The sequence below is a fragment of the Antechinus flavipes genome, chromosome 3 (assembly GCF_016432865.1).
Source record: "Antechinus flavipes isolate AdamAnt ecotype Samford, QLD, Australia chromosome 3, AdamAnt_v2, whole genome shotgun sequence".
Taxonomy (NCBI): Eukaryota; Metazoa; Chordata; class Mammalia; order Dasyuromorphia; family Dasyuridae; genus Antechinus; species Antechinus flavipes.
In genome coordinates, this window is record NC_067400.1 from 621,887,784 (window position 1) to 621,959,872 (window position 72,089).

Consider the following 72,089-nt stretch of genomic DNA (forward strand, 5'->3'; position numbering starts at 1 on the left):
CTCCCCATAAATTCTCTACCACATGAAGTCTGCACCAGTTTGTGCTGTCTGTGTTGGCATCTGTGCTTGGACAGCTTGTACTTGGCCCATCTCCCTCTGTGCCCAATTGAAACAGACCTTTTCTGGAGATCTTCAAAGTTATCTTCTGTTGGTAATTTGTTGTACTTCCAACATTCATGGATTCTGTCATCCAAAGCTAATTCAGGGGTGGATTTGCTAATTAGTCTGAAGATTGTAGGAGAAGATTAGAAAAAAAAAAGTGTCTCCTCTCTGCCATCTTGACTCTGGCCTTGAATCCTGCCTCCTTAATTTTAAGTTAGAAAATAAAAAAATACAACTGATACCCAAATGTTGTCATAGCAACTGTCAGAGATTCATCAGTTCTCTGATAGAGACACCCTTCTTTAAAAGAGACCTTAGCCCTTTTCAAGGTGTGATTATATCAAGATACTCTCTGCACTTTGCTGATAATTTGAGTGATTTTCAGAGGGTAAATTTTTCAAAATACAATTTTATTGTACATAGTTAACGAGGAAGGAAATTACCAAATTTCCATGAAGTGGTTCCTGTGTTCCAGGCTCTATGACTTCCTATTTTTCATGCTGCTGCATTCTAAGCTTTTCAAGTTCATGGAATGTTCAGTTTTTTGCATATGTGTCTCTATTATTCAGCATACATAATACCTGGCACATGACAACCATAGAATACATTCCTTTGAGGTAATGGGATGGGATGAAAAAGAAGAGTTGGGGAAAGAAAGAAAAATCAATTTCAACCTATGACAGGAATTAGGTGAAGAGGGAAATCAAAAACTGCAGTGGGTTTGAAATATTCAGCACACTCAGGAGGAAGCAATAGATAGTCTGAATCTGATTTGGGTTTGTTAATTTTATACCATACTTCTTCTGTATGTGACTGTGGCCAAATCTCATTTGTTTCTTTTTCTGTAAATGAGGATAATAATAATTTCCTTTGCTACAACTTGAGGATTGGCTAAGGGAAGTGGTTTATATATCTTAATGAGGTTTTTCTTTGGCCTTTGAATTCAAAAGAGGAAGAGAAGAAAGAAATGCATCTCAGCTCTGCCCACTCCTATTCCAAGTCAAGTCCTTTGGGAAATAATTGGGGAACATATATCCTTAATGGCTTCTGCATCCTCTCTTGCAGATTTCTAGCACAAATTTTTACTCTTTTTATGGCCTGGCCAAGAACATGACCCTGAAGTTTCAAAGGTTGAAACTTGGGAAAGCCTTGCTAATTCCTCACAACAGAAGGGATAAACGGACAACGAGGCTGACTTCCCTTCCTGCCTCTGATGTCCTAGGAGCTTGAGAATTCTTAGGTGTGTTGGCAATTGAACGATACTTCCCTTTCTGGGTTCTATGGCCTGTGAGGGTTACCAAGTCTCCTGTTTTTGGCAAGAACAAGTGTTGGGGTTGGAAGATAGAAGGAGAGCTGTGAAAATAGAAGATTATGATCAGAGTGAGTTATTTCAGAGCTCATGAATATGGATGTGGAAGACTTGTGGGTGATGACAACAAGGTCAAGAGTTTAATCATCTTTGGTTATTTGGAACAACTACATAAAGTATTGTGTTATTCAAGCCTTTTCAACTCTTCCATAACCTCCCTTCATGATACACACACACAAACACACACATACACAAAAGAAAAAAGTTTTATATTAAACAATAGGTGGGTGAAAAAATACTGATGCAATATTTTTTTCCTTGTAAGCTTTATTTACACAGGTTGAAGGATAGACATATTTTAACCATGGTCAAAGACTTACCAGTGTATTCATACGAAATCTTACTTAGCTGGCCATTGATAGCACATCTACCAAAAGGAGAGGCAGAAGCTAGAGGAAAGCAGAGCATGTTTGCAATATCAGTAGTGAGAAGCTCTGAGACTCAGGGAAATCATTTTCTGGGAAACAAAATCAATACAAAAGGAAAACTCAAACAAGAGTTGATTCATAGAGAAAAAAACAAATAGGAAAAATAAAACTTAGGACAGGAGGACATGACTACCTTCTATGTAATCATTGTTTAAAGAGAAAAAAATTGGCTTTTCAGGATGATGCATAATTCAAAAATATAAATGATCTATACCACAGTGAAAACATTTCTCTAAAAATCTGTCATCTCTGGTTGGAAGTAATTGCTCCCTTTGCTTAAATTGCTCAGTCCTGTGGTCCTCTTTTAAATCCCATAATAAGTCATTGAAGTCTCTGGGATTTTCTCTGGCTATCCCTCAAGTTTGAATGCTCTGCTTCTTCATTTCCACATTCTGACTTACCCTGCCTTCTTTCAAGTCTCAGCTAAACATTCATCTTCTACAAGAAGCCTTTCCAATTTTGCTTAATTCTTATGTTTTCTTTCTTTTAATCATTTATTATTTATCTTGTATTAATCTTTCTGTGGATTTTTATTGTTCTGCATCTTCCCCACATTTAGATTGGGAGTTCATTGTGAGCAGGAACCATCTTTTGCCTCTTTTTGTATTCCCAGCACTTAGAACAGTGCCTCACACAGAGGATGTCTTTAACTAATATTTCTTGATGATGGATTATAAAGAAATTGCAATGATAGCAAAGTAAAATTAAAATTAAAAATTTTTTATATGTTAAATCTTGGAGATGAAGAAGGATATAAAATCAGAATGTCTCTACCTTCAAGGAGTTTGCTGTTGTAATGAGGAGATGGAACACATACAGAGAAATATAATTACAAAGAACAAATGCACAATAATTGCAAGAAGGATAATGACAATAGAAAAGATTTTATATAAGGACATGGGAAGTGAACTGTGTGGGGATTCTGTAAGAAAGACAAAAGAAGGGAGGAAGTCCCAAAAATGGAGGATTCCTTGTGAAGAGGCACATTGGAGAAGGAGAATATAGGAAACAGCTAAGTCAACAATCAGCAAACATTTATTAAGCATATAGTGTATGCCAGCATCTGTATTAAGCACTGGGAACACAAGGAAAGGCAAACACAAAGGAACAACAGCCTCAAACAGTTTATGTTTTCTGAGGAAACTGACTCCAACGGGTCACTTTCATTTGAAAGGAGGAGTGGGGTAACAGTTGCAGAGACCAAGTATGTGTCATGCCAGAGCTGGGGCTCTGAATACCAGAGATGAAAATCAGGAAACAAAATTCTGACTGAGCCATTTAAAATCCTGAAAGATGATTCTGTTAAAAAGCTGCACGCAATATGTCATCAAATTTGGAAACCTCAGCAATGGCCACTGGATTGGAAAAGATCCATTTACAGCTAAATTTCATATGCCATCAAGGCTATGTTTGAGATTCTTTTAAGTGTGGGTTTATGTGTGACCAATAATTACAAAAGAGCAGGTTAGTTTTCAAAGAGGGAGAGAATTGAAAGAATAAGTTGCCAACATTTGCTGAATTGTGGAAAAAGCAAGGGAGTTTTAGAAAAAAAAAACACCCAGACATTTACTTCTGCTTCATTTACACCAAAACCTTTTATTGTGTGGAATGTGGCAACTTTTCAAAGTGATGGCAGGGCCAGATCATTTTTTCTTCTCTCTTGAGGAATCTATGCAAGAAATAATAGAACAAAATATGGAACTAGTTGTTTTTGGATTGGGAAAGGAGTACAACTAGGCTGTATGCTGTCATATATTTATTTAACATTTATTCTGAGCACTTGATGTAAAAAGTGAGACTGGAGCTAGAATTGAAGTTTCTGGGAGAAATACCAAAAATCTCATATATGTAGATGACATCCTTCTGATGACAGAAAATGAAGAATAAGAGACCTTTGGAGGAAGGTGAAAGAAGATGTCATAAAAGCCACCTAAACATGGGGAAAAAAACACAGTAAGATCTTTGCCACTGGTCTCATCGTTCCATTCCAAATAGAGGGAGAAGAAATGAAAGCAGTTTCAGATTCTATATTCTTGCATTCAAAGATCACTGCAGACAATGACTGCCACTATGAAGTTAAAACACTCTTGTTGCTTGGCAAAGCTTTGGCAAATTTGCACAGCAGGTGAAAATTAGAGACATCAGCTTGTTGATAAAGGTCTGTTACTTTTTCCAGTAGCAATGTATGGCTATGAGAGTTGAAATATAAGAAAGCCTGAACACTATAGAATAAATGCTTTTGGATTCTGGTGCTAGAACAAACTTTGAAGAGTTTTGAGCAACAACAAAATGTTTAGATGAGTCAAAGCTTAAATTGATTCAGACTAATCAATAAAAGATCGAATGCTGACTCTGACTTTAAATCATTTGATCACATAATGAGAAGACAGGATTCATTGGAAAAGACCATGATGTTGGGAAAAATTGAAGATAAATGGAAAAAGGGGATGGCCAAGGACAAGATGGATAGATGGTGTTATGGAACAATGAACATGAGCTTGGACAGACTTGAAGAGATAGTGGAGGACAAAAGAGCCTGGGGTGGTGAGTTACAAGGGGTCACAAAGAACTGGACGTGACCAAATCACTCAACAACAGCAACTATAAAGTTCCCCCTCTCATCAAAAGCACCACCACCTTAATTTGGCCTATGTCAAGGCTTTCCTTTACCTCTCCATAACTGATTTACTGCCTTATTCATGACAATAGGTCTACTTAAACAATTATTTTGTTAAATATTCTCCAATTATAAGCAAGTTTTATATATTCTCTGGTTTAAAAAAATAATACCCCACATTATTCTAGTGGAAAAGTTAAGCAGAATAGAGGAATGTTGGGGAAGGGAATATGGGAGCGGTTGGTGGGGAGAGGCATTGAGATATGGCAACTGTGAGTTAAGAATAATCAGGATGAGGAGTTCATAACTGGTTTGTTTTTATTTGAAGTATCATTTCAGGTAAATTTGGTTCAGTATCAGGTGGAGTTGTCTCATGGTGGAATGCAACTTTATGTGGCTAGAAAGAGCACATGTAGGTGGACTGTCCTCATAAAAAGAAAGACAACTGCTATGGAGGTATAGGAATGTGGAGAGAGTACCTGGAGCTCAATGGAATGGATACTTAGGGAGCCTAGGACGCTCCCCTTCTTTGGCCATGGAATGTATGGATCAGGTCATATCTCTGCCCAGTAAATCTATGGGGCTTTGACTCCAAGTCTATTACCATGAGTTTATGTGCCAGTCAGTACTCATTGAAAAGAAAGAAGAGGCAACTTGTTGATTTTCCAGGACTCTCAACCCATACTCTTAATCCCATGGCTGCCTATCTCCTCTAGCAGACTGTTGCATTAATAATCGTTTTTTTCTTTCCTCTAATCTTCACTCTCTCCCAATATACTTCGCCTCTGTTTTTTTTTGGTCATGTCCAATTGTCTTCCATGTTTTAAAAAATCTTCACTTGCACTCTCTTGTCAAACAGTACTCTGAAATGTCTCCTTCCTCTCACAGATGTATACCTATTAAAAACAATCTATGTTCATTGCCTGCACTTCCTCCCCTCTCACGCACTTTGGAAGCCGATGTGACTTGGCTTTTTGCCCCTATCTCAGTTGAAACCACCATTTCTAAATTTACCAATGATCTATAATTGTCAATTCAAATGACTCTTTTCCTCCCTTTGCTCTCATTGGTTTTGATCTCTCTACAGCATTTGAGATTGTTTGCACTGTAGCCCCTGAGACATGCTCTCTTCTCTAGGTTTCTGAGGCAATATTTTCTTGATTCTTCTCCTCCTGGGTACTCTCTTACACTTTCTATCTTGACAATCCCATTAATATCCAAGGTTGCAGTTAGCATCTTAATCCAGGTTCAGATCAGCATATTCAGCCCAGTAGCTCTTTTGAGCTTCCATCTTTTATTACCATTTGACTCTTGGCCATTGGAGCTGACTGTCCCAGAGATATCAAATGCAATATAGTCAAAAGAGAAATCATTATCTTCCCCCGACCCAATCCTCTTCCTTATTTCCCTCTTTCACTTCAAGGCACCACCATCCTTCTACTTACCCATCTGTACAACTTTGGAATTGAATTCCTCGGAAATGAGAAAAAGCAGCCCCAGACAACAGCTGCTCAGATCACAGAGAAGGAAACCACAGAGACAGGTCATACTCCTTATACTAGGTTATGCTGCTAATTATGGTGATGGGCTTGCTTGGTTCCCACAGACAACATATTGGGTGAAGTCGAGGTCAGATGGGTCTTTAGATAATCACCCTATTTTGACTCCTCATATTTAGGAGAAAAGTAGGTGATAGAAGCCTCTTTTACATGATGGTTTTCAGTTTGCATTATTTGAAGCAGAATAACATTAGAGATCAGATCTAATTCTTTTATTTTACATATGGCAAAGCTCATTTTATAGTGGGCAGCTAGCTGACATGACAGATAAAGTACCAAGCCTGCAATCAAGGGACTCCTTTTTGTGAGCTGAAACCCAGTCCCAAATCCTTACTAATTGTGTGGCCCTGGTTAGGTCACTTAACTCTGCCTCAGGTACCTCTTCTGTAAAATTTGCTGGAGAAGGGAATTGTAAACACTCTCATATTTTTGCCAAGAAAACTCCTAATGGGGACAACTGAAACTGATTGGAAGTTTTCTCTCTTCTATGATCTCTCCCAAAACTCAATCCCATAGCTCTGAAAGCTCCAATATAATCTCTAGGGACAGCAGAACCCTTCACTACTGACTGTCACATTGGCTAATTGTTGTCCTTCATTTTTGAAGAAGACCAAAATAACATCACTGGTAGAGCTAAGTTAGGGTCCAAATGTGATGGCTCAGACCAATATGGGCTCAGAATGCTCTGTCATGGGTCAGACATAAAAATAGATGAACATTTGGGGTGGCTTCTCTAACCCCAGCTGAATCTGTATTATATTCCTTCTCCTCCCTTATTTCTTCTTTTTTCATGACAGGAAGAGGTGAAAGTCCATAAATATTGAGGAAATAAACAATTGGCTCAGCAATATAGCTTCAGTTTCCTTATCTGCAGATGATAATCTAGAATTAGAAGATATCTAAAGTTCCTTCTAACTTTAAATCCTATGATCCAAATTGGTTTGTCTTCCTACTGTCACCCCCCTCATGGATCTTATATCAAGAGTCTGCTAAGGGGATAAGAAGACTCTGTTTTCCTTCCTAGAATCCTTTGATCTAACCCCTTAAATCCCATAGTCAATATAACTGGTACTTTTTTATACAGAAACTCTGACTTGAAGACACTGGTGAGTGTGTCTCCCAGAGTGAGACCTCTTTCACACCTCTTCTATTTTCCCATTATAGTTTCCAAATTTTTCCACGTCTGTCTCACTACCAGTCTATCCCACAAGCAGACACCAAGTATAATGGACCAACAGAAGATCCTAGAGAATTCAATTTATCTGTACCTACAAGTGCACATATTTTTGGCACTGTTGTCCCTGCTGGGAAAATTCATTTAGATCTAGATGCAGCAATATAGCATCACGTTTACAACATGGAGTGGTGATCTTTTAACACTCTGCAATCCAGCATGTCATCCTGTGAAGGAAAACTTATTTAAAAAATCTTTTAGACAAAGAGCATGTGCAATGGTCATTGTAATGCATTAAGATTACAGGGCTAGGTTGGTGGAGGGACTTGGAAGGATGGCTGGAATTCATTCCACCTTTGTCTTTATTATTTAGATTCTCTAGCTTCCTGTAAGTGCAGCTTCTTGATGCCTTCAACTTTTAGGGTCATCTTCATCTCTTAGCCCTAGAGTACTTAGGCTCATCTTTCTTTTGCCTACTTTAGATCATATTCTGTGGGAATTGTGTAGAAATTGAAAGAATTGTGGGAACTGAGGGAACCACACTGACTTCACCTTGTGATGTGTATAGTTCATATATAAATATATATGTTAGAAGATTTTGTGTATATATTTTTGTATTTTTGGAACTATTTTCCCTCTAGGTGAAAACTTATTTAGACATAGCTTCGGAAACACGACATCATGGAGCAGTGATCTTATTGACCTACATTGAGGATATATCCTGTGAAGGAAACTCTTCTTCAGAAAATCTTTTAGGTAGACAGGATATGAAATGGTTACTAGAACACATTAAGATTCCAATTCCAAGTTCGTGGAGGAAATTGGGAAGGGTGACTATTAAAAGTTAAAACTGAACCAAGACTCTGGAATGCCCTGTATAGAGCTGAACTGTACTATAATAAATTGATTCCCAGACAATCTAGGCATTTTATATTTATTTAGAATAAAACATTTATTTTTATTATTCTGTTATGCATTTTGCCATTGTTATGTGTGATGGAAGATAAAGTGAAATAAATGAGGAAACAAATATATATATATATATATTATATATATGTATATATATATACACATATAATTGTAGTTATTTTTGTATATAATAATTATATGTATAAGCATTTTAAAGATTTAAAAATAAAAGCTTACAGGAGAGTTATTCACTGATCAGGGCTGGAGTGTGTCATTATAAAATTATGATTTTTATATGAATACATAATATTTAAGTAATATATTGTATAATAAATGTATATTGTGTGGCAGAAATGAAACATAAAATTTCAATCTATCAATTTATTAATATATCAATTAAGATGCCAAGTATATAAATATGAAATCTTACAAAAATGTGTTTTATTCATTTGGTTTCCATACAAAAGTCTTATAATCTTATGGAAGATAATTTTAAAATACTAAGAAAGAAAGAAGAATGGCAGTTGCCTATTGGTATTATCTTGATATCTTTTATTATTATCTTATAATTATCTTAAATTATCTTAAAGATCATTATTTATTTAAAAAAATTGTAGGGAGGGGCAGCAGTTAGAACTCCAGCTCTGAAATCAGGAGGACCTGACTTCAAATGTTGTCTCAGACACTTAACACTTCCTATGTGTGACCCTAGGCAAGTATTTAACCCCAATTGCCTCAGCAGTATACATACATACATACATATACATATATATATGTATATATACATATACGTGTATATATATATGGATTAAAAATTGGAAAAATAGTAGATTAATGAAACAAATTCAATTGGTTAGAATCTAAACCACTAGAACTCCAAAAGCCAGTCATAATAGATCTAAAGATGCAAACTTTTTTGGACAGAATCACTTGTTGATAGAACTATTGGGAATATTAGAAAGCAATTTAGTAATAAAATGGTTTAGATCAATATTTTATACCAAATACCAATGAAGCTTAAAGCAAACACATGGTCTGAATACTGAAGGTCCCACCATTTATGGGAACAATAGACATTCATATTAGGTAGCTTCTATAGCTATACTCAGGGAGAGAGTCGGTAACTAAAAAGGGAAAGATATCTAATCATGAAAGAAAAATCAATTTAATGACAAGGAAGAGTAATTCTTGAACTAAACTCAGTTTAACTTAAATATATAGAAGGGCTTTCAAAGGGGAAAAAGATTTCCACATAAGATATTTCTGAGAAGCCTCTATTTCCACAATATGAGGGGAACTAACATATACATCTATGTGATCAAAATACATTCATATTAAATGAAGCTTACAAACTGCATATCCTTTGATCCAGCAGTGCTACTACTGAGTCTGTATTCCAAGGAAATCATAAAGGAGGAAAAAGGATTCTTATGTGCGAAAATCTTGGTAGCAGGTCTTTTTGTGGTGGCAAAGAATTGAAAAAATGAGTAGATATCCATCAGTTGGGGAATAGTTGAAAAAGTTGTGGTATATGAACATAATGGAATATTATTGTTCTATAAAATGATGAACAAGCTGATTTTAGAAAGACCGAGAAAGATTTACATGAACTGATGCTGAGAAAAGCAAGCAGAACCAGTAGTACACTGTGTACGGTAACAGCAAGAATGTGCTATGATCAACTATGAAAGACTTGATTCTTCTCAATGGTTCAGTGATCCAAGACAGTCCCAATATATTTGGATAGAAAACACCATCTGCATCCTGAAAAAGAATGATGGAGATTGAATAGAATGTATATATATATACACCTATTATGTACACTTCTTTTTTCTGCTTTGTTTTCCCTCTACTATGTTTTTTTTCCTCTCATTCAGATTTTTCTGTTCCAATATAATTAATAAAGCAAAGTGTAATTAAAAAATAAAAAAGCAAAAAATATATTCAATTAACATGTGCCAAGAGAATATGAACATATAGTTCTCAAAAGAAGAATTACAAAATCTAAACAATCATATAAAATGCTCCAAATCACTAATAATAAGAAAATTGAACATGAAAACAATCCAGAGTTTGTAGTTTACACCCAAGAAATTGGGGAAAATGAAAAAAGATGGGAATTCTGAACATTCTATACACATTGCTCCTGTAGTTGCGCTCATCCAAGCATCCTGGAAAGCAATGTGAAATTTTGCTAATAGAGACTAGAGGATTTGTACCATTGATCTAGAGATCTCTCTGTTAGCCCCATAGCCCATGAATGATAAAGGCAATTTTTTTTTCATAATAAAGAACTGGGAATAAAAGATGATTGAAGTTCATTGGTTGAGGAAAATTATGTGGCATGAATATTTATAAGGAGCCATTTATATAGATTCTTTTTATCTATTGTCTAAAATCTTTAAGAAATTAAAACATTTCATTATACAAAGGACAAGATAAAATACATTGGATTTCTTTTAGGAAATATAGAATTTAACACAGTAGTATCAGAATAACCCTATTTGTTACTGGGCCCCTGTGCCCTTCTAGTTTTACTCTGTGTATCCCTTCCTTCCTTCTTTCCTTCTTTCCTTCCTTCCTTCCTTCCTTCCTTCCTTCTTCCTCACTACCCCCTCTACCCTCTCCTTCCTTCCCTCCCCTCTCTTCTTACTCCTTCTTTCCTCCTTCCCTCCCTCCCTCCCTTCCTCCCTCCCTTCCTCATTCCCTCCCTTCCTTCCTTTCCTTCCTTTCTTCCTTTCTTTCTTTCTTTCCTTCTTTCTTTTCTTCTTTCTTTTTTCCTTCTTTCTTTCTTCTTATTTTTGTTACCTAGAATGTGTCTTTGGGTGGGATGGAGAAGAGATATATTTAGAAATAATTATATAAACTACAATCTCTTACTATATTTAACATAAAGAAATCTCAGCATCTTGAGGGTAGGCATTATTGTTTTTCTGTTGGATTTCCTACATTAACTGGGGGAGAAACAGACTTAGATGTATTGACCCCAGACTATCCATTATTTATTTTTCTACCTACTCCAAAAATATTCTTCCACTCCTAATTAACATTGTTGGGTAATTCCCAAAGTCTAGCACTGGCCTTCTGCTCTGCCATTCATGTTTATGGCTGCCATAGGAGAATTATTTGGTAGAGTCAAATGGTGTTAAGACACATGGTGGCCTAATGGATTGAGCCCTGGGCCTGTATGCAAATGTGTCCTCACACTTAGTAACTGTTTGATTTCAGACAAGCTCCTTATTTTCTGTCTATCTGGGGTTCCGCAACTATAAAAAAAAAAAAGAGTAATGATAGCACTTACCTCCTGGGTTGTTGGAAGGATTAAATGAAACAATAAATATAAAAAGCTTCATAAATTGCCTGGAACATTATAGGTGCTTAATACTCATTCCCTCCCTATGCCACAAAACATGGAACCTTGAAGACAGTATGTGCTTATTAAATGTTTTCTTTTGAATTTGAATTAGAGAAAGCAATACATCATCTCATCCTGTTCTAAATTTCTCTTTACAGCCACCTCACTTCCATTCTGATGGGTGTCAGCTTAGCTTAGGACTCATGCCAGCAGGGTAGAAAGATTGTTAGAGTCCATTTGGATGCAAGTGTGTCTGCCTGAGAATTCCTTCAATTGAGTCTTATGGAGATACTGCCAAAGCTTCCTCAATGCTTCTAGCCCTGCTTTTTCTGCTAATGCTAAAGAGGGATGAGCTTTCTCCAGTTTTACAAAGAACTTGCATGAATTTTTTTTTGTTGTTGTTGTTGTTCTAAGCACCAACTTACTGAGGTCAATATGACAGTTTATTATATACAGGGATTAAGATGTTGTTACACAGCACAGATAGTAAGAGTAGGACTAGGATTTCAAGGCAGGCATTCTGCTTCTAAATCCTAATTTTGCTTCATCCCTCCTTCCCTCCCCCCAACAATACTAAAGAGAGTGTGCGAAGATTGGAGGGGAGTGGGATGGAACATGGAAGAATAAAGAAAAGAATTCATGACAGATGGGTGTGGATGCCTCTTTGGGCATTAGGGAAGGCTAAAGAGAAAGCTTTCTGGGAGAGATCTTCTCTGTTTCACCTGTTTTAGAGGGGAAACAGTTAGAGCTTGTTTTACGGGTTAGAGACAGAAGCCCCTGCCACCACATCCTGTACCCAAACCTCAGTCCCAGTCCCTCCTCCTTTCCTTTGGACAGCTGAGATCATTCAACTGAGAACAGAACTTTGACTGCACCATGGCCTCCACACTCTCCTTTTTACTCTATCTTGGTGAGTCCAAGGGATCAGGAATAGAGATGGAGGAAGTGGGGGATGATGGGAGGATTCTGATAAGGTACATGCACAGGAAATTGTGGGGGAATGAGCAGGTTCTTCATGCTTCTCAGTGTCATTAATTTAACAATTTCTGGCATTCAGAAAAAATACATGTCAGGTATTTTTAATGAGAGGGGGATAAGAAGAGGTATGGTGAGTGCCATTGTAGGACTTGGCTCACAGGAGTGTCTCTTTGACAGGGCTGTGTCTGAGTCAGAGGATCAGAGCACAGGAGGGTGAGTCCTATCCCCCAAATACTCCTTACCCCTTCTCGTGTATTAATATAAACAGTCTCTTCTGGGGAAGTTGTGACTCCAGAAAACTGAGGATTGAAGATGTATCCTACTGAGCTGGCAGAGAGCAGTCCTAGGGATACATGGAGATAAAAGCTGCTGAAGCCAGGATAATGAGAGGAGGGAGCCCTTCCCAAGTTCACAGGCTGTAGCTCTCTTCCAAAAATGCTCTTCCTGGGCAGTACCCTTCTTGGGCACAAATGGGACCATCTGGTGCCAAGGCTTGACAATAGGGAATTCAATATCTCACAAGGGATTAGACATGATAAATATTTGTAGGCTGGAAAATGAGTTTCTTTTCTTTTCCTTTTCCTTTTGCTTTTTTGTTCATTCATTTATTGTGTTTTTATTGTTATTATTATAGCTTTTTATTGACAAAACATATGCATGGGTAATTTTTCAACATTGACCCTTGCAAAAACTTTGTTCCAATTTTCCCCCTCCTTACCTCCACCCCCTGCCCTAGATGGCAGGCAGTCCTATACATGATAAACATATTAAAGTATATTTTAAATATAATATATGTGTACATATTCATACAGTTATCTTGTTGCACAAGAAGCATTGGATTTAGAAAGAAGGTAAAAATAACCTGGGAAGAAAAACAAAAATGCACGTGGTCCACATTCATTTCCCAGTGTTCTTTCTCTGGGTATAACTGATGCTGTCCATCATTGATCAATTGGAACTGAATTAGATCTTTTCATTGTTGAAGATATCCACTTTCATCAGAATATATCCTCATATAGTATTGTTGTGGAAGTGTATAATGATCTCCTCCTTCTGCTTATTTCTTAGCATCATTCCTTGTAAGTTTCTCCAGGCCTCTCTGAAATCATCCTGCGGGTCATTTCTTACAGAACAATAATATTCCATAACATTCACATATCATAATTTACCCAACCATTCTCCAATTGATGGGCATCCATTCAAATTCCACTTTCTAGACAACCGCTACAAAATGGACTGCCCCACACATTTTTTTGCACATACAGGTCCCTTTTCGCTTCTTTAATATCTCTTTGGGATATAAGCCCAGTAGTAACACTGCTGGATCAAAGGGTATGAAGAGTTTGATAGCTTTTTGAGCCTAATTCCAAATTGTTCTCCAGAATGATTAGATCCGTTCACAACTCCACCAACAATGCATCAGTGTCCCAGTTTTCCCACATCCCTCCAACATTCATCATTATCTTTTCCTATCAGTTTAGCCAATCTAACAGGTATGTAGTGGTATCTCAGAGTTGTCTCAATTTGCATTTCTCTGATCAATAGTGATTTGGAACACCCTTTCATATGAGTAGAAATAGTATCAATTTCATCATCTGAGAATTATCTGTTCAAATCTTTTGATCATTTATCAATTGGAGAATGGCTTGATTTCTTATAAATTGACTATTTTGTTTGTAAACCTAAACTATTCCACTGATCAACTACTTTATTTCTTAGCCAATACCAAATGGTTTTGGTGACTGCTGCTTCATTGTTGAACAAGTGGAACTGATTTGGTTTATCTCATTTTTGAAGAGAGCCACATTCAACAGAATTGATCCTCATAGAGTATTGTTGCTGAAGTATATAATGATCTCCTGGTCTGCTCAGTTCCTGACTTTCCTTTGGCAGATAGATTCCCAAATATTTTATACTATCAACAGTTATTTTAAGTGGAATTTCTCTTTGTATCTCTTGCTGTTGAATTTTGTTAGTGATGTATAAAAATGCTGAGAATTTATGTAGATTTAGTTTGTATCTTGCAACTTTGCTAAAGTTGTGGATTATTTCTAATAACTTTTTAGTAGAATCTCTGGGATTCTCTAAGTATACCATCATATCATCTGCAAAGAGTGATCATTTGGTTTCCTACTCTAATTCCTTCAATCTCTTATTGACAAAGCTAGAATTTCTAATATAATATTGAATAGTAATGATGATAGTGGGCAATCTTGTTTCAAACCAGATTTTGCTGGGAATGGTTACAATTTATCACCATAACATATAATGCTTACTGATGGTTTTAAGTTGATGCTACTGACTATTTTAAGGAAAAGTCCATTTATTCCTATACTCTCTATTGTTTTCAATAGGCATGGGAATTGGATTTTATCAAATGCTTTTTCTGCATCTATTGAGATGATCATATGGTTTTGTGTAATTTGGTTATTGATACAGTCAATTATGTTAATAGTTTCCCTAATATTGAACCATCCCTGCTTTCTTGGTTTAAATTCTACTTGGTCATGGTGTATTGTCCTGGGGATGATTTACTGTAATCTTTTTGCTACTATTTTATTTAAGATTTTTACATTAATGTTCATTAGGGAAATTGATCTATAATTTTCTTTTTCTGTTTTTGTCCTACCTGGTTTCGGTATCAGTACCATGTCTCATAAAAGGAATTTGGTAGGACTCTTTCATTCCCTATTTTTTCAAATGGTTTATATAGCAGTGGAGTTACTTGTTTAAATATTTGGTAGAATTCACATGTAAATCCAACTGGTCCTGGGGATTTTTTCTTAGGGAGTTGATTAATAGCTTGTACTATTTCTTTTTTGCAAAATGGGAATTTTTAACCAATTTAACTTCTTCCTCTGTTAATCTGGGAAACCTATATTTTAGACGATATTCATCCATTTCATGTAAGTTATCAAATTTATTGGCATAAAGTTGGGCAAAGTAACTCCTAATTATTGCTCTAAATTCCTCTTCATTAGTGGCAAGTTCTCCTTTTTCATTTTTAAGACTAAAATTTTGATTTTCCTCTTTCTTTTTTCTAATCAAATTTACCAAGGGTTAATCTATTTTTTTATAGCACCAACTCTTGAGGTTTTTTTTTTTTAATTAATTCAATGGTTTTTTTTTTTTTAACTTTCAATTTTATTAATCTCTCATTTTATTTTTAGAATTTCAAGTTTAGTAATTGATTGGGGGCTTTTAATTTGCTCTTTTTCTAGTTTTTTTTTTTTTAGTTGCAAGCCTAATTCATTGATTTTCTCTTTCTCTATTTTATGCAAGTAGGCCCTTAGAGATATAAAATTTCCATTATTACTGCTTTGCTTCATTCCACATATTTTGGTATGTCTTCTCATTATTGTCATTATTGTGGGTGAAATGATTAATTGTGTCTATGATTTGCTGTTTTAGCTATTCATTTTTTAGGATGAGATTATTTAGTTTCCAATTACTTTTTGGTCTATTTTGCCCTGGCTTTTTATTGAATGTAATTTTTATTGCATTGTGAGCTGAAAAGGATGCAGTTACTATTTCTACCTTTCTGTGTTTGAATTTGAGGTCTTTATGTTGTAATATATGGCCAGTTTTTGTATAGCTTCCATGGACTGCCAAAAAGAAAGTGTACTCCTTTTAGTTTTTTCCAAAGATCTGTCATACCTAACTTTTGTAGTGTTCTATTTACCTCTTTAACATCTGTCTTATTTATTTTGTGGTTTGATTTATCTAGTTTTGAGAGTGCAAGGTTGAGATCTCCCACACTTAGAGTTTTGCTGTCAATTTCTTCTTGCAGTTCTTTTAATTTCTCTATCCTCTCTAATTATCCTCTCTAAATTTTTTGTTAATTCTGTTTTTCTTAGGAATTCACCTATTTTATTGAATGTCCATCTTTTTCCCTGGAAAAAATGCTCAGTTTGGCTGGGTAAGTTATTCTTAGCTGCATACCAAGTTCTTACCTCTTTGGAATATCAGATTCCAGGCTCTTTGATCCTTTAAGGTGGACACTGCTAGGTCCTGAGTAATCCTTATTGTGGCTCCTCTCTATTTGAATTTTTTTTCCTGGCTGCTTGTAGTATTTGTTTCTTGGTCTGATAGTTCTGGAATTTAGCCACAATATTTCTTGGAGTTTTGATTTTGGGATTTCTTTCAGTAGGTGGTCAATGAATTCTTTCAATGTCTATTTTACCTTCTGTTTCTCTAACATCTGGGCACTTCTGTTTGATGAGTTCCTGAAAAATAGTGTCTACGCTCTTTTTTTCATTATGATTTTCAGGGAGCCCAATAATCCGTAGATTATCTCTCCTACATCTATTTTCCAGGTCTGTTGTTTTCACAAGTAGTTATTTAACCTTTTTTCTATTTTTTCTTTCTTTTTTTATTTTGGTTGACTGATTCTTGGTATCTCCTCAAGTCATTCATTTCCATTGTTCAATTCTGGTTTTTAATTAATTATTTTCTTCATTTACTTTTTATTTATTTATTTTTTTGTAATTGTCCAATTGAGTTTTTTTTTTTTTTTTTGTTTTTTTACTATTTCTGCCTTACTGCATTTGAGTTTGAGGTTTTTATGTCCTAATATATGTTCAATTTGTGTATAGGTTCCATGAACTGCTGAAAAGAAAGTGTACTCCTTTCGGTTTCCATTTCACTTTCTCCAGAGATCTATCATATCTAACTTTTCTAGTATCCTATTTACCTCTTTGACTTCTTTCTTATTTATTTTGTGGTTTGATTTATCTAATTCTGAGAGTGCAAGGTTGAGATCTCCCACTATTATAGTTTTGCTGTCTATTTCTTCTTGCAGCTCTCTTAACTTCTCCTTTTGGAAGTTAGATGCTATACCACTTGGTGCATATATGTTTAATATTGATATTGCTTCATTATCTATGCTACCCTTTAGCAAGATATAGTGCCCTTCCTTATCTCTTTTAATTAGATCAATTCTTGCTTTTGCCTGATGTGAGATCAGGATGGCTACCCCTGCTTTTTTGACTTCACCTGAAGCATAGTAGATTTTGCTCCAACTTTTTACCTTTACTCTGCATGTATCTCCTTGCTTCAGGTGTGTTTCCTGTAAACAACATATTGTAGGATTCTGGCTTTTACCCACTATATTCATTCCCCTCCATTCTTTCTCTCAGATATAATAGGTTTCCTTTGCCTCTTCATGAGATGTAGTACCCCCACTTTACCCTTTTTCTGGTACAATGTCCTTTCCAATCTAGTTTCTAGAACAAGGTTTACATGTATTCTTTATACATCTTTATTGCATAAATATAGTTCCAAAGATTTCTTTTTACCTTTTTAGGTTTCTCTTGAGTTCTATATTTGTAGATCAAACTTTTTGTTAAGTTCTGGCTTTTTCATCAGAAATAGATGAAATTCGCTTACTTCGTTGAATGTCCATCTTCTTCCCTGGAAAAAGATGCTCATTCTCGCTGGGTAAGTTATTTTTGGTTGCATACCGAGTTCTTTAGCCTTTCAGAATACCATATTCCAGGCCCTTCGATCTTTCAATGTGGATGCCGCTAGATCCTGGGTAATCCTTATTGTGGCTCCTCTATTTTTGAATTGGGTTTTTCTAGCAGCTTGCAGTATTTTTTCCTTCGTCTGAGGGTTCTGGCATTTGGCCACTATATTTCTTGGTGTTTTGATTTTAGGATCCCTTTCAGTAGGTGATCGATGAATTCTTTCAATGTCTATTTTACCCTCTGTTTCTATGACTTCTGGGTAGTTCTCTTTGATAATTTCCTGGAAAATAGAGTCCAGGCTCTTTTTTTCATCATACTTTTCTGGGAGTCCAATTGAGTTTTTAAATGAATTGTTTTGTTCTATGGATTTTTTCCCATTTTCCCAATTTTATTTTTTAAGAAGTTATTTCTTTTTTCTAATTCACTAATTCTGTTTTTCAGAGAGTTGATTTCTTTATCAACTCTATCTTTTACTGAGTTACATGTCTTATCTAGACCCTCTTGCAAAGCTTCCCTTTCCTTTCCCCATTTTTCTTCTAGCTAACTTTCATGAGCCTTTTTAATTTCTTCTATGAGAGTCTTATATGATGGGGACCAGATTATATCACCACTTAGGGTTCATCTGTTTTTAGTCTGCTCAGGGTTTGAAGTCCATTCTCTTTCAGTATAGAAGCTACCTACAGTTAGAACTGGGTTTGCCTTTTCTCATTTTAATAAAACAAAATGAACAACAACAACAAAAAAAAGTTGCAGTTTGCTTTTGAGGTAATGTGAGGTTACCACGCTTCCTCAACAGACAACAGGAAGGAGCAGTGAAGCAGCAGTGGGACAACAATGGCTGTGCTAGGATCAGCATCTGCAGTGGGATCAGTGTGGCACGCTGAGATGGTGCCAAGTCCTTCCTGTTGGTCCGTTGGTGTGGCCAGATCCAGAGAGACTCTAGAATTTGGGGGTTATAGTCTTTACTCCCTGTGTTTATAGCTTCTCTTCTTATCTACTGGCTTGCTGCCAGAGAAGAGCAGCTGACACTTGCAAACTTTCAGCCTCTTAAGACCACACTCCAGCCCTCTCTGGTCTGCTCAGCATGAGCTGTTTTCTGTGCTCTCACTACCTACCTGCTTGAGTCTGAGTCTGGCATAGCCCTGTTCTGTCCCCATGCTTGAGCAAAAACATGCCTTTTCTGGTGAATTTTGAGATTATCTTCTGTGTTAATATGTTGTACTCCCAATATTCATGGGTTTTGACAGTCAAGCATTAATTCTGAGGCTGAGTTTCATAAAAAAATAGTTTGAGGGTAAAGGAGAGCAAAGGAAGATGCATGGGTTTTCTCCACCATCTTGGCTCTGCTGAATGAGCTTCTTTTGAAGTGTTTGGGAGCTCTCAATTTAGAGTTCCAACTGTTATTTTGACCAGAGGACTATCTAACAATCATTCAGTGAACCCTGAAACTAACACCAATAGAGTGTTACAGTAAAAACTCACATTGGCTTGGTGCTTTAAACTTGAAACAGTGTGTTTCTCCCAAGGCCCTGAATGGTCAGTAAGGCATAGAAGCTGGGTGTTCTGGGGGGAAGAAACTAACATTAAACATCTGAGACACAGGCAGGAGGAAAGTGATATTGACAACTGAGATCTAGAGACTTCTATGGGAGGTTGGTTTCATCTCTAATAACCAGGGATACAGTGCTGTCATGGTACCCCCTTGGCCCCTGCTGCTGTCATGTCCTCCTGGGATGATATCCCTATGTCCTCTAGGTCACCTGCCTCAGATTCTGGAACTTTCTGTTTTCCTTCTTCCCACTGAGGTCCAAGAGGTCTCTTTAGTTCTTTATTCCAATATGTTTATGTTCAACAAGTAAGGAAAACTTTTATTGTTCCTTTCTCCACATAGCCCTATTCCTCTAGAATGGAATTAATTATACAAACACACACATATACATGTTTATATGTATATAAATAAACATATGTATTCATATAGATATAAAATCAGTGTTCAAACATGTTTTCTGATAGATCAAAACATTGATGTAGTTCAGTCCTCTAATTTTTCAGGCAAGGAAATCAAGCACACAAGGGGCAATAAGAGTGTCATGAATTCCCCCAGCTAAACAGCATGGGAATTTTGTAGATTTACAGCTCAGAGAAGCTCTATGGCTCTGCTTGTCCATCTGTATATTTTAGAGAGGTAGATATAAAGACCCAGAGGTTTAAGTGGCCACAATGCTCATAAATGGATGTCTGGGAATTTGAAGTGATGGCATTACTATCAGATCTATTGGCTTTCCACCAAATAGTAGCTTCTGGGAAGCCATTTCCTTTGGTCTCTTCCTTTCTTTTATTTTACCAACCAGTTTATGTGCCCATTTCTGATCAGTACAAGAGAAACATTCCTATATAAGCATTTCTGCTTGTCTCAGTCAATCCATCTCATCTCCTCTTAGAAATTCACCTTCTTGATCATCCTCCTCCTCACCTTCCAAGCTTTGATCTCTCCCTATTATTTTACTCCTTCCCTGCTGTCTAAAATCCCAAAATACCAACCCTCACATCTGCAGATATATGCACATGAATGTGTTTCCCTGATTTATATTTAGTTGATCTCCACCATGTCACAAATAAATGCATGTGAAAAGTTGTTTATACTCCTTACTTCAGTTTCCTCTCCCACCTCTCACTTTTCATCTATCTTTGGACCTCATTCTACAAAACTGCTCTCTCTTTAAATGACAAATCTGATCACTGTTTTCATTCCTCACTTTCTTGGACTTGCTCTAGTTTTTAATACTAATGAATGTCTTCCTCTTTACTGCTCTCTCCTCCTTGGGTTTTGTTGACTACTCTCTCCTCCCTGTTTGCTTCTTCTCAATCTACTTTCTTGGATAATCATATTTATCATGACCCCAAAGGAATACAATCCTCATGAGTCTTGTCCAGGTCCTCTTAATCTCTCTCGAAATGGTCACTTAGTCATTTCATCATCTATTTGGCTTACATCAATCATCTCTACTCAGATGCATTTCAGATTTATTTCTAGCCCTACCATTTCTTGGTATTGAATCTTTTAAACTATATTTGCTCCAGTTATCTAGAAATGTGAAATGTGCAAATTTAGAATCATCTCCACTCTAAATGTTCATATGGACCATTTGTGCCTGACCTGTGGTAGAACTTTCAGAACTCATCTTGGTTTGATTAGCCATATTGTACCTTCACCCCATATAGTGATCTCCCTTTTGAGAATAAAGACAACCACCTCTATAGTCCTCTCAAATTTGACACGCTCTAAACCTGAACTTTCTTTTCTCAGAGAGAAAACATTGCTTTTCTATTTCAATTAGGAACACCACCAACCTTCTAGTCATGTAGACTTGAAATCTTAGAGTTTCTTGTTATAGATAGGGAAAATGAATCTCAGGGAGGGAAATAGACTTTGTTTAGATCATGCTGCAAATAAGTATCAGAATTTGGTCTAGAACTTGGCACCTACGACTTCTCAATTACATTCTAAACCAAAACTTAGTTTTAGGCCTTGATACTTTCTGTAGTTGATAAGGATTAAAAGTAAAGGGGGACCTAGAACAATTTTCCCCATTGAGTCATCAAAGCTAGGGAAAAAGAAGATGTGGGTTGAGTTTTATTGAGAAAGTTTCTCTTAAATCATTTTTACCTTCAAATGTTCTGATAAAAACCTCACTTCTAAAATACATAGAGAATTGACTCAAATTTATAAGAATTCAAGCCATTCTCCAATTGATAAGTGATCAACGGAAATGAACAGACAATTTTCAGATGAAGAAATTGAAATTTTTCTAGTCCTATGGAAAGGTGCTCCCAATCACTATTGATCAGAGAAATGCAAATTAAGACAATTCTAAGATAATACTACAGACATTAGCTAAGATGAGAGGAAAAGATAATGGCACATGTTGGTAGGAATATGAAAAAAACTGCGACACTGATACATTGTTGGTGAAACTGTGAATGGAACCAACCTTTCTGGAGAGCAATTTGGAACTGTGCTCTAAAAGTTATTAAACTTTGCATATCCTTTGACCCAGCAGTGTTTCTACTGGTATTATATCCCAAAGAGATCCTAAAGGAGGGAAAGGAAACCACATGTGCAAAAATGTTTGTGGCAACACTTTGTGTAGTGGCAAGGAACTGGAAACTGAATGGATGCCCATTAGTTGGGGAATGGCTGAGTAAGTTATAGTATATGAATGTTATGGAATATTAATATTCTGTAAGAAATGACCAGCAGGATGATTTCAGAGAGGCCTGCAGAGATTTACATGAACTGATGCTGAGTGAAATTAGAAGAACCAGGAGATCATTTTACATGGTAACAAGACTATATGATGATCAATTCTGACATACATGGCTCTCTTCAGCATTGAGAAGATTCGAACCAGTTCAAATTGTTCAGTGATGAAGAGAGCCATATATACCAGAGAAAGGACTGTAGGAACTGAGTGTTGACAACAACACAATGTTCTCACTCCTTCTGTTGTTGTTTGCTTATATTTTGTTTTCTTTCTCATTTTTCTTCTCCTTCTTGATCCATTTTTTTCATGTGCATATTCAAGATAATTGTATAAATATGTATATACAGATATTGGATTTAACATATATTGTAACACATTCAACATATATTAGACTAACTGCTATCTAAGGAAGGGGGTGTGGGGAAATGGGGATAATTTGGAACATAAGGTTTTGCAAGGGTCAATCTTGAAAAATTATCCATGCTTATGTTTTCTAAATAAAAAGCTTTAATAAAAAAGAGAAAATTTCCCTTTTAGATTCATAGATTAGAAAAGGATTCTGGAAGGGAATCAGAAATTATTATGGCAGGTCCCCTCAATATATAGATGATAAAACTGGAAATGAAAGAACAGGAATTTGTCCATAGTCATCCCAATACATATGATCAGAACTGCACCTAAATGCTCTAATTCCTACTTCAGTGTTTTTTTCTCTTCCAGGCCGTCTCCCCAAACCTAACCTCTCAGTTCAGAAAAATGTTATCCTGGTCCCAAGGGGCAATGTGACCTTCAGGTGCCATATGTCAGATGATGATTTGCCACACCATAAATGGACATATCTTCTGTTCAATGAGGGGAATTCCAGGCCCTTATGTGCAAAGACTAGTGAAACAAGCTGGGTTGAGTTTACCCTACTGTTTGAGACAAGCCAGGATTTTGGGAACTACAGCTGCAAGTACTTTATCACTCAGAACTCACAAATAGAGTCGGTGGTCAGCACAGTCCTGGAGATTTCTGAGAAAGGTGAGAATGGGGATCTGGTTCTATTGTTGTAGTTGTTTTTATTTTATATAATGCATTTCTTTATTTAAACAAATGAAAAAAAAATAGAAGAAAAGCCAGAAGAAAAACATCAGCATGATTCCTTTGTTTTTCAGGTCCCTTCACTGGCAGCACAGGGTCACTCAGTTGGAAGGGGAAAGTGGAAATATTCCAGTGATTCAGTTCTCCTTCTCCCCCTGCCCTCAGCTAATCACTTTGGAGTACAATTGACATATTTGTCCATATCTCCAATTCAGGAATGCCTCGGCTCTTGGGGGGAATTTAGTCTCATCCTTTTAAGTTCCACCAAAGACACTAGATTCCTTTGTCAAAACTGTGGTTGTTCTTTCAGATTATCAAGTCTGAAACAAAGCACCAACAAGAAAACAGATCTCAAGTTCCTTCTGCATAGTTGGGGGAGAATCCCAAAATTCCAAAGCTCAGCTTTGAGGTCCATGCTCTTCTGGAATCCTTCCTATGACCCGTTAAAGATTAACTTAGTCGATAGACAAAGACAGGATGAGGACTGTCAGTGCAGATATGTAGTCTCTGCCAAAAAAAGTGGTGGGGGTTGGGGGAATGAAAAAAAAAATCCAAATGAAGATACTTAAAGCTAACTCTCCAGAACCTGTGATGAGTCTTCTTTCAGGAGATGTTCCTGGAGGCAAACAGGCACAATGACTTTTAAGAATATAAAATCAAGCAGTCTTGTAGGAACTGAGAACATCATGATGATAAGTGATTTTATTTTTTAAAGCAAAAATGTTTATTCATTCTTTAACTTTTAAAAAAGTTTGAGTTCTAAATTCTCTCCTCTCCAGCTTCTCCCCCACTCACTTGAAAGGCAAGAAATATCCCTTATTCGTGTGAAATCACACAAAACATATTTCCATATTAGCCATGTCACAAAAATACAAGAGAAATAAAGTGAGAAAACCGGATTCACATTTGCACTCAGCCTATCAGCTCTTTCTCTGGAGGTGCATAGGAAGTATTCATTATGAGTCATTCTGAATTTCTCCTGGAATACCAAGACAAGCCTGAAGGGACCTTTGGCTTCCTAGAGGCAACTTTCCTGTGTATGAGCAGGTGTACATCCAGGGGGCACAGATTGTATACAAAAGAAGCCAAGGTAGATTGAAGAAGGAGGGAAGTCCCCTGTAAGAGGGTGTGTGGTTTGCAACTCACCCAATAAATCTCAGAGATCTCTCAAGGTGCAAGGAGAAAGTTGATTTGGTTCTCTTGAGAATCAGGCAGTCACTCTCACCACAAGGAGGAGTGAAAGTGAGGGCCCTGAGCACAGACAGAAAGGGCAATAGGTAGGTTCTCTGAGACTACATTAACCCTCCCCTCTTTGGCTCATCCCCATTGACTGAGAATGTGACCTTACATTCTAAGCTTGAAAAGTACATCAAATGGGGAAACAAGACATAGATTGAAATTTAAACAAAGACAGTCCTTTTGCTGACTTGAGACATGTGCTTTCAATGCATGAGAGAGAAGGGCTGAGTTAGTTTGCTCTACAGTCTCCCAGACTTGCCCCCTATATCCTGGGAACTATTTGCCAATGAGGAAACACAAGGGAAATGAGGAACCTGATCCCATTGCTTAGTTAATTTATAATTTGCCTTTTGAAGAAATGTCAAATTTTCCATCCAAGGGGGTCCTAAGCTGAGCTTTGGGAAACACCTAAGATTCTAAGAGATGGGGATGCTGTGCCCGACAGAGGAAGGGCAGAAATGGGCAAACCAGTGAGGATGCCCCTTTGCCTGTGTCTGAGATGAAGAATGGGGAAGAAGGGTGGAATGAGAGGGAGGAGGAAGGTTCTAGAGAGCCGTCCCTGTCATACAGAGGACTTGAGATTCAGTTCTGGGTAACTGGGAACCACTAATGTCATGGAGTAGGAGAGTGTGAGGGATGGACTATGGCCAGAGTCCACAAAGCATCTGTGGCAGCTGCAACAGCAATCCCAGCAGCAGCAGGGCTCTGCCACTGATAGTATTAGCAGTAGCAGCAGCCCCAGCAACCCCAGCAGCAGCAATGCTCTGACAATAGTCGTGGCCTTTGGGCTCCTTTCCTCTCCTAGCCTCCTCCTTTTCCTTCCAACCACAGGGCTCACCCAAAGCCTTCTAGCTCTTTCTAGTCAAGAGCTTTCCTCTGACCTCTTTATAATGTCAGCTTCTCAGAGGATTTCCGGGGAGCCCCACCAGCCAGTGGCTTCTTTGTCAGATGACATAGAATTATTTTTTAAACTTTCAGGTTAGAGCAGCAATTCTCACGCCTCCTAAGAGTAATGTAAGAAGAGATAATTCCTGCCAAAGGAATCACCCAGTGAAAAAGCACCAGAGTAGAAGAATGAATGTCACCTGGATGGACTAGAGAGAGAGGACTGGCTTGAATGGCTCTCAGAGTGTAGGCAGTGGAACAATCAGTGTCCAAGGAGGGTAGAAAGATTCCCTCGTGGTCATGTTGTTAAGGGCTTTAGAAGCTTAACAGAGGACTCTATATTTGGTTTTCAAAGGCAAAAGGAAGACACTAGAGTTGATTAAGTTAAGGAATCACAGCCAATTGCACATCCCAGATCACATCACTGGCAGCTGATGATTCATTGGGTCAAATGTTCAGATTATTTTTTAAAGGGAGAGGGAAATTGGAGGTACAAATAAGAGGAGCTTGACTTCAGCTCCTGGTCAAATTCAATAATATCTAGTTAGTAAACATCCATTTTTTGGGGGACTACATCACTTTGTTTTGGGTGAGAAAAAGTTTTACTCCTCCAGACTTTTTTGCTGGTCCCCTGAAAGGAGAGCACATTCTTGTCTTTCTTCATCTGCCTTTGATTTTTGCTCCCTTGCATTTGCATGCGAATCAGACTAGGTTTTGAGAATGAATTGGGCTTTATTGTTTAAATGACCCCAGTCTGGCAGTTATTATTTGGGAAGGTGGAGGAGGGGTGGAGATAAGAGCCCCTGGAGAATGATTAGGGTCACACGTTCTCCCTAAATGATTAAACAGGAGTTATATCAATTTTCTTTTCTTGAATCAAAGTAAACTGGGATCTTGAATTTTAAATTATCACCAGGTACAGGCAAGCCAACAAACCAATAAGCCAGACTTAAAACATGTTTCCTGTCTTTTCTGGACTGTTCAAAGTAAAGGGTGGAAAGGACTCTGAGTAGAGCATCCTGTCCTTGTCAGCTAAAGACTTCCAGCCTCCATAACTTAGTGGATATGAGTAAAGGGCAGTAGGGGGCACTGATGAGCTGAACTTCTTCAGCAGAGAGCAGCTCTGCCTTAGTCAAGAGAATAAACCCCAATAGGAGGACTTGCAAGAGCTGACTAATTTTCTACAAATGCAAAATATTTAGTCTGGGATGACCTGCTCTTTATGAACCCCCATGATTTGGACCAGTTCAGGGGCAGGATCAAGGAGCCTGCTAAGAGGAGGGTGAACTCCTGGAAATATGCTTATGTCAGCACTAACTTCATTTCCTCTTCTCCCTTAGACTCTACCCAGTCCTCTGCAATCAGACTCTACCCAGATTTTGTAATCAATCTCTTTCGCATCAGCCTGGTTGGATGGGTCCTCCTTGTGACTGGAACAGCCTGAGGAGTTGAGGATGAGCCAGAAAATGTCTAACTGGATAAGGATGGAAAGAAAGAAAGCATATGTTGATATCTAAGAATTATAGGAACTTCAAACTAACCAGCAAGTGTTGAAGGAAAGATATCAGTCAACTCTGGCAACATAAGAAGACCCAAACCCAGCTAATGTCCAGAGCTGACCATCAGAAACCTTCTGTCCCTTCCCATTGGCCCAGCACCACTTGTTTCCTGCTCCCCAACCCTGCTTTTCTTCATGCTGTATCACCATGTTCTCTCCTCCTAATATTCCCTTCATGCACATGTCATAAATGGGTGACCCCAGGTTCTACTAATAAATAAAGAGAAAAGGTAAAATGTATTTCCCAAATAGCAAAGCTTCTGAGAGTTATGAAATTCTTCAAGAGTAGCAACAATTCTCCTCTCTGATCCACCCTCTCTGTTACAAAGTACTTTTGAAAACCATTGCTAGGTGGTTTAATGAGCAGACTTCTGTGACCCACAAAGACCTGAGTTCAAAACATATTTTAGACACTTACTAAGTGTGGGATCCTGGGTAATTTATTTAACCCTTTCTCATAGCCTCAGTTCCTCTATCTGTAAAATGTAAGTAATAACAGCATCATCTTCATGGGGATGTTAGTGTGTGGTTCAGAAATGGTGAGGAGTCACCATTTACTTAAAAAAAAAAAGCTGGAGAGATCTCTAGAAGCAAAGCAGTTTATTATACATTCTCCTGAGAAGGGTATCCTACCTGTCAAGCAAACAATGGAAGGGAGGAAGGCCCTTCTGGGGCAGGGTTAACCCTTTTAATCCCTAAGGCAAATACCCCCTCCCACCACTGATCCTCATCCTCATTGGCCCAGGATCTTAGATTATAAAGACGGGAACTACCCAAGAAATTGAACTTGACCAATAAGTACATAGTTGACATATTTGACTGAAGTAGGGAGAAAATGATGTCATGGGGGTATAGCAGGAAGGGGGGTATGCCCTTGGATCAATGCTCAAAGTCCTTCAGGCCTACTCAAACTCTAAAGTAGATGAAGCCTTACTCGATTTTTATAACTGTCTTGAAAGATCTCACCTCATCTTGTTCATTAGGAATATCTGATAATATATATTTCTATATTTAAAAGTTCTTTGTAAACCATATAGATATAGATGTAAATATATGCACATATACATGTACATAAACATGTGCCTATAAATGAGTCTTATTTAAGATATCTCTGTGCATTTCTATGTATACATAGACAGATATATATGCATTTTATACATGCTGACTATTAACATTGTACAATCATCAACCATGATACACTCAGCTCTTCTCAATGATGCAGGATCCAAGACAATCTCCAAAGATTCATGGTGCAAAATGCTAACCACCTCTCTGGCCACTGGAAGAGATTGCTTTTATTTGCACATTCACTGTGGGTGGGGTAGATGCCCTCCGAACTCACCTAAGGCTGTGAGATCCCTCATTTACTGAAAGGGTTTACATGATATGGCCTTTGGGCATGCTTCAGCTCCTTGGAGACACTGGTGAAGGTTGAGTGTGTCATGTGGCCACCAAGAGTGGAAAATGAGCTTCCCACTATGGATACTAGTTTTTATCAAAAACAAGACTGAAGAAGAAGGCAAATTGAATTCTGTTTCCCACTAAAAGTAATAATTTCATAGGCTTTTATAATGCCCTGAAGGCTACTTATGGACCCAAACCCTCTAGAACTTCTTAAATATTCAGTGCTGAAGGACCTCATTGTTTAGTGATAAGGGTGTGATCATGGAGAGATGGACTGAATGCTTTCATAGTGTTCACAACCAACCATCATCAATCAATGCTGGTGCCAGTGACCATGTGCTTCAGGTTCAAGTCCATCCCTCTCTAGGCAAATTTTCAGCTGAAGGAGAGCTCTTGGATACAATCAGACTCATCTCATTTGGCAAAGTGCCTGGTGCTGATTCTAGTCCAGCTGAGCTTTCCAAGGCAGAGAATCCACTGTGCATAGAAATGCGGATGGAAATGTCCTGGGTTATATGGCAAGAGGAAGTTATCCTCCTGAGTAAAAGGATGCTTCCATCATCCATCTCTAGAAAGGAAAAATATATAGTTTGTCCTGTGACAAAAACAGTGAAGTCTTTCTCTTACTTATTGCTTTCAAAATTCTTGTCAGAGTTTCCTTCCAGGGACTGCTTCTTCACTGGGAAGATGATCATTTGCTTGAGAGTCACTGGATCTTCAGAAAGGGCTGAGGAATAGTTGCTTTATGAGTCCAGAGAAACTCCAGGATTGAATAGCAAGCTATATACTATGTACATTGGTCTTTGATTTGGTCAGTTCTAAGGGTTTATGGGAAATGATGCCAAATTGGGTTGCCCAGAGTCTTTCATGTCATGATGGCTTGCTGGCCTGGATTTTGGATAATGGACAATGCTCTCACACTTTCCCAGTCATCGATGGAGGGAAGCAAGACTGTGTGCTTGCTTCCATGCTTTGTAACATAATATTTTCTTCAATATTGTCAGATGCCTTCAAAGAAGACAAAACAGCAAAAAGGTCAGCGACTATACTGCCAGTACATTATTTAATTTGTAAAGGCTACAAACTGTGAATAAAGTGAAGGAAGAGTTGATACATGAGCTTTTGTTACAGATGATTGTGCAATCAATAAAACCTCTGAGACTTTGATGCGGTAAACTATGGATTGAATCTCTCCTGCTTTTGTTAATTTTGGCCTAAAAATGAACACCAAGAAAGCACAGGCTTTTCACCAATCAGTGCCACATTATCCATATGTGGTGCCATCAGTTACAGCAAAAGGGAAACATTTGAATGTTGTGGGTAAATTCACTTATTTTTGCAGTATATACTCCAAAAATGTAAACATACATAAGGATGTGAACAAATACATTGCCACAGAGCTGGCTCAGTGTTTGGGAGATTTCAAAGCAAAATATGGAAGAGGAGATGTAATAGGCTGACTACCAAATTGCAGGTCTACAGCACTACTGTGCTGACCTCATTGTTCTATGTCTGTGAAACCAAGTCAGGAAACTGAATCGCTTCCTGTGGTGTTCTCTTCTTTAAAATATAATGATTCTCTCTGGGAGCAGGTTTCTTGGGGAGGTTTTCTGGAGGCAGCCTTAGTTTCATTTAAAAGTAATAATCACCCAAATGCAGTAGGTGTTAAAAGTTCAGATCTTTTATTTCTTTCTCCAAAATAGCCCGGTTAGTTTTCTTGGTGGCCTATCTCTCTGCTTGGTTCCAAGAGCCCTTGCCAAATCCAAAGGTTTTTCCTTGAGTCTCCAGCCAGCACAAAAGTGGAAAATGGAATGAATCTGACTCCACCTCTGAGAGTGGGTTTGTGGGCTTCCTCCCAGAGTCCTCCTCTCTGACTCCTGGCAACGTTCTGATCTGCCTAACTGACTGAGCCTCTGTCAGCTTCTTATATATGATCTCCCAAAGGTTGATTCCTCCTCTGAGAGAGTGGAATTATGGGATCTGAGAGTGGGATTATGGGTTTCTGACTTGTGAATCTCCCAAAAGTGTGAACTCCAATGAGTACTTAACTACATTAGTGAGCTAGAGGATTTGCTAAGTACCATGCTAAATTAGGCAACTGACTTATCACTTTGTAAGGTTTCTAAGAGCTTCCATGTGAAAGGTCTTAGGAAGATGTTGAAGATTACCTGGAGAGAAAATATGCCAGACTTTGAGAACCTGTGTGGGACTGAATTACCAACCACACAAACTGTACTGGAGGGCCTCTGATGGGCTGCTCACATTGATGCTTAAAGTCCATTTGCTAAAAGTACTTCCATTCTGCTCAGAAGAATGGATACAAGCACACGCTCAAGGTCTATGTGAAGAACTTTGAAATCAATTGTGAGAAGCAGGATACCCTGGCACCTCACAGCATTTGTTCTATAAAGCAGAATTGAAGTAGCTCAAAATTCACATGAGATTAGCAGACTTAGATCCATCTCCCCTCCCAGTGTACCTGCCATGTGGTGCGGCTTTCCAGGCACCTATCGGTCCGATCAGCCACAATCATATACCTTGTATCTTGACGCTGACTTAGTGATGCCATTGTGGTCCTCTTCAAGCACAGAGAACAAAAAGCAACAAAGCTTGTGGTAATGTTGCACTCACTTCCCTTTCCTTTCAATCTATAATGTGTTAGTAAAAACATCAGGTCCAGGGTTCCAGCTCAGCCAAGTGAGAGCTTAGGTGTTAGAAGTCTACAGAGTGGATCACATGATGAACTTCCTCTCTTGAAAAGCCAAGCAGTCCTAGGAAGGAGAAGCCTGCTGATGGTCAGCATGCAGGAACTTGTTACCTCTTGAGCTCTCCAAGGTGCCATGATCAGTGGAAAGGTCCCACTCTCTGTCATAGTTTGTTCCCTTGTTCTGAATTAAAGAATTATCATGAATTAGAGGAGACCTCCTTAGATGTGAAGTCCAGATTCAGGAAGGAAACGTATTTTCATTTCATTAAAGAAAAGCTGACTTTTAAAGAGTGGTTATTTTGATCATCTCTTGTGCAACGTTTCCTTTTTTGAGTGTGTTCTGCTGTGTACAGGATCAGTACGGCTGCACATGAATATTATATGCAAATAAATCAGTTTGCGAGCATTTCAGCTGTGAGCTCAAACATTTGATCGATAAGACAGACAACCAACAGTCAAAAAGCCTTTTGGTTGGAGAGCCTCTCATTGAAAACTGGGCTGAGAGCGTTCCCTCAAAGGACACCCAAACTAAAAGTTAGGCAAGACCATGATGGCTTAGTTCTATTTCTGATGCTATCTTCTTTTGAGAGCTTCCACCTGCTGAGCACAGGGGCCTGGAAGCTCCCTCTGAGCCGGAGACCATTAGAGAACGGAGCCTCATTCTCCCTGGAATCCATGGAGAATGATGGTGACATTACTGGGAAAACTTGACCAGGCCACCCCAAAACAGTGAAGCCTCCAGGCCCGAGAACAGTAATTGTGCCCTCAGATCAACTTTAAAAGCAGGTGGTGAACTTCAGATGCTGGCCCATGGGAATTAGAAGTGTCGCTCTGGTCTACTACGTGAGAGGTGCCATCTCTGGCCAGGGGATCGGGCAGGAGGGAGCCCAGCAGGTCAGGCAGGATTTCTTTATCTGATATACAGTGGGTTAGGGATGTGGGTTAGAAGCATGGGCCATGTAGGAGCGTCCCATTTTCCTCTTTTTATTATTGGCTCACTGGGAAAAGTGGCCTTGTTTCTAGTGGCTGACAAAGTGCTAGTGATATTCATGCCCATTCTTGTTCTGCTGCCCTTGGAGCAAGTCCTGATCTCCCTGCCCTAGTTACAGATTTCTTTGCATCTGACATGAGATCTACTAGTTTCTCACTGAGATCTAGGGATGGTCTATTCCCTGTCTTGTGGGGCTATTCCTAGCCCACAATAGGTAGCTAAAAGCTGGGAAAACCACAGACCTGAGACATGGGAATGAGGAGAGACAGAGCTGAAAGTCAGGAAGAGAATCCCAGAGGGCCTGAGCTGGGAGGAATCTTTGAGATGACAGAATCCATGCTCCCCACGTTAGAGAAAAGGAAATGAGGAATAAAAGCTGGGTCTGAGCCCAGGAGCCTTCCTCTCTGAGCACCACATGTAGGTTGAGTGGAGAGTGTCTGCAGCTTCTCCTTGGGCCTGCTTGTGTGGGACCAAAGCCTCCCCTGAGTTTCTCCTCTAAAGCCCCAGATTTGAGTCAGAGTTGGGGTCAAACTTTGAAGATGACCTGCTTCTTATATTGTGAGAAGCACAGGGGCCCTGGGTGACCATCTGTTCCAGTCCTGGCATTTATTACGAGAGCGATCAGAGGCACAGAGAGAAAGGAACTTGAGTAATGTCCCACAGTTCATTGTGGGCAAAGCTGGGGCTGGAACCCAGATCCCGATTCCCAGCCTAGTGCTCTTCCTCCCCTAGCACCTCTCTCTGAGCCCCAGATTGGAGCCCTTCCAGCCACTGTGGTGACCCCCGGGGGAGGTGTGGCCCTCCAGTCTCAGGGATTTGGTCTCAGGGTCTTTGGAAGACTGGTCTCCTGCTGAGATTCTGGGCTTCTCAGAGGGAGAGTTCAGCAAGATGTCCTCCAGGTAACATATCTCAGAGTGGAAAGAGTGTGGCCAGACTCGTGGGAGGAGACAACGGGTCCCCTCCCACATCCTGAGCAGGACCTCTCTCGGGGCTCACCGGCTCCTGCTCTGTGCTCACTGAGGTCTGGGAATCTCGGGCGCACCATGGGCCCAGACCTCCCGTGTCTGCTCTGCCTTGGTGAGCCCCTGGGCTGGGCTGGGGGAGGAGGACGGTGGGAGGAGGTCTTTTGGCCAGCACACTGCGGGATATGGAGATAGACCCTCGGTGCTGAGGCAACGTTCTTGGACTGAGCAGGTCCCAGAACTCTCTGCCACCTGAATCTGCCTCTGTTCATGTCAAGGAGGACTTGGGGGGAAAGATCTTTTGGGGAAGCAGCTGGAGGGAGTTTGGAGTCATCAATAATCTGAGCTTCTCTTCCAGGGCTGTGCTGCATCTACGGGACTGGGGCCCAGTTAGGTGAGTGTTTCCCTTTGGGACTATTTGTTGAGGACAATCAAGGAGGGAGAAGCTGGGGTGGGTCCACTCCTTTGGTCTCTTTCTGACTATCTGGGAGGGAGGGGGCCGCCACTGATCCATTCATCATTCCCAAGGGAATCAAGAAGGGCAAAGAGGGGCCTGAATCCCTCTCCCATTCCTCTCATAACCATCAGGAAGGTGAGAAATTTTGATTGCGTTCTAGCTAATTCCCCAATGGCATAAACTAGATGGAACAACCATGTTGGAGGAAGCATTTCAAATCCTTGAAAGGAAGCCCCTGATGAGGTTTTGGTCTTGACAAAAAACTGGGAGCCCTTCTGCAGCCAGGGGAAGCTCAGGTGATGTGTGCAGGAGCATTCCAGCAACAGGTCAGAAGGAGGCTTTGCAGGCTTTGGAGAGTCTCTATGGCTGTCACCCTGTAGCCTATGGCTGGGACTTGGCACACTTTCTCCCCATACAGCTCATCCTTTGAGAAATCGGGTTTCTTCCTATTTTCACTTTCCTCCTTCCCAATTGAGTTTCTCCCCTAACTTATGGAATAATTCTTTAACATCACGTGGGAGGCACCTGTGTCTGAGCAGAGAACATCTCGTTAACTAAATTACTTGGGGGTGGGCAGATGAAAGAGTAACTCTTACACTACTAGGGCCCTTCCTCCTTGCTCTGTCTAGCCCCTGCATAACCAGGAAACCCAGGTCAGAGCCAGCCTCTCCATGGAACATTTGTGGATGGCTCCAGGAAATGGACCCTGCCCAGGCTACTCCAGGAGCCTCACATCTATCCCCGGTTCTTGAATTGATGCCTGTGGGTGTGCTTCCCCCCTCAGCCATTCTCAGTTATGGGGATGAAAGGATGGTGGGGCAGGGGGAGGATGGGATGAGGAGATTCTCAACCTGGATCCTTTCCCAGGAAAGGAGCTTCTCTGTGCTCTCAGGTCTGGCAGGGCCTCTCTGTGGTCTCAGTTTACTCCTGACTTACAAGATGAGGTCAGAGTATCTCATGCCTAAGGATCATGAGGCTGCCCCTGTGACTGTCCCGGGGGCATCAGGGCCAGAGGCTTGGTTTGAGCTGAGAGGTGAGGCTTCCTTACCCACAGGGAAGCAGGGAAGGGGGAGCCCCCTCAGGCCCTGGGAGGGGGTGAGGAAGGCTCCTGAAAGGCTCCTGGACCCGGCTGCTCAACCTTCTCCCCAGGGTTGCACCTGAATGAGAAGTCCAGGCTGGCTGGAACCAAGCTGGTCTTATTGTGGAGAGGGCTATGCGTGTGCGTGTGTGTGTGTGTGTGTGTGTGTGTGTGTGTGTTTGCGGACAAGCATATACACACGTGCAAGATGTACCACATTTACATGTAGCTCTTTAGACATGAGTGCATGGTGCATGTCTGTGTGCACGCTCATCAGTGCAGGTACAGGTGGTTATGAGAGCATGTGTGCTGGGGGCACACACATATTCTCTTTGTATCTCTTGCTGTTGGATTTTGTTAGTGATGTATAAAAATCCTGAGGATTTATGTGGATTTATTTTGTATACTGCAACTTTGCTAAAGTTGTGGATTATTCCTAATAGCTTTTTAGTAGAATCTCTGGGGTTCTCTAAGTATACCATCATATTATTGGCAAAGAGTGATCATTTGGTTTTTTACTCTAATTCCTTTAATCTCTTATTGCCAAAGCTAGCATTTCTAATATAATATTGAATAGTAATGGGGATAGTGGGCAATCTTGTTTCACTCCTGATTTTATTGGGAATGGTTACAGTTTATCATCATTACATATGATGCTTACTACTGACTATTTTAAGGAAAAGTCCATTTATTCCTATATTCTCTAGTGTTTTTTAATAGGAATGGGGGTTGGATTTTATCAAATGCTTTTTCTGCACCTATTGAGATGATCATATGTTTTTTGGTAATTTGTTATTGATACTCCTTCAATTATGTTAGTAGTTTTCCTAATATTGAACCATCCCTGCATTCCTGGTTTAAATCCTACTTGGTCATAGTGTATCATCCTGGGGATGATTTTCTGTAATCTTTTTGCTAACATTTAATTTAAGATTTTTGCATTAATGTTCATTAGGGAAATTGGTCTATGATTTTCTTCTTCTGTTTTCATCCTATCTGGTTTAGGTATCAGTACCATGTCTGTGCCGTAAAAGGAATTTGGTAGGACTCCTCCATTCCCTATTTTTTCAAATGGTTTATATAGTATTGGAGTTAATTGTTTTTTAAATATTTAGTAGAAATTGCATGTAAATCCAACTGGTCCTGGGGATTTTTTCTTAAGGAGTTGATTAATAATTGTTCTATTTCTTCTTCCGAAACGGGAATTTTTAACCAATTTATGTCTTCCTCTGTTAATCTCGGCAACCTATATTTTTGAAGATATCCATCCATTTCATGTAAATTATCAACTTTATTGGCATAAAGTTGGGCAAAGTAACTCCTAATTATTGCTCTAATTTCCTCTTCATTAGTGACAAGTTCTCTCTTTTCATTTTTAAGACTAAAATTTTGATTTTCCTCTTTCTTCTTTCTAATCAAATTTACCAAGGGTTAATCTATTTTGTCATTTTTTTTTCATAGAACCAACTCTTAGTTTTTTTTTAATTAATTCAATTTTTTTTACTTTTAATTTTGTTAATCTCTCCTTTTATTTTTAGAATTTCAAGTTTAGTGTTTGATTGGGGGCTTTTAATTTGCTCTTTTTCTCATTTTTTAGTTGCAAACCTAATTCATTGATTTTCTCTTTCTCTATTTTATGCAAGTAGGCCTCTGGAGATATAAAATTTCCCCTTATTACTGCTATTCCTGCATTCCACACATTTGGTATGTTGTGAAATTTTTAATTGTGTCTATTATGTGCTGTTTCATCCATGCATTTTTTTAGGATGAGATTATTTTGTTTCCAATTACTTTTTGATCTATTTTCCCCTGCCTTTTTATTGAATGTAATTTTTATTGCATTGTGATCTGAAAAGGATGCAGGTACTATTTCTGCCTTTCTGCATTTGAATTTGAGGTCTTTATGTCCTAATATATGGTCAGTTTTTTATAGGTTCCATGGACTGCCAAAAAGAAAGTATACTCCTTTCTGTCTCCATTTAGTTTTTTCCAAAGATCAATCATACCTAACTTTTGTAGTGTTCTATTTACCTCTTTAACTTCTCTCTTATTTATTTTGTGGTTTGATTTATCTAGTTCTGAGAGCTGCAAGAAGAAATCGACAGCAAAACTATAATAGTGGGAGATCTCAACCCTTGCAGCTCTCTTAACATCTCCTTTAGGAATTTAGATGCTACACCACTTGGTGCATATATGTTTAGTATTGATATTGCTTCATTATCTACATTACCCTTTAGCAAGATATAGTGCCCTTCCTTATCTCTTTTAATTAGATCAATTTTTTGCTTTTACTTGATCTGAGATCAGGATGGCTGCCCCTGCTGTTCTTTTACTTTACCTGAAACATAATAGATTCTGCTTCAGCCTTTTATCTTTACTCTGTGTTTCCTGTAAACAACATATTGCAGAATTCTGGCTTTTAATCCAGTCTGGTATCTGCCTGAGCTTTATGAGGGAGTTTACCCCGTTCATATTTATGGTTAAAATCACCAATTCTGTATTTCCAGCCATCTCATTAACACCTGATTATGCTTTTCTCTTTTCTTTTCCCCTTACCCCCTCCCCAATATTAAACTTATGAGCACCACTTGCTTCATGCAGCTTTCCCTCTTTAGGAACCCTCCCCCCCCTTAGAGTCCCTCCCCTTTCTTTAAGTCTTTCCCTTACAATTTCTGTATTCCCTTCTATTTAACCTACTCTTTCCCTTTTCAATTTTCCCCTCCCACTTTTCAATGAGGTGAGAGAAGTTTCTCTGTAAACCAAATATGTCTAATATTTTCTCTTTGAGCCAGTTCTGATGACAGTAAGATTCACACTTTGTTCATCCCCCTCCCTTCTTTCCCTCAGATATAATAGGTTTCTTTTGTCTCTTCATGAGATGTAGTACCTCCATTTTCCCCTTTTTCTAGTACAATTTCCTTTCCACCTCTAGATCCAGCTTATGTGCCCATTTCTGATCAGTACTGGAGAGTCATTCCTATATAAGCATTTCTCCTTGTCTCAGCCAATCCATCCCATCTCCTCTGAGAAATTCATCTTCTTGATAATCCTTTTCCTCACATTCCAAGCTTTGATCTCTCCCTATTATTTTACTCCTTTCCTGCTGTCTAAAATCCCAAAATACCAAGCCTCACATCTTCAGATATATGAAAATGAATGTGTTTCCATGATCTCCACCATGTCACAACTAAATGCATGTGAAAAGTTGTTTATACTCCTTGCCTCAGTTTCCTCTCCTACCTCTCACTTTTCATCTTTCTTTGGACCTCATTCCTCAAAACTGCTCGCTCTTTAAGTGGCAAATCTGATGATTGTTTTCATTCCTCGCCCTTCTTGGACTTTCTCTAGTTTTTAACACTAATAAATGTCTCCCTCTTTACTGCTCTCTTCTCCCTGGGTTTTGTTGACTACTCTCTCTTCCCTGTTTGCTTCTTCTTAATCTTCTTTCTTGGATCATCATTTTTTATCATGACCCCAAAGGAATATAATCCTTATGACTCTTGTCCTGGTCCTCTTATCCCATCTCGAAATTGTCACTTAGTCATTTCATCCTCTCTTTGGCTTACATCATTATCTCTACTCAGCTCCAGTTCAGGTTTATTTCCAGCCCTTCCATTTCTTGGTATTGAACCTGGTAAACTATATGTGCTCCAGTTATCTAGAAATGTGAGATGTGCACATTTAGAGCCATCTCCACTCTAAATATTCATATGGAACGTTTGTGTCTGACCTGTGGTAGAATTTTCAGAACTCATATTAGTCTTATTAGCCACAGTTCATCACACTGTACCTTCACCCCCATATAGTGATCTCCCTTTCGAGAATAAAGGACAAACACCTCTATAGTCTTCTCAAAATCGACAAGCTCCAAACCAGAACTTTTCTTTCTCAGAGAGAAAACATTGCTTTTCTAATTCAATTAGGAACACCGCCAACCTTCTAGTCATGTAGATTTGAAATCTTAGAGTTTCTTGTTATAGATGTGGAAAATGAATCTCAGGGAGGCAATAGACTTTGTCTAGATCATGCAGCAAATAAGTATCAGAGTTTGGTCTAGAACTTGGGACTTATGACTTCTCAATTACATTCTAAACCAAAACTTAGTTTTAGGTCTTGATACTTTCTGTGGTTGACAAGGGTTAAAAGTAAAGGGAGACCTAAAACAATTTTCCCTACTGAGTTATCATGGATTGTGTTTTATTGAGAAAGTTTCCCTTAAAACATTTTTACATTCAAATGTTCTGATAAAAATCTCACTTCTAAAATACATAGAGAACTGACTCAAATTTATAAGAATTCAAGCCATTCTCCAATTGATAAATGAGCAAAGAAAATGAACAGATAATTTTCAGATGAAGAAATTGAAACTATTTCTAGTTATATAAAAAGGTCTCCTAATCACTATTGTTCAGAGAAATGCAAATTTAGATAACTCTAAGATAGTACTATATACATTGGTTAAGATGACAGGAAAAGATAATGATGCATGTTGGCAGGGATGTGAAAAAACTGGGACACTAATACATTGTTGGTGTAACTGTGAATGGAACCAACCTTTCTGGAGAGCAATTTGGAACTATGCCCAAAAAGTTATTAAACTATGCATACCCTTTAACTCAGCAGTATTTCTGCTGGGATTATATCCCAAAGAGATCCTAAAGGAGGGAAAGGGACTCACCTGTACAAAAAAAAGCTCTTTGTGTAGTGGCAAGGAACTGGAAATTGAATGGATGCCCATTAGTTGGGGAATGGCTGAGTACATTATGGTATATGAATGTTATGGAATATTATTGTTCTGTAAGAAATGACCAGTAGGATGATGCTTACTTACATGAATTGGACTTACATGAATTGATGCTAAGTGACATTAGCAGAACCAGGACATCCTTATAATGGCAACAAGAAGACTATATGATGATCAATTCTGACAGATGTGGCTCTCTTCAACAATGAGATGATTCAAACCAGTTCAAATTGTTGAGTGATGAAGAGAGCCATCTATACCAGAGAAAGGACCACGGGAACTGAGTATGGACCACAACGTAGTGTTTTCACTCTTTCTGTTGTTATTTGCTTGTATTTTGTTTTCTTTCTCAGTTTTTTCTCCTTCTTGATCTGATTTTTCATGTGCAACAAGATAACTGTATAAATATGTATATATAGAGATTGGATTTAACATATATTGTAACATCTTTAATATATATTGGACTATCTCCCATCTAGAGAAGGGGGTGTGGGGAAGGAGGGGATAATTTGGAACATAAGGTTTTGCAAGGGTCAAAATTGAAAAATTACCCATGCATATGTTTTGTAAATTAAAAGATTTAATAAAAAAGAGAAAATTTCCCCTTCTGATTCTTAAATTAGAAAAGGATTCTGGAAGAGGACCAGAAATTATTATGGAAGATCCCCTCAATATATGGATGATAAAACTGGAAATGTAAGAAAACAAATTTGTCCATAGTCACCTTAATATATATGATCAGAGCTGGGATCTGCACCCAAATGTTCCAACTCCTACTTCAGTGACTTTTCTTTTCCAGGCCTTCTCCCCAAACCTAACCTCTCAGTTCAGAAAAGTTTTATCCTGGTCCCAAGGGGCAACGTGACCTTCAGGTGCAACATGTCAGATGATGATTTGCCACCCCTGAAATGGACATATCAGCTGTTCAAGGAGGGGAATTCCAAGCCCTTATGTTCAAAGACTACAGAAGCAAGCTGGGTTAAGTTTACCCTACCGTTTACTACAACCCAGGATTTTGGGAACTACAGCTGTAAGTTCTTTGACTTTCAGAACCCACAAAATGAGTCAGAGTCCAGCATGGTCCTGGAAATTTCTGAGAAAGGTGAGAATGGGAATCTGGTTCTATTGTTGTAGTTGTTTTTATTTTGTATAATGTATTTCTTTATTTAAACAAACGAAAAAAACAAAAAATAGAAGAAAACCCAGAAGAAAAACATTGGCATGATTCCTATGCTTTTTCAGGTCCCTTCATTGGCAGCACAGGTCACTCATTTGGAAAGGGAAAGTGGAAATATTCCAGTGATGCAATTCTCCTTCTCCCCCTGCCCCCAGCTAATCACATTGGAGTACAATTGACATATTTGTCCATATCTCCAATTCAGAAATGCCTCAGCTCTTGGGGGGAATTTAGTCTCATCCTTTTAAGTTCGACCAAAGATACTAGATTCCTGTGGCAAAACCATGGTTGATCTTTCATATCATAAATTCTGAAACAAAGCACCAACAAGAAAATAAATCTCAAGTTCCTTCTGTGTAGTTGGGGGAGAATCCCAAAATTCCAAAGATCAGCCTTGAGGTCCACACTCTTCTGGAGTCCCTCCTGTGACCCATTAAAAATTAACTTGGTCCATAGATAAAGATAGGATGAGGACTGTTAATGCAGATGTGTGGTCTTTGCCAAAAAATGGGGGAGGGGGAATGAAAAAAAATAATCCAAATGAAGGTACTCAAAGCTAACTCTCCAAATGCTGCAATGAGCCTTCTTTCAGGAGGTGTCTTCAGAGGTAAATAGATATGATAACTCTTAAGAATACAAAATCAAGCAGTCTCAAAGGAACTGAGCACAGTTAGTTCTTTCTTTAAAATGATTATAACTTACTTTATTTTTTAATGTAGAAATTAGTATTTATTTTCTATATTTAAAAAAGTTTTGATTTCTAAATTCTCTCCCCTCCAACCCCCCGGCCTCCGGAAAGGCAGGCAATATGATACACGCTATTCATGTGAAATCATGCAAAATATATTTCCTTATTACCTATGTCACAAAGACCCAAGAAAAATAATACATATATACCTATACATGCATATACATGTACATAGATACTTATAATTGTTCACAAATATTCACATGTACCCTCATAAACATCTCTGCAAGGTTATACCATGTTTGGTCCTCTGTCTCTCTGAGGGTGGATAGCATCATCCTTAGATCCAAATTTTTCCATAGCTTTCTAAATTCACCAACCCATACTACACCACAGAACTATTCCAATGTTATAATGTCTACATCTAGTTCTACTGAACACAACGGAGGACTGAGAACTGGAAGGAGTGTCTTGAGAGCTGAGAGGATCCTATTGGACAGGGACAGCTGGTTCTTGGAGAGAGAAAGTTCTCATTGGTGTCATGAGCTTCTTTGTCAGGTTAATGAAACCAATGGATCTTTCTCAGAATAAAGTTTTGAAATGCATAAAATGTAATACAAAAGATTGAGAAGGAAAAACCAAATGTATTGTGATACAATTATCAAAATATCAATTCCTCTTCCCCAAGTTTAAGGACCCTAGTTAAGGAACCCCTGTGCTAGGATCTCAGTAGGACCATAAAGCTATGGTGAGAAGGCACCTTGGCTAATCAGTAAGCATTCATTTAATGTTTGCCACGTTCTGGGCACTGGGTGGCACAGTAAAAACCCTTTTCACCTCTTGCTTGTTTCTTTGTTTTTGGTAGTTCATAGCAGGGTGTGTAGAATAATGATACTGTGTCTCTAGTGCCTTCAGGTTCACAAATTGATTTAGAAATAATTTCCTTTGATTCTCATAATTCAGAGGCAGGTAGTATTATTCTTCCTATTTTATAGAAAGGGGAGATGACGAAAAAAATATACATATAAACTCTTCTGTTTTGACAAAAATCTGTCAACAATAATCTTTAAAATCACTTCATCATTAGTTTATCTCTGAGCATTTGTGGTTTTAATTGGCAGAGCCGTCTTCTGTCACAGAAAGCATTTAAAAGAAACATTTATAGTAATATTGAACAAGGAAATACCATAGTATGAGAAAACAAGAATACATCATGGTTAACTTCTTTAAAAAGAAAAGTCATTCATCTACTTTTTCAGGAATAGTCCTGGAGAATCAATTTCTTAAAATCTCGCTGGACCAGCCCCCTCAAGCTAGGCTCAGATGATATGAAACAATCAAAGGGACCTCTGATACTCTAATCAAGACTTGACTCTTCCTTAAGGAAGTCTTAATTCTCATCTTTTTGGGGATGAGGAAAGATCTTTAATTTGAATATCTCTTTCTTGAAATGTCAAGTCCCACTCTGCCTTTCTCAGTAGAAGAATGCTGGTGACATTGGCTGCCACTGTACTGTGTTCAGGACGAGTTGTAGATATTGTGATTCTCTTTTTAGATCCTCATTTTGCCTTCCTGTTTTGGAAGAAATACTTAAAACAATTCAAATAATAACTAAGCTACAGACTCCTTTCTTGTGAAATTTATTACCCCTTAAGTTGGAGATGCCCCTGGAACCGCATTTCTGTGCTCTTTCCTTACTGGCAGCACAGGGTTACTGGTATCTTAGTTTTCAATTGGGAGGTGAAAGTGGAAATATTCTAATGATGCAGTTCTTTCTCCCCCTTCTCCCAATTAATCACATCGAGAGACAATTATCACATTTACACATATTTCCCATTCCAGAAATGCCTTGGCTCTTGGGGAGAATTTAGTCTCATCCTTTCAAGTTCCACTGAAGACACTAGGTTCCTGTGGCAAAACCATGATTGTTCTCTCAGACTACATATTTCAAAACAAAGAACCAACAAGAAAACAAATCTTAAGGTCTTTTCCCATGGTTGTGAAAGAAGTCAAAAATTTCAAAGATCAGCCTTGAGTTCCACATTTTTATTGAGTCCCTCGTGCAATCCATTAAAGATCGACTTGGTCCATAGACAATGATAGGATGAGGATTGTTGGTTAAGATACATGGCCTTTGCCAAAACAACAACAACAACAACAACAACAACAACAACACATGATGATGATAATAGATTTTATTTTTTAAGCAAAAAATTTTAATCATTCTTTAACTTTTAAAAGAGTTTAAGTTCTAAATTCTCTCCTCTCCAGCTTCTCCCCCATTCACTTGAAAGGCAAGAAATATGATAACCATTATTCATGTGAAATCACACAAAATATATTTCCATATTAACCATGTCACAAAAACACAAGAGAAATAAAGTGAGAAAACCAGACTCAAATTTGCACTCAGCCTATCAGCTCTTTCTCTGGAGGTGCATAGGAAGTTTTCATTATGAGTCATTCTGAATTTCTCCTGGAATACCAAGACCAGTCTGAAGGGACCCTTGGCTTCCTAGAGGCAACTTTCCTGTAAATATGACCAGGTGTACATCCGTGGGGCACAGATTGTATACAAAAGAAGCTAAGGTAGATTGAGGAAGGAGGGAAGTCCCCTGTAAGAAGGTGTGTGATTTGCAACTCACCCAATAAATCTCAGAGATATCTCAAGGTGCAAGGAGAAAGTTGATTTGGTTCTCTTGAGAATAGGGCAGTTATTCTCACCATATGGAGAGGTAAAAGTGAGGGCCCTGAGCACAGACAGAAAGGGCAATAGGTAGGTTCTCTGAGGCTACATTAACCCTCCCCCTTTGGCTCATCCTCATTGACTGAGAATGTGACCTTACATTCTAAGATCAAAGAGTACATTAAATGGGGAAACAAGACATAGATTGAAATTTAAACAAAGACAGTCCTTTTGCTGACCTGAGACATGTGCTTTCAATGCATGAGAGAGAAGGGCTGAGTCAGTTTGTTCTACAGTCTCCCAGACTTGCCCCCTATATCCTGGGAACTATTTGCCAATGAGGAAAGGCAAGGGAAATGAGGAACCTGATCCCATTGCTTAGTTAATTTATAATTTGCCTTTTGAAGAAATGTCAAATTTTCCATCCAAGGGGGTCCAAAGCTGAGCTTTGGGAAACACCTAAGATTCTAAGAGATGGGGCTGCTGTGCCCAACAGAGGAAGGGCAGAAATGGGCAAACCAGTGAGGATGCCCCTTTGCCTGTGTCTGAAGTGAAGAATGGGGAGGAAGAGTGGAATGAGAGGGAGGAGGAAGGTTCTGGAGAGCCGTCCCTGTCATACAGAGGACTTGAGATTCAGTTCTGGGTAACTGAGAACCACTAGAGTCATGGAGTAGGAGTGTGTGAGCACCAGAGTCCTCAAAGCACCTGTGGCAGCTGCAGCAGCAGCAATCCCAGTAGCAGCAGGGCTCTGCCACCGATAGTATTAGCAGTAGCAGTGTTGAGGTCTAGCTTTGGGGTACCTAAATGAAATTAGGGTTAAGGTCTAGTGGCAGGTTTGGGGTACAGATTCGGCGCAAGGTGGTCTAGTAGCGGCGCGAGTTCCCAATAAAAGCATTTATTGGCCCAGAGAGCTAGATTGATAAAAGAGGTTTATTATTAGATAAGCAAAGTTAAGGTATAGGCGAAGGTAGAGATAAGGAGGGCACTGGACAGAGGGTCCAGTGGACAGAGGGTCCTCACATGGTAGCCATGTTTGGAATCTCTGCCAAGAGGGGTTCCCAGCGTGGCCTTTTTATAATAGGAGACTTAGCTCGAGGGGCTTTCGGGTGTAGCCCCAAAGTTGGCTCAGATCCGGGTGGGGCTGGGAACAGGCCAAATCTTCTATTGGAATTCAAAAGGACCAGGATGTGTGAGTTAAAGAGCAATTTACATTATTAACTAGGAGAGGGTGGGAATCTAGAAAGCAAGCTTTCCCCGCATCATTCCCCCCTCAAGCAGTTGGAACTTAAATTCATTTAAGGAAAAAGAAATAGGGCAAAGTCTCTTGAGACAGAATTGAAGATTTTCTCCTTCCAGGATTTTCCAAGTTTGGGGTCCCCTCTTCATCCCCCCTCAAGCAGTCACCTCCAAAGGCATGTGGGAAAAGGGGCACCGATCTCCTCTTAACTGCTTCGAGCTGGCAAGGGTCGTAGAGATTTGGGGGTTCATGCCAGGAGGTGAGGCATGAGGTGTGAGGTTTGGGGATGGCAGTAGGGCATCTAAGGGGTGTGTGTCCCGGTCAGTCATTCCCAGTCAGTTGTCCCATGTTCTCTAGGGTGAAGGGCGGTTGAGAGTCCAAAGGTTGAAGCCCAGATCTTGGGAGCAGGTTAAAACCGGGGTGTCATCCATGGTGGAGATGGAGACAGCAGGAGATGCATCAGATCCCTTCTGTGGGCTGCCTGTAAAAATGCTAATGGCCCATCTAACAAGGAGAAGTAGGAGAAATGCTGGGAGCAAAAGATTATTTGTCTATAGTAAAAAGTATTAAGTAGCCTCGAATTTAGCCCTTTCACTCTTAATTTCCAGGAAAGCTAATTTCTCCTGGTGTTGGTCCAGGGTGTAGACTAAGAAGTCAGGGGAAAACTGGAGGACTATATATCTAATCAAGATAAGAATGCAATTTAAGCTCTTAGAAGTCTTTTAACTGTGCTGCCTTTCTTTAAAAGGAGTTGGTTCCTCAATAAGCAAAGATCCTAAGCCTTCCCCCCACTTTCCCCACTCTTATGGGTGAGGGGTGGAAGGGGTCAGAGGGAGTGCAAAGTATCTCAGCACTGACAACCCAGCTTACGGGCCCCTGAGGTGTTGGGACTGTCCTGGGATAAAAAGGGAAACAGGGCCAGACCCCAATTCCCTACTGGGGAGTAGGACTGGGGGCCAATTCAGCCCCTGTGGTGTGACGCAGTTTCTCCGTTGTTCCTCCTGCTCGAACTCAGAACAGACTGGGGTCTCCTCGGACAGTTTCCAGGGCACCTTCGGGCCTAAGTCTGGGAGAGATTTGTATTAAGAAGCTCCAAATGTTTTTACAGGAGGCAGAAGTTGCTCTGAGAAGAAAAGAGCTCAGTGTCTCAGGTTAGAGTTAAAGGGAAACCAACAGCTGTTAGCAGCAGAATGGAAGAAACATTGAGGTCTGGACCCCGAAAAAGTTGAGATGGTGGGTGGGTCCTAGGTTTCACTAGGCTGAGTCAGCTTTTAAAGAGACAAGAGTGCTGGGTGTGTTTTGGCTGGCCGCTTTTGCCTGAAGGCATAAGTGTTAATCAGTCCCAGGGTTAGAAAGAAAAAAGCTAAAGGATGCACTTGTCCAGAGAGATTGGGAATTCAGCTAATCTATTCAGATTGTTGAGAATGAGGCAGTTTTCTCAAGCCCAGTGTTTGTCTCTGCATTAAGAGGCAGCTTAAAATCTCCATAGGGATGGGGTGTGGACAGGTAAAAACTTTTATTCCTCCAAATCCTTGCAGCATCCCTCGTATCTCTTAGAGATAGAGCCGACAAAAGAAGGCCTTTTGTCAATCCGCAGCAATTCTTAAAAGAATTGTGCCAGAGCTTAGAGCTCCCAACTACGACCCAAGCCCGACCCGAGGGCTTTGGGTGTCCACTGCAAGATAAAGGAAAAAAAGTCTTTTACCTTGTCCAGAATTAAGAAAGCTAATTCATGGCAAAACCCAAAAACTTTCCCATTCTATAACGTAACCTTCCTAGACGTCTCTAGAAGGTGTCACAAAGGGCCCTCCCAGAGGACCGTTTGCCAAAAAAAAAACAGGATTTCGACCTCACAGCGTCCTATGAGCGACAAACCCCCCAAGACTGCCAAGAGTCTCCCCGCGAGCTCAAATTAGCCCGGGCATTTGAGCCGCCCCTGTTATAGAAGCTTGACATGGTGGGTTTGCCTCAGTGGAAACCTCCTAAGAGGGCCACCAACATTGAGGGCAAGGTAGCAAAGGAGAGATGTGGTAGGGGTGGGCGTGTTCTCCTTTCAACAGCTCCTCTCTTAACACTAGACAGTATGCATATTCTATAGCCTTGGGCTCCTTGAGCAGCAAGTCAGGGGCCTAGCCCTGCCTTCCATCAACATACAGTGTAAAAGGCTCTAGGCCCAAGCCTAATCAGGGCCATGAGATTCCCAGCTTTCTCAAAAGGCAAGGTGGGAGTGGCCCCAAGTACCTGGGCGAAGTAAGCCTTAAAGAAACTCTAGCCCCAGGAAGTAAAAAAGCTTAGCAGCAACCATAGTGTGGCCACAAATTACAATAGCTACTTAAGGCAGTTTTACTTCTGGTCTATGCAGTCACACCTGAACTCAAAACTCCCAGCAAATATTAGCTGCAGTCCCAAAGGATTTTATCTTCTATAAGTAGACAAGTTTTAAATTTAACATTACACAGATCTTGAAGTTCACAAGTAATTGAACCAAACTTCATATAACTTACAATTGCCCAACAGAGATGACAAATTTTAAGGCATAACTCAGTTACAAATTACCCAATACCTCTAGAAAACACACCATCTAAGTAGGAAAGTAAACGATCCCATCTTAGTCCCTCAGCATCTCAAATGGGGGAGGGAAAACAGGGAACAAGTCTAGAGAACATAGAAAAGCACAAGGGAAAGACAGACTTCTTTCCTAAAGGTATTCACCGAATTCTTAAATGGCTTCAGTTTCTCTCATTAACTCGTTTCTTGCTGCAGTCAAGGAATGAGGAGAGAAAAGAAATAAAAAGCCATCTTCCAAAGAATTTAATTTGCCTTGACCTGAAATTTCATTCCCAGCCATCATTCCAAAGGTCTTTCTTGAAGCTGCAACCTGGCCAGGGTTGGAGCCCAGAAACAAACCTTTAATTGTTGGCAGGGACATAGAACGCCAATCCAGAAAAGAATAGAACCAGAACCGAGTGTACTAAGAGCAAAAGGTTTTAGGACTAAGAAAATTAGTAGCAAGAGTTCCCACCTGTAGGGTTAGGTAGGAAAGTGTGAGACAGACAGACCTAGCCTGCATTACCTAGGTTATCTCTCCACAAGCAGCTAAGAAAGTTTTAAGTATTGCCCTGAGGCTAAGAAAAAAAACCGAGAGCAGTTTAAAATCCCGTCTTTGTAGACAGCCTTGTGAGCATGCGAAAGCGTAATTCTGAGGCTTCTACAGACACAGGATAACCAAATCAGGGAAACTGAGTCCCGTTTAAATGTATAGGACGAGCACACGTCCTGAGGGCTAGAAGCTGCGGCTTTAAGAGCCAGGTAGAGGTCTGGAAGGGGCACGGCCCACTTGTCCAAATTGCTAGTAAATTTCTATTTTAAAAGACAACCTTTCCGGAGATTTGAGAAGATTAAGATTGAGTCCTCAATCTCCCCACTGTACAGTAACCCCAAGAAGGGGACAGGATAGGAGCATTTAAACTGCAGGTTGCCAAGTCACACGGGAGAGGTCCGAACCAGGCCTCGAATTCTACACTCCCCACTCCATGGAAGAAGGGGGAGGAAAGGCCAGAACGAGGGTGGGGGAGGAAGAGATGCCATCTTACCCAGCGCAGTGCGTCTTGAATGGCGAGGGCTCCTCTGGCGATTCCACGCTGGAACTTGAAGGCGGGGCAGCTCATCTAAGCCCCCAAATCTTGCTGGAGAGCAAAACCTGAAGGGAAGACCGCTTGCCCCTGTCCAGGAGCAGCTGCCGTGGGCAGAGACATTCTCTAAACTCACCCCAATTCAGTGACCTTTCTCCTCGTGGCTACAGCCTGACCATTAGAGACTCCATTGCATTTAACAGTGGAGTGGGAGAAGGGCTCAAACACAGCTCCTCTTACGATTCTCCGGCTATCTCCCCAGAACAGAGCAAAGAGAGCGCTGGCCTGGGACCCCCGAGAAGGGTGGGGTCCCCAGAACGGCCACATGACCACTCTTTGGTCTGGGGTGGTGTTAAAGAGACACTTCCTTCTCGTGTCTCAACAGTTCCTGCTGGAGAGCAGGACTATCTGGTGACGAAAAAAAAAAAAAATTAGAAATGCATTGAGATGCAAAGGAAGGGCCTTTCTCTCTCCAAAGGATTTGGTCAGTGGGAGTTTGTTCAAGAAAGCATCTGCTCCAGGAAAAGACTTTAGAGGCAGGGGAGTGTCTAGATCAAAGAAGCCTTTTCACCTGAAATGGAAGTAGGGTGAGACAGAACAGAGATATTCTCCCCACTACCTTTAGAGATAGAGTGAGACCAAAGAAAGAATGCAGATTCTTCCTGGAAGAATACTGCCTGAACAGCTCAAAACCCAGATTGGTTCCGAGTGCCCCGAAAAGGTTGATCCAGTTTGATCGCCAAATTATCTAGCTTCCGGTGTTCGTTTCATCAGGGAACCAAATGTTGAGGTCTAGCTTTGGGGTACCTAAATGAAATTAGGGTTAAGGTCTAGTGGCAGGTTTGGGGTACAGATTCGGCGCAAGGTGGTGTAGTAGCGGCGCGAGTTCCCAATAAAAGCATTTATTGGCCCAGAGAGCTAGATTGATAAAAGAGGTTTATTATTAGATAAGCAAAGTTAAAGTATAGGCGAAGGTAGAGATAAGGAGGGCACTGGACAGAGGATCCAGTGGACAGAGGGTCCTCACATGGTAGCCATGTTTGGAATCTCTGCCAAGAGGGGTTCCCAGCGTGGCCTTTTTATAATAGGAGACTTAGCTCGAGGGGCTTTCGGGTGTAGCCCCAAAGTTGGCGCAGATCCGGGTGGGGCTGGGAACAGGCCAAATCTTCTATTGGAATTCAAAAGGACCAGGATGTGTGAGTTAAAGAGCAATTTACATTATTAACTAGGAGAGGGTGGGAATCTAGAAAGCAAGCTTTCCCGCATCAGCAGCAGCCCCAGCAACCCCAGCAGCAGCACTGCTCTGACAACAGTCGTGGCCTTTGGGCTCCTCTCCTCTCCCAGCCTACTCCTTTTCCTTCCAACCACAGGACTCACCCAAAGCCTTCTAGCCCCTTCTAGTCAGAGCTTTCTTCTGACCTCTTTATAATGTCAGCTTCTCAGAGGATTTCTGGGGAGCCCCACCTGCCACCAGGCTTCTTTGTCAGATGACAAAAAATTGTTCTTTAAACTTTCAGGTTAGAGCAGCAATTCTCACGCCTCCTAAGAGTAATGTAAGAAGAGATAATTCCTGCCAAAGGAATCACCCAGTGAAAAAGCACCAGAGTAGAAGAATGAATGTCACCTGGAAGGACTAGAGAGGGAGGGTCGGCTTGAATGGTTCTCAGAGTGTCGGCAGTGGAGCAATCGGTGTCCAAGGAGGATAGAAAGATTCCTTTGTGGCCTTATTGTTAAGGGCTTTAGAAGCTTAACAGAGGACTTTATATTTGGTTTTCAAAGGCAAAAGGAAGACACTAGAGTTGATTAAGTTAAGGAGTCACAGCCAACTCCACATTACAGATCACATCACTGGCAGCTGACAATTCATTGGGTCAAATGTTCAGATTATTTTTAAAAGGGAGAGTGAAATTGGATATACAAATAACAGGAGCTTGACTTCAGCTCCTGGTCAAATTCAGTAATATCCCCTCACAGATCTAGTTAGTAAACATCCATTTATTGGGGGACTACAAGACTTTGTTTTGGATGAGAAAAAGTTTTACACCTCCAGACTTTTTTGCTGATTCCATGAAAGGAGAGCACACTCTCACCTTTCTTCATCTGCCTTTGATTTGTGCTCCCTTGCATTTGCGTGCGAATCAGACTAGGTTTTGAGAATGAATTGGGCTTTATTGTTTAATTGGCCCCAGTCTGGCAGTTGTTATTTGGGAAGGTGGAGGAGGGGTGGAGATAAGAGCCCCTGGAGAATGATTAGGGTCACCCATTCTCCCTAAATGATTAAACAGGAGTTATATCAATTTTCTTTCCTTAAATCAAAGTAAACTGGGATTTTGAATTTTAAGTTATCACCAGGTATAGGAAGCCAACAAACCAATAAGCCAGACTTAAAACATGTTTCCTGTCTTTTCTGGACTGTTCAAAGTAAAGGGTGGCTCATTGTTCCTGTGGAAAGAACTCTGAGTAGAGCATCCTGTCCTTGTCAGCTAAAGACTTTCCAGCCTCCATAACTTAGTGGATGTGAGTAAAGGGCAGTAGGGGGCACTGATGAGCTGAACTTCAGCAGAGAGTAGCTCAGCCTTACTCAAGAGAAGAAACCCCCATAGAAAGACTTGCTAAATCTGAGTAATTTTCTACAAATGCAAAATGTTTAGTCTGGGATGACCTGCTCTTAATGAACCCATGATTTGGACGAGTCCGGGGGCAGGATCAAGGAGCCTGCTAAGAGGAGGGTGAACTCCTGGAAATATCCTTATGTCAGCACTAACCTTATTTCCTCTTCTCCCTTAGACTCTACCCAGTCCTCTGCAATCAGACTCTACCCAGATTTTGTAATCAATCTCTTTTGCATCAGCCTGGTTGGATGGGTCCTCCTTGTGACTGGAACAGCCTGAGGAGTTGAGGATGAGCCAGAAATTGTCTAACTGGATAAGGATGAACAGAAAGAAAGCATATGCTGATATCAAAGAATTATAGGAACTTCAAACTAACCAGCAAGTGTTGAGGGAAAGAAATCAGTCAACTCTGGGCAACATAAGAAGACCCAAACCCAGCTAATGTCCTAAGCTGGCCATCAGAAACCTTCTGTCCCCTTCCACTGGCCCAGCACCACCCCCTTCCTGCTCCCCAACCCTGCTTTTCTTCATGCTTTATCACCATGCCCTCTCCTCCTAATATTCCCTTCATGCACATGTCATAAATGGGTGACCCCGGATTCTACTAATAAATAAAGAGAAAAGGTAAAACGTATTTTCCAAACAGCAAAGCTTCTGAGAGTTATGAAATTCTTCAAGAGTAGCAATAATTCTCTCTGCCCCACCCTCTCTGTTACAAAGCACTTTTGAAAACCATTGTTAAGTGGTTTAATGAGCAGACTTCTGTGGCCCACAAAGATCTGAGTTCAAAATATATTTCAGACACTTACTAGTGTGGGATCCTAGGTAATATATTATATTTAACCCTTTCTCATAGCCTCAGTTCCTCTATCTGTAAAATGCAAATAATAACAGCATCATCTTCATGGGGATGTTAGTGTGTGATTCAGAAATGGTGAGGGGTCACCATTTACTAAAAAAAAGCTGGAGAGATCTCCAGAAGCAAAGCAGTTTATTATACATTCTCCAGAGAACGGTGTCCCCCCTGTCAAGCAGACAATGGAAGGGAGGAAGCTCCTTCTGCAGCAGGATTAACACTTTTAATCCCTAAGGCAAATACCCCTCCCACCACTGATCCTCATCCTCATTGGCTGAGGATCTTACATTCTAAAGTCGGGAACTACCCAAGAAATTGAATTTGACCAATAAGTACATAGTTGACATATTTGACTGAAATAGGGAATAAATGATGTCATGGGCGTAAGCAGGAAGGGAGGTATGCCCTTGGATCAATGCTCAAAGTCCTTCAGGCCTACTCAAACTCTGAAGTACATGAAGCCTTACTCGATTTTTACAACTGTCTTGAAAGATCTCACCTCATCTCATTCATTAGGAATATCCAATAAGATATATTTCTGTTTAAAAGTTCTTTGTAAACCAGATAGATATAGATGTAGATATATGCACATATACATGTACATAAACATGTGCCTATAAATGAGTCTTATTTAAGTTTTCTCTGTGTATTTCTATGTATACATACACAGATATAGATGCATTTTATACATGTTGACTATTAACATTGTACAATCATCAACCATGATAGACTCAGCTCTTCTCAATGATGCAGGATACAAGACAATCCCCAAAGATTTACAGTGAAAAATGCTAACCACCTCTCTGGCCACTAGAAGAGATTGCTTTTATTTGCACATTCACTGTGGGTGGGGTAGATGCCCTCCTAACTCACCTAAGGCTTTGAGATCCCTCACTTACCCTCCATGTTGTTTAGCCCATTTGCTGAAATGGTTTACATGGTATGGCCTTTGGGCTTGCTTCAGCTCCTTGGAGACACTGATGAAGGCTGGGTGAATCATGTGGACACCAAGAGTGGGAAATAGGCTTCCCACCATGGATCCTAGTTTTTATCAAAAAAAGACTGAGGAGGAAGGCAATTAAATTCCATTTCCCACTAAAGTAACAATTTCATAGGCTTTTATAATGCTCTTAAGGCTCTCCAAACCCCTCTAGAACTTTTTAACTATTCAGTGCTGAATGAGCTCATTGTTTTCTGATAAAGGTGTGATCTTGAAGAGATGGATTGAATGCTTTCATAGTGTCCTCAACTGACCATCATCAATCAATGCTGGTGCCAGTGACCATATGCTTCAGGTTCAAGTCCATCCCTCTCTAGGCAAATTTTCAGCTGAATTTGGTTGAGAGTCACTGGATCTTCAGAAAGGGCTGAGGAATAGCTGCTTTATGAGTCCAGGAGAAACTCCAAGATTGAATAGCAAGCTATATACAATGTACATTAGTCTCTGATTTGGTCAGTTCTGAGGGCTTATGGAAAATGATGCCAAATTGGGTTGCCCAGAGTCTTTTGTGTCATGATGGCTTGCTGGCCTGGATTTTGGATAATGGACAATGCTCTCACACTTTCCCAGTCATCGATGGAGGGAAGCAAGGCTGTGTGCTTGCTTTCATGCTTTGTAACATGATATTTTCTTTAATGTTGTCAGATACCTTCAAAGAAGACAAAATAGCACCAAGGTCAGCGACTGTACTGCCAGTACATTATTTAACTTGTAAAGGCTACAAACTGTGAATGAAGTGAAGGAAGAGCTGATACATGAGCTTTTGTTACAGATGATTGTGCACTGAATAAAACCTCTGAGGCTTCGATACAGTAAACTACGGATCGAATCTCTGCTGCTTTTGCTAATTTTGGCTTAAAAATAAACACCAAGAAAGCACAGGCTTTTCACCAGTTAGTACCACATTATCCATATGTGATGCCATCAGTTACAGCAAAAGGGAAACGTTTGAATGTTGTAGGTAAATTCACTTATTTTTGCAGCATATACTCCAAAAATGTAAACATACATAAGGATGTGAACAAATACATTGCCACAGAGCTGGCTCAGTGTTTGGGAGATTTCAAAGCAAAATGTGGAAGAGGAGATGTAAAAGACTGACTACCAAATTGCAGGTCTACAGCACTACTGTGCTGACCTCATTGTTCTATGTCCGTGAAACCAAGTCAGGAAACTGAATCACTTCCTGTGGTGTTCTCTTCTTTAAAATATAATGGTTCTCTCTAGGATCAGATTTCTTGGGGAGGTTTTCTGGAGGTAGCTTTAGTTTCAGTTAAAAGTAATAATCACAGAAGGTAAAAAAAAAATAACCGGGTAAGAAAAACAAAAATGCAAATAGTTTACATTCATTTCCCAGTGTTCTTTCTTTGGGTGTAGCTGCTTCTGTCCATCATTGATCAATTGAAACCGAGTTAGGTCTCTTTGACAAAGAAATCCACTTCCATCAGAATACATCTTCATACAGTATCGTTGTTGAAGTATATAATGATCTCCTGGTTCTGCTCATTTCACTTAGCATCAATTCATGTAAGTCTCTCCAAGCCTCTCTCCAAGCCTCTCTGTATTCACCCTGCTGATCATTTCTCACAGAACAATAATATTCCATAACATTCATATACCACAATTTACCGCTATTCTCCAATTGATGGGCATCCATTCAATTTCTAGTTTCTAGCCAGTACAAACAGGACTGCCACAAACATTTGGCACAAACAGGTCCCTTTCCCTTTTTTAGTATTAAAGGGTACGCACAATTTGATAACTTTTTGGGCATAATTCCAGATTGTTCTCCAGAATGGTTGGATTTGTTCACAACTCCACCAACAATGCATCTGTGCCCCAGTTTTCCCGCATCCCCTCCAACATTCATCATTATTTTTTCCTGTCATCTTAGCCAATCTGACAGGTGTGTAGTGGTATCTCAGAGTTGTCTTAATTTACATTTCTCTAATCAATAGTGATTTGGAACACTCTTTCATATGAGTTTCAATTTCATCACTGAAAATTGTCTGTTCCTATCCTTTGACCATTTATCAATTGGAGAATGGATTGATTTCTTATAAATTTGAGTCAATTCTCTATATATTTTGGAAATGAGGCCTTTATCAGAACCTTTAACTGTGAAGATGTTTTCCCAGTTTGTTGCTTCTCTTCTGATCTTGTTTGCATTAGTTTTATTTGTACAAAGGCTTTTTAATTTGATATAATCAAAATTTTCTATTTTGTGATCAGTAATGGTCTCTAGTTCATTTTTGGTTACAAATTTCTTTCTCCTCCACAAGTCTGAGAGATAAACTATCCTATGTTCCTCTAAATTTTTTATAATCTCGTTCTTTATGCCTAGATCATGGACCTATTTTGATCTTATCTTTGTATATGGTGTTAAGTGTGGTCCATGCCTAATTTCTCCCATATTAATTTCCAGTTATTCCAGCAGTTTTTAGCAAATAATGAATTCTTATCCCCAAAATTAGGATCTTTGGTTTGTCAAACACTAGGTTGCTACAGTTGACTGTTCTGTCTTGTGAACACTGATCAACTAATCTATTTCTTAGCCAATACCAAATGGTTTTGGTGACTGCTGCTTTATAACATAATTTTAGATCAGGTATAGCTAGGTCACCTTCATTTGATTTTTTTCCCATTAATTCCCTTGAGATTCTCGACCTTTTGTTCTTCCATATGAATTTTGTTGTTATTTTTTCTAGATCATTAAAATATTTTCTTGGAAGTCTGATTGGTATAGCACTAAATAAATAGACTAGATTAGGGAGAATATCATTTTTATTATATTTGTGTGGCCTATCCAAGAGCACTTAATATTTTCCCAATTATTTAAGTCTGACTTTATTTGTGTGGAAGGTTTTTTTTTTTTTTTTGTAATTTTGCTCATATAATTCCTGACTTTCCTTTTTGTTTTTCTTCCTGGGTTATTTTTACTTTCTGAATCCAATTCGCCCTGTGCAGCAAGAGAACTGTTCGGTTCTGCATACATATACTCTATCTAGGATATACTGCGACATATTTAATATATATAGAACTGCTTGCCATGTAGGGGAGGGGGTGGAAGGAGGGAGGGGAAAAATCAGAACAGAAGTGAGTGCAAGGGATAATGTTGTAAAAAAAATTACCCTGGCATGGGTTCTGTCAATAAAAAGTTATTATAAAATAAAATAAAATTAAAAAAAAAATAATAATCACTCCAAATACAGCCAGGTGTTAAAAGTTCAGATCTTTTATTGCTTCCTCCAAAATACCCCGGTTAGTTTTCTTGGTGGCCTACCTCTCTGCTTCCAAGAGCTCTTGCCAAATCCAAAGATTTGTCCTTCAGCCTCCAGCCAGTACAAAGGTGGAAAATGGAATGAATCTGAATCTGACTCCACCTGTAAGAGTGGGCTTGTAGGCTTCCTCCCAGAGTCCTCCTCTCCGGCTCCTGGCAATGTTCCCAACTGACTAACTGATTGAGCCTCTGTCAGCTTCTTATATATGATCTCCCAAAGGTTGACTCCTCTGAGAAAGTGGGATTATGGGATCTGAGAGTGGGATTATGGTTTCTGACTCCTTAATCTCCCAAAAGTGTGAACTCCAATGAGTACTTAAATACATTAGTGAGCTAGAGGATTTGCTAAGTACCATGCAAAATTAGGCAACTGACTTATCACTTTGTAAGGATTCTAATAGCTTCCATGTGAAAGGTTTTAGGAAGATATTGAAGATTACCTGGGGAGAAAATATGAGAACCTGTGTGGGACTGAATTACCAAACATGCAAACTCTGCTGGAGAGCCTCTGATGGGCTGCTTACATTATTTGAATGCTTAAAGTCCATTTGCTAAAAGTACTTCCATTCTGGTGAGAAGAACGGATACAATCACACACTCAAGGTCTATGTGAATAACTTTGAACTCAATTGTGAGATGCAGGATACACTGGCACCCAACCACCTACCCACAGCATTTGTTCTATAAAGCTCAATTGTAGTAGCTCAAAATTCACATGAGATTATCAGACTTAGCCCCATCTCCCCTCCCAGTGTACCTGACCTGTGGTGCGGCTTTCCAGGCACCTATTGGTCCAATCAGTCACAATCATATACACTGTACCTTGATCCTGACTTAGTGATCCATTGTGGTCCTCCTCAAGCACAGAGAACAAAAAGCAACAAAGCTTGTGATAATGTTGCATACACTTCTCTTTCCTTTCAATCTATAATGTGTTAGTAACAACATCAGGTCCAGGGTTCCGGGCCAGCCAAGTGAGAGCTTAGGTGTTAGAAATCTACAGAGTGGATCATGTGATGAACTTTCTCTCCTGAAAAGCCAAGCAGTCCTAGGAAGGAGAAGCCTGTTGATGGTCAGCATGCAGGAACTCTTTACCTCTTGAGCTCTCCAAGGTACCATGATCAGTGGAAAGGTCCCACTCTCTGTATCATGGCTTGTTCCCTTGTTCTGAACTAAAGAATTATTGTGAAATAAAGGAGACCTCCTTAGATGTGAAGTCCAGGTTCAGGAAGGAAAACATATTTTCATTAAAGAAAAGCTGACTTTCAAATTGTGGTTATTTTTATCATCTCTTGTGCAACATTTTCCTTTTTTGAGTGCTGTGAACAGGATCAGTGTGGCTGCACATGGATATTATATGTAAATAAATCAGTTTGTGAGCATTTCAGCTGTGTGCTCAAACATTTGATCAGTAAGACAGAAAACCAACAGTCAAAAAGTCTTTTGATTGGAGAGCCTCTCATTAAAAACTGGGGTGAGAGCGTTCCCTCAAAGGACACAGCAACTAAAAGTTAGGCAAGATCATGATGGCTTAGTTCTATTTCTGATGTATCTTCTTTTGGGAGCTTCCACCTGCTGAGCACAGGGGTCTGGAAGCTCCCTCTGAGCCGGAGACCATTAGAGAACTGAGCCTCATTCTCCCTGGAATCCACGAGTACCTATGGAGAATGATGGTGACATTACTAGGAAAACTTGACCAGGCCACCCCCAAAAAGTGAAGCCTCAAGGCCCAAGAACAGTCATAATCTGCCACCTGAGCATGGATGCTGAGACAGAGCTGAAGGTCAGGAAGAGAATCCCAGAGGGCCTGAGCTGGGAGGAATCTTTAAGATGATAGAATCCGTCCTCCTGATGTGAGAGAAAAGGAAATGAGGAATAAGAGCTGGGTCTGAGCCCAGGAGCCCTCCTCTCTGAGGACTGCATGTAGGCTGAGAGTGTCTGCAGCTTCTCCCTGGGCCTGCTTGGGTGGGACGGAAGCCTCCCCTGAGTTTCTCCTCTAAAGCCCCAGATTTGGGTCAGAGAGAGTTGGGCTCCAACTTTGAAGATGATTTGCTTCTTATATTGTGAGAGGCCCAGGGGCCCTAGGTGACCATCTGTTCCAGTCCTGGCATTTATTACGGGAGCGATCAGAGGCACAGAGAGAAAGGAACTTAAGTAATGTCCCACAGTTCATTGTGGGCAAAGTTGGGTCTCGAACTCAGATCCTGATTCCCAGCCCATTGCTCTTCCTCCCTTAGGACTGCTCTCTGAACCCCAGCTCAGAGCTGTGGTGACCCCCGGGGGAGATGTGGCCCTCTAGTCTCAAAGTCTTTGGAAGACTGGCTTCCTGTTGAGACTACAGGCCTCTCAGAGGGAGAGTTCAGCAAGATGTCCTCCAATAACATATCTCAGAGTGTAAAGAGTGTGGCCAGACTCGTGGGAGGAGACAATGGGTCCCCTCCCACATCCTGAGCAGGACCTCTCTCAGGGCTCGCTCACTCCTGCTGTATGCTCACTGAGGTCTGGGAATCTCAAGCTCATCATGGACCCAGATCTCCTGTGTCTGCTCTGTCTTGGTGAGCCCCTGGGCTGGGCTGGGGGAAGAGGACGGTTGGAGAAGAGCTTTTGGCCAACACACTGTGGGGTACGGAGATAGACCCTCAGTGCTGAGGCAACGATCTTGGACTGAGCAGGTCCCAGAGCTCTCTGCCACCTGAATCTGCCTCTGTTGTTGTCATGGAGGACTTGGAGAAAAGATCTTTTAGGGGAAGTGGCTGGAGGGAGTTTGGAGTATCGATAATCTGAGCTTCTCTTCCAGGGCTGTGCTACATCTACGTGATTGGGGCCCAGTTAGGTGAGTGTTTGCCTTTGGGACTATTTGTTGAGGACAATCAAGGAGGGAGAAGCTGGGTTGGGTCCACGCCATTGGTCTATTTCTGACTATCAGGGAGGGAGGGGGCCGCCACTGATCCATTCATCATTCCCAAGGGAATCAGGAAGGGAGAAGAGGGACCTGAATCCCTCTCCCATTCCTCTCATAACCATCAGGAAGGTGAGAAACTTTGATTGCGTTCTAGAATAATTCCCCAATGGCATAAACTAGATGGAACAACCACATTGGAGGAAGCATTTCACATCCTTGAATGGAAGCCCCTGATGAGGTTTTGGTCTTGACTGGAAGAACTGGGAGCCCTTCTGCAGCCAGGGGAAGCCCAGGTGACATGTGCAGGAGCATTCTAGCAATGGGTCAGAAGGAGGCTTTGCAGGGCTTGGAGAGTCCCTATGGCTGTTCCTCTCTAGCCTTTGGCTGGGACTTGGCACACTTTCTGGCTCCATTCTCCCCATACAGCTCATCCTTTGAGAAATCGGGTTTCATCCTATTTTCACTTTTCTCCTTCCCAATTGAGTTTCTCCCCTAATTCATGGAATAATTCTTTAACATCACGTGGGAGGCGCCTGTATCTGAGCAGAGAACATCTCGTTAACTGAATTACTTGGGGTTGGGCAGATGAAAGAGTCCCTCTTACACACTAAGGCCCTTCCTCCTTGCTCTGTCCAGGCGCTGCATAACCAGGAAACCCAGATCAGAGCCAGTCTCTCCGTGGAACATTCATGGATGGCTCCAGGCAACGGGGACCCTGCCTGTGCCCCTCCAGGAGCCTGACATGTGTCTCAGGTTCTTGAATTGATGCCTGTGGGTGCGCTTCCCCCCTCAGACATTCTCAGTTATGGGGATGAAAGGATGGTGGGGCAGGGGGAAGATGGGATGAGGAGATTCACAACCTGGCTCCTTTCCCAGTTCTGCTTCTCTGTGCTCTCAGGTCTGGCAGGGCCTCTCTGTGGTCTCAGTTTACTCCTGACTTACAAGATGAGGTCAGAGTATCTCATGCCTAAGGATCATGAGGCTGCCCCTGTGACTGTCCTGGGGGCATAAGGGCCCGAGGCCAGAGGCTGGGTTTGAGGTGAGAGGTGAGGTTTCCTTACCCACAGGGAAACAGGGCAGGCCCTGGGAGGGGGTGAGGAAGGCTCCTGAAAGGCCCCTGGACGTGCCTGCTCAACTTTCTCCCCAGGGTTGCACCTGAATGAGAAGTCCAGGCTGGCTGGGACTGAGCTGGTCTTATTGTGGAGAAGGCTGTGCGTGTGCGTGTGTGTGTGCATGTGCACAAGTGTGTGTGTGTGTTTCTGTGGACAAGTATATACACACGTGCACAATGTACCACACATTTACATGTAGCTCTGTAGACATGTGTGCATGGTGCATGTTTGTGTGCATGCTCATCAGTGTAGGTACAGGTGGTTATGAGAGCATGTGTGCTGGGGGCACACACATATTCTCTTTGTATCTCTTGCTGTTGGATTTTGTTAGTGATGTGTAAAAATCCTGAGGATTTATGTGGATTTATTTTGTATACTGCAACTTTGTTAAAGTTGTGGATTATTCCTAATAGCTTTTTAGTAGAATCTCTGGGGTTCTCTAAGTATACCATCATATTATTGGCAAAGAGTGATCATTTGGTTTTTTACTCTAATTCCTTTAATCTCTTATTGCCACAGCTAACATTTCTAATATAATATTGAACAGTAATGGGGATATTGCTCAATCTTGTTTCACTCCTGATTTTATTGGGAACGGTTACAGTTTATCACCATTACATATGTGTTTACTACTGATTATTTTAAGGAAAAGTCCATTTATTCCTATACTCTCTAGTGTTTTTTAATAGGAATGGGGGTTGGATTTTATCAAATGCTTTTTCTGCACCTATTGAGATGATCATATGTTTTTTGGTAATTTGTTGTTGATACTCCTTCAATTATGTTAGTTTTCCTAATATTGAACCATCCCTGCATTCCTGGTTTAAATCCTACTTAGTCATAGTGTATCATCCTGGGGATGATTTTCTGTAATCTTTTTGCTAACACTTAATTTAAGATTTTTGCATTAATGTTCATTAGGGAAATTGGTCTATGATTTTCTTCTTCTGTTTTCATCCTACTTGGTTTAGGTATCAGTACCATGTCTGTGCCATAAAAGGAATTTGGTAGGACTCCTGCATTCCCTATTTTTTCAAATGGTTTATATAGTATTGGAGTTAATTGTTTTTTAAATATTTGGTAGAATTTGCATGTAAATCCAACTGGTCGTGTGGATTTTTTCTTAGGGAGTTGATTAATAGCTTGTTCTATTTCTTTTTCCAAAATGGGAATTTTTAACCAATTTACTTCTTCCTCTGTTAATCTGGGCAACCTATATTTTTGAAGATATTCATCCATTTCATGTAAATTATCAACTTTATTGGTGTAAAGTTGGGCAAAGTAACTCCTAATTATTGCTCTAATTTCCTCTTCATTAGTGACAAGTTCTCCCTTTTCATTTTTAAGACTAAAATTTTGATTTTCCTCTTTCTTCTTCCTAATCAAATTTACCAAGGGTTAATCTATTTTGTTATTTTTTTTCATAGTACCAACTCTTAGTTTTTTTAAAAATTAATTCAATAGTTTTTTTTTAACTTTCATTTTTATTAATCTCTCCTTTTATTTTTAGAATTTCAAGTTTAGTGTTTGATTGGGGGCTTTTAATTTGCTCTTTTTCTTGTTTTTTAGTTGCAAGCCTAATTCACAGATTTTTTCTTTCTCTATTTTATGCAAGTAGGCCTCTAGAGATATAAAATTTCCCCTTATTACTGCTTTTCCTGCATTCCACACATTTGGTATGTCATGAAATTTTTAATTGTGTCTATTATGTGCTGTTTCATCCATGCATTTTTTTAGGATGAGATTATTTAGTTTCCAATTACTTTTTGGTCTATTTTCCCCTGGCTTTTTATTGAACATAATTTTTATTGCATTGTGATCTGAAAAGGATGCAGGTACTATTTCAGCCTTTCTGCATTTGAATTTGAGGTATTTATGTCTTAATATATGGTCAGTTTTTTATAGGTTCCATGGACTGCCGAAAAGAAAGTATACTTCTTTCTGTCTCCATTTAGGTTTTTCCAAAGATCTATCATACCTAACTTTTGTAGTGTTCTATTTACCTCTTTAACTTCTCTCTTATTTATTTTGTGGTTTGATTTATCTAGTTCTGAGAGCTGCAAGAAGAAATTGACAGCAAAACTATAATAGTGGGAGATCTCAACCTTGCAGCTCTCTTAACTTCTCCTTTAGGAATTTAGGTGCTATACCACTTGGTGCATTTATGTTTAGTATTGATATTGATTCATTATCTATGTTACCTTTTAGCAAGATATAGTGCCCTTCCTTATCTCTTTTAATTAGATTATTTTTTTGTTTTTACTTGATCTGAGATCAGGATGGCTACCCCTGCTGTTTTTTATTTTACCTGAAGCATAATAAATTCTGCTTCAGCCTTTTATCTTTACTCTGTGGCAGAATTCTGGCTTTTAATCCAGTCTGGTATCTGCCTCAGCTTTATGAGGAAGTTTACCCCATTCACATTTATGGTTAAAATCACTAATTCTGTATTTCCAGCCATCTCATTAACCCCAGATTATGCTTTTCTCTTTCCTTTTCCCCTTATCCCTTCCCCAGTATTAAACTTATGAGCACCACTTGCTTCATGCAGCTTTCCCTCTTTAGGAACCCCCCACCCCTTACAGTCCCCCCCCTTTCTTTAAGTCTTTCCCTTACAATTTCTGTATTCCCTTCTATTTAACCTACTCCTTCCCTTTTCAATTTTCCCCTCCCACTTTTCAACGAGGTGAGAGAAGTTTCTCTGTAAACCGAATATGTCTAATATTTTCTCTTTGAGCCAGTTCTGATGACAGTCATCATCAGTCTATCTCTGAGCATTTGTGGTTTTAATTGGCAGAGCTGTTTTCTGTCACAGAAAGCATTTTAAAGAAACATTTATAGTAATATTGAACAAGGAAATACCATAGTATGAGAAAACAAGAATACATCATGGTTAACTTCTTTAAAAAGAAAAGTCATTCATCTACTTTTTCAGGAATAATCCTGGAGAATCAATTTCTTAAAATCACGCTGGACCAGCCCCCTCAAGCTAGGCTCAGATGATGTGAAACAATCAAAGGGACCTCTGATACTCTAATCAAGACTTGACTCTTCCTTAAGGAAGTCTTAATTCTCATCTTTTTGGGGATGAGGAAAGATCTTTAATTTGAATATCTCTTTCTTGAAATGTCAAGTCCCACTCTGCCTTTCTCAGTAGAAGGATGCTGGTGACATTGGCTGCCACTGTACTGTGTTCAGGACGAGTTGTAGATATTGTGATTCTCTTTTTAGATCCTCATTTTGCCTTCCTGTTTTGGAAGAAATACTTAAAACAATTCAAATAATAACTAAGCTACAGACTCCTTTCTTGTGAAATTTATTACCCCTTAAGTTGGAGATACCCCTGGAACTGGGGCATTTCTGTGCTCTTTCCTTACTGGCAGCACAGGGTTACTGGTATCTTAGTTTTCAATTGGGAGGTGAAAGTGGAAATATTCTAATGATGCAGTTCTTTCTCCCCCTTCTCCCAATTAATCACACCGAGAGACAATGATCATATTTACACATATTTCCCATTCCAGAAATGTCTTTGCTCTTGGGGAGAATTTAGTATCATCCTTTCAAGTTCCACGGAAGACACTAGGTTCCTGTGGCAAAACCGTGATTGTTCTCTCAGACTACAAATTTCAAAACAAAGAACCAACAAGAAAACAAATCTCAAGGTCTTTTTCCATGGTTGTGAAAGAAGTCAAAAATTTCAAAGATCAACCTTGAGTTCCACATTTTTATTGAGTCCCTCGTGCAAGCCATTAAAGATCGACTTGGTCCATAGACAATTATAGGATGAGGATTGTTGGTTAAGATACATGGCCTTTGCTAAAAAAAAAAACAACAACAACAACAAAAAAAAAAAACCCAATCCAAATGAAGGTACTTAAAGCTAACTCTCCAGAACCTGTGATGAAAATGTTCCTGGAGGCAAACAGGCACAATGACTCTTAAGAATAAAAAATCAAGCAGTCTTGTAGGACCTGAGGACATGATGATGATAACGGATTTTATTTTTTAAAGCAAAAATTTTAATCATTCTTTAACTTTTAAAAGAGTTTAAGTTCTTAATTCTCTCTTCTCCAGCTTCTCCCCCACTCACTTGAAAGGCAAGAAATTGTGAAATCACACAAAACATATTTCCATATTAGCCACGTCACAAAAACACAAGAGAAATAAAGTGAGAAAACCAGATTCAAATTTGTACTCAGCCTATCAGATCTTTCTCATTTTCATTATGAGTGATTCTGAATTTCTCCTGGAATACCAAGACTTCCTGAAGGGACCCTTGGATTCCAAGAGGCAATAATCCTATGAGTATGACTACGTGTACATCCATGGGGCACAGATTGTATACAAAAGAAGCCAAGGTAGGTTGAGGAAGGAGGGAAGTCCCCTGTAAGAGGGTGTGTGATTTGCAACTCACTCAATAAATCTCAGAGATATCTCAAGGTGCAAGGAGAAAGTTGATTTGGTTCTCTTGAGAATAGGGCAGTTACTCTCACCATATGGAGAGGTAAAAGTGAGGGCCCTGAGCACAGACAGAAAGGGCAATAGGTAGGTTCTCTGAGGCTACATTAACCCTCCCCCTTTGGCTCATCCTCATTGACTGAGAATGTGACCTTACATTCTAAGATCAAAGAGTACATCAAATGGGGAAACAAGACATAGATTCAAATTTAAACAAAGACAGTCCTTTTGCTGACCTGAGACATGTGCTTTCAATGCATGAGAGATAAGGGCTGAGTCAGTTTGTTCTACCAGACTTGCCCCCTATATCCTGGGAACTATTTGCCAATGAGGAAAGGAAAGGGAAATGAGGAATCTGATCCCATCACTTAGTTAATTTATACTTTGCCTTTGGAAAAAAATATTAAATTGTCCATTCAAGAGGGTCCTGAACTGAGCATTGGAAAACACCTAAGATTCTAAGAGATGGGGATGCTGTGCTTGACAGAGGAAGGGCAGAAATGGGCAAACCAGTGAGGATGCCCTTTAGCTTGTGTCTGAGGTGAAGCATGGGGAGGAAGGGTGGAATGAGAGGGAGGAGGAAGATTATGGAGAGCTGCCCCTGTCACACAGAGGACTTGAGATTCAGTTCTGGGTAACTGGGAATCACTAGAGTCATGAAGTAGGAGAGTGAAATGTTAGAGCTGTGCCTTGGTAACATCCCTGTGTGAGGGATGAGCTATGGCCAGAGTCCTCAAAGCAATTTTGGCAGCTCAAAGCAGAAATCCAACCGCAGCAGGGCTCTGCCACCGATAGTATTAGCAGTCGTAGCAGCCCCAGCAACCCCAGCAGCAGCAATGCTCTGACAACAGTCATGGCCTTTGGGCTCCCCTCCTCTCCTAGCCTCCTCCTTTTCCTTCCAACCACAGTGCTCACCCAAAGCCTTCTAGCCCCTTGCCTTTGCTTTCTTCTGATCTCTTTATAATGTCAGCTTCTCAGAGGATTTCTGGAGAGCCCAACCTTCCAGTTGCTTCTTTGTCAGATGATAGAAAATTATTTTTTAAACTTTCAGATTAGAGCAGCAATTCTCACGCCTCATAAGAGTAATGTAAGAAGAGGGAATTCCTCCTAAAGGAATCATCCAGTGAAGAAGCACCAGAGTAGAAGGAAGGACGTCACCGGGAAGGACTAGAGAGGGAGGGCCAGCTTGAATGATTCTCAAAGTGTAGGCAATGGAACAATCAGTGTCCAAGGAGGGTAGAAAGATTCCCTCGTGGTCATATTTTTAAGGACTTTAGAAGCTTAACTTTGGACTTTATATTTGGTGTTAAAAGGCCAAAGGAAGACACTAGAGTTTTTTAAGTTAGGGAGTTACAACCAACTTTTGGGATCTGCTGTAATGCTGGAGAAACTAAGGCATGATAGAGATTAGAGAGTATTTAATAATTTATTTAAAAGGGAGAGATATACTTGGACCAAATGGATCCATGGTTTGGTCCCAGGGCTGAATGAGACTATTGTCTCCAAGAATCCAGCCAACAATGTGAGTTCTCAATGAACTATATACACATGGCTCAGATTCAGGGGGTAGATGGAGGCAGGAGTGGAGTAGAGTGCTGAGAGTGGATACAGGATTCTGACAATCTGGTTCTGACAGGGTGAGGGGAGTCATGGAGGATGGGATTACTTAATGCGGGGAGGAACCCCGAAGATGGGGAGAGGCATCTTGGTAAGACGGTATCTGACATTCTGGTAGCTTGGGATGGGGAGAGACATTCTGATATTCTAAAACATAAGATCTTTTATCTTTATCAAATATTCTGATAAAGAGGGAGAGAAGGTTTTGTAGGACTGAGCTTTGAGCTGATATTATAAACTGAAGCAGAGAAACTGAGTCAGGACTGGATCAGGATAATTAGGGAGACTGAGTCAGGACAATAAAAGAGAACTGTGGCATAACACTGCCATCACTTAGTGCCAAACTCCATATCACAGATCACATCACTGGCAGCTGATGATTCATTGGGTCAAATGTTTAGATGATTTTTAAAAGGGAGAGGAAAATTGCATATTTAAATAATGGGAGCTTGACTTCAGCTCCTGGCCAAATTCAATAATATCCTCTCACAGATCAGGTTAGTAAGCATCCAGGTATCAGGAGACTGCAAGACTTTGTTTTGGGTGAGAAAAAGCTCTACAACTTCAGACTGTTTTGTTGGTCCCTTGAAAGGAGAGCACATTCTTGCCTTTCTTCATCTGCCTTTGATTTTTTGCTCCCTTGCATTTGCATGCCAATCAGACTAGGTTTGAGAAGTGTATTGGGCTTCATTGTCTAGATTGCCCAGTCTGGTAAGTTGTTATTTGGGAAAGTTGGAGGGTTCTGGAGGGGTGGAGATAAGAGCCCCTGAAGAATGATTAGGGTCACAAGTTTTTCCTAATTGATTAAACAGTTGTTGCATAAATTTTATTTTCTTAAACCAAAGTAAACTAGGATCTTGATGTCAGGATTCTTACAAAGTGATAAGTCAATTGTCTACTGTTGTCTACAGTTGTTTACAGGGATAAGTTAGCAGTTCTCTACTTCAAAGTTCACACCTTTCACACCTTTAAGAGTTCACACATTAGTTGACACATTAGCGTTCTAGATTAACAAGTCAGGATTCAGTTGGGAGATTCACAAGTCAGGAATCCACAATCCCACTCTCTCGGAGGAGGAGTCAACCTTTAAGTTCATACCTCTGAAAGAGCATATAAAAGGACAAGCACTAGAGACTTTGAGGGATGGAGAAAGCAGGGGTCACTTGAGGAGATTGAGAGCCAGAATTCAGTGGGGAGATTCAGAGCCAGGATTCAGAGAGAGCTAGAGGCTGAAGCTGGCAGAGGCAAAGGACTAGCAACAAGAGCTTTCAGAACCAAGGAAAGCTTACCGGGCTATTTTGGAAGAGATAATAAAGAACTGGACTGAAACTAAGGCTGTCTCCAGAAGCCCCCCAAGAAACCTGCTCATAGAGAATGATTATATTTTAGAAAAGTAGAACACTACATCTTGAATTTTAAATTATCACCAGGTATAGGAAGTCAACAAACAGACCCATAAGCCAGACTTAAAACATGTTTCCTGTCTTTTCTGGGTGGTTCGAAGTAAAGTGTGGCTCATTGTTCCTGTGGAAAGAACTGTGAACAGAGCATCCTGTCCTTGTCAGCTAAAGACTTTCCAGCTTCCACAACTTAGTGGAAATGAGTAAAGGGCAATAGGGGGCCCTGACGAGCTGAACTTTTTTAGCAGAGCAACTCAGCCTCATGTCAAGAGAATAGACCCCCACAGGAGGACATACAAGGCCTGAGTAATTTTCCACAAATACAATATGTTTAGTCTGGGATGACCTGCTCTTTATGAATCCATGATTTGGACCAGTCTGGGGGCAGGATCAAGGAGCCTGCTCAGAGAAGGGTGAACTTCCAGAAATATTCTTATGTCAGTACTTATCTCATTTTCTCTTCTCCCTCAGATTCTACCCATTCAGTTTATTTTGTGATCAAACTCATTCACATCAGCCTGGTTGGATTGGTCCTCCTTATCATGGGGATACTGTTGGGCAGTGACTGGAACAGCCTGAGGAGTTGAGGATGAGCCAGAAAATGTCTGCCTGGAGCAGTAAGGCTGGGCAGACAGAAAGCATATGTTGAAATCAAAGGATTCTAGGAACTTCAAACTAACCAGCAAGCATATAGGGAAAGAGATCAGGCAACTCTGGACATCATAAGAAGACTTGGACCCAAACTCAGCTAATACTCAGAGTTGACCATCAGAAACCTTCTGTCCTCTTCAGTTGGTCCAGTTACATCTACTTCCTGCTCATCAGCCCTGCTTCTCTTCATGCTGTATCACCACGTCCTCTCCTCCTTGTATTCCCTTCACACACATGTCATAAATGTCATCCCGGTTTCTACTAATAAATAAAGAGAAAAGGTAAAACATTTCCCAAATAGCAATGCTTCCGAGAGTTATGAAATTCTTGAAGAGTAGCAACAATTCTCTCTGACCCACCCTATGTGCTACAAAACACTTTTAAAAACCATTGCTAGGTGGTTTAATGAACGCTTAAAGTCCATTTGCTAAAAGTACTTCCATTCTACTCAAAAAATTGGATACAAGCACACGCCCAAAGTCTATATGAAGAACTTTGAAATCAATTGTGAGATGCAGGATACCCTGGCACCCAACCACCTGCCCACAGCATTTATTCTATAAAGGAGAAGTGTAGTAGCTCAAAATTCACATGAGATTAGCAGACTTAGACCCATCTCCCCTCCCAGTGTACCTGACATGTGGTGCGACTTTCCAAGCACCTATCGGTCCGATCAGCCACAATCATATATACTGTACCTTGACCCCGACTTAATGATGACATTGTGGTCCTCTTCAAGCACAGAGAAGAAAAAGCAACAAAGCTTGTGGTAATGTTGCACTCACTTCCCTTTCCTTTCAATCTATAATGTGTTAGTAACAACATCAGGTCCAGGGTTCTGGGCCAGCCAAGTGAGAACTTAGGTGTTAGAAATCTATAGAGTGGATCACGTGATGAACTTCCTCTCCTGAAAAGCCAAGCAGTCCTAGGAAGGAGAAGCCTGCTGATGGTCAGCATGCAGGAACTCATTACCTCTTGAGCTCTCCAAGGTGCCATGATCAGTGGAAAGGTCCGCTCTCCATCATGGTTTGTTCCCTTGTTCTGAACTAAAGAATTATCGTGAATTAGAAGAGACCTTCTTACATGTGAAGCCCAGATTCAGGAAGGAAAACGTATTTTCATTAAAGAAAAGCTGACTTTTAAAGAGTGGTTATTGTTATCATCTCCTCTTGTGCAACATTTTCCTTTTTTGAGTGTGTTCTGCTGTGTACAGGATCAGTACGGCTGCACATGGATATTATCTGTAAATAAATCAGTTTGCCAGCATTTCAGCTGGGTGCTAAAGCATTTGATCGAGAAGACAGAAAACCAACAGTCAAAAAGCCTTTTGGTTGGAGAGACTCTCATTAAAAACTGGGGTGAGAGCGTTCCCTCAAAGGACACAGCAACTAAAAGTCAGGGAAGACCATGATGGCTTAGTTCTATTTCTGATGCTATCTTCTTTTGGGAGCTTCCACCTGCTGAGCACAGGGGCCTGGAAGCTCCCTCTGAGCCAGAAACTATTAGAGAACTGAGCCTCATTCTCCCTAGAATCCATGAGTACCTATGGAGAATGATGGTGACATTACTGGGGAAACTTGACCAGGCCACCCCAAAACAGTGAAGCCTCCAGGCCCAAGAACAGTCACAATTGGCCACCTGAGCATGGATGGTGAGAGGCAGCAATGGTGCCCTCAGATCAACTTTAAAAGCAGGTGGTGAACTTCAGACACTGGCCCATAGGGATTAGAAGAAGTGTCGCTCTGGTCTACCGCATGAGAGGTGCCGTCTCTGGCCAGGGGATCGGGCAGGGGAGAGCCAAGCAGGTCAGGCAGATTTCTTTATCTGGTGTGCAGTGGGGTAGGGATGTGGTCTAGATGCATGGGCCATGTAGCAGTTTCCCATTTTCCTCTTTTTATTATTGGCTCACTGGGAAAAGCGGCCTTGTTTCCAGTGGCTGGCAAAGTGCTAGTGATGTTCATGCCCTCTCCTGTTCTGCTGCCCTTCAAGTCCTGATCCCCTTGCCTTAGTTAAAGATTTGTCTGGAATGGTTGCATCTGACATGAGATCTACTAGCTCCTACCTGAGATCCAGGGCTGGTCTATTTCCTATATTGTGGGCTATTCCTAGCCCACAATAGGCAGCTCAAAGCTGGGAAAACCGCAGAGCTCAGAGACATGGGAAGGAGGAGAGACAGAGCTGAAGGTCAGGAAGAGAATCCCAGAGGGCCTGAGCTGGGAGGAATCTTTGAGATGACAGAATCCATCCTCCTGATGTTAGAGAAAAGGAAATGAGGAATAAGAGCTGGGTCTGAGCCCAGGAGCCCTCCTCTCTGAGCAACACATGTAGGCTGAGAGTGTCTGCAGCTGCTCCCTGGGCCTGCTTGGATGGGACCAAAGCCTCCCCTGAGTTTCTCCTCTAAAGCCCCAGATTTGGGTCAGAGAGAGTTGGGCTCCAACTTAGAAGATGATCTGCTTCTTATATTGTGAGAGGCCCAGGGGCCTGGGTGACCATCTGTTCCAGTCCTGGCATTTATTACGTGAGCAATCAGAGGCACAGAGAGAAAGGGACTTGAGTAATGTCCCACAGTTTGTGGGCAAAGTTGGGGCTGGAACCCAGATCCCGATTCCCAGCCCAGTGCTCTTCCTCCCCAGGACCTCTCTCTGAGCCCCAGCTCAGAGCCCTTCCAGCCGCTGCGGTGACCCCCGGGGGAGGTGTGTCCCTTCAGTCTCAGGGATTTGGTCTCAGGGTCTTTGGGAGACTGGCCTCCTGCTGAGACTCCGGGCCTCTCAGAGGGAGAGATCAGCAAGATGTCCTCCAGGTAACATGTCTCAGAGTGGAAAGAGTGTGGCCAGACTCGTGGGAGGAGACAACGGGTCCCCTCCCACATCCTGAGCAGGACCTCTCTCGGGGCTCGCCCACTCCTGCTCTGTGCTCACTGAGGTCTGGGAATCTCGGGCGCACCATGGGCCCAGACCTCCTGTGTCGGCTCTGCTTTGGTGAGCCCCTGGGCTGGGCTGGGGGAGGAGGACGGGGGGAGAAGATGTTTTAGCCAGCACACTGCGGGGTATTGAGAGAGACCCTTGGTGCTGAGGCAACGCTCTTGGACTGAGCAGGTCCCAGAGCTCTCTACCACCTGAATCTGCCTCTGTTGTTGTCATGGAGGAACTGAGGGAAAGACCTTTTAGGGGAAGCGGCTGGAGGGAGTTTGGAGTCATTGATGATCTGAGCTTCTCTTCCAGGGCTGTGCTGCATCTACGGGACTGGGGCCCAGTTAGGTGAGTGTTTCCCTTTGGGGCCATCTTGTTGAGGACAATCAAGGAGGGGGTGGGTCCACGCCTTTGGTCTATTTTTGACTATCAGGGAGGGAGGGGGCCGCCACTGACCCATTCATCGTTCCCAAGGGAATCAGGAAGGGAGGAGAGGGACCTGATCCCTCTCCCATTCCTCTCATAACCATCAGGAAGGGA

At 40.5% G+C, this 72,089-nt stretch overlaps 1 protein-coding gene across 2 annotated transcripts; it reads left to right on the plus strand.

Annotated features, from left to right (window-relative positions):
• The first annotated feature begins 12,377 nt into the window (after nt 1-12,377).
• LOC127556467 (immunoglobulin superfamily member 1-like) lies at nt 12,378-51,831 on the plus strand. Of its 2 annotated transcripts, none has more exons than XM_051989641.1 (4): nt 12,378-12,423; nt 12,669-12,704; nt 22,945-23,247; nt 51,540-51,831. In XM_051989641.1, exons 1-4 carry the CDS (start codon nt 12,390-12,392, stop codon nt 51,641-51,643), a joined length of 477 nt encoding a protein of 158 aa, XP_051845601.1. In that variant the 5' UTR covers nt 12,378-12,389; the 3' UTR covers nt 51,644-51,831. The 2 variants fall into 2 exon arrangements, with proteins under 2 accessions (XP_051845601.1, XP_051845599.1); XM_051989639.1 differs by lacking the exon at nt 51,540-51,831 and adding an exon at nt 26,772-26,875.
• The last annotated feature ends 20,258 nt before the right edge of the window (nt 51,832-72,089 follow it).

Coding starts and splice junctions, on each gene's coding strand:
- LOC127556467 (XM_051989641.1), top strand. CDS start 12,390: ATGGCCTCCACACTCTCCTTTTTACTCTATCTTG. Junction 12,705..22,944: donor GAGGATCAGAGCACAGGAGG/GTGAGTCCTATC, acceptor TTTCTCTTCCAG/GCCGTCTCCCCAAACCTAAC. Junction 23,248..51,539: donor CCTGGAGATTTCTGAGAAAG/GTGAGAATGGGG, acceptor CTTCTCCCTTAG/ACTCTACCCAGTCCTCTGCA.